The following is a 69,137-nucleotide window of genomic DNA, read 5'->3' as shown; positions in this document are numbered from 1 at the left end:
CTTCTTCATCGACTTGAATCAAATTTGACAGTGCCTACAAAACCTCTGAGTATCCAGAAAATCTAAATCTTTTTTAATGTGTTGAAGTATTTGCACTGTTGAAATGAAAGTGAACATAAATGCTGGCTTAATATTTATCCCTGTTTGTACTTGGATTTTATTTTCAGGGTTCTGTGACAGCAACATAAATGTAAGTTATTGCTGATTCATATTCACACTTAATTCCTCTCTCCCAAACCTCTTTATACTTCTGCTACTTATTCTTGCTTGAGCTCTTCCTTTTTTAACCTGTTTCCTAGCAAATTATAGCTAGAGGTGAAGCATTTTCTAGTTCAAGCTAATTTCTAGAATTATTCAAGCATTTAATTTAAGGAATAGCGTGCAATTATAGCAAAGTACTTTGGAAAATTTCAATCCTTAACTAAGAAGCTTCCATGGAGTTTCTGGGATGTACAGGCTGAACTGGGAGCCCACAACAAAACCCATGAGCCAACATTCTCCAGCTTCAGCCCTGTGGTTGTGCTGTAGCAGACTCAACATTGATTTTGGCTGCTGCAAAGCTGGTCCCATTAAACACACCTACGAGGAAGCCTCCCAAGGGAGTGGGTTCCTGCCTGAATAGCAGAAGTTGCTGTGTTTAATTTAAACATTTAACATTGAACATCCTCGCACCCCACGCTCAGAATTGATTATAAACCTTGGGATTTGTGTCTCTTTCTGTCAAGGAAAATCCTCAGTGGGCAGAATGGGGAAGGAAAGTGGAAAAGGCTGCTCCTTTCATGGGCTCAAATCCACATGTGCTGGCCAAACCCCATTATGTATGATGTTTACACACATTCTGCATCCCTAATCTGCCTTATTGCAATGCAGGTGCTCAGCCTGGCTCCAGGAGTGGCAGCTCTGAGCAGTAATTGCAGGTTTCCTGCAGGCTCATTGCAACCTGCACCACCAGCCATCTCCTTGATTTATTCCTAAACAAAAACATTTCTCTGGATATCAGCACACAAATTTAATTTCATTCATCTGTGCCAGGTTAGAAATTGCACCCGTGAATGGGGTTTGCTGCTGGAGTAATGGGAAAACCACTTAATGTCATTTAAGCCATTTGGGACCAAACCTCACTGTCATGACAGCCTGGAGGACAAATCCACGGGCTGCAGGAACCAAGAGAGGTTTGTTTGAGATGTTTGCTCAGTGCCAAAACCGAGCATGAGGATTTGCTGCTATTTTATAGGTTGGCAAAAAGATCCACATAAACACAAGCTGTAATAATTAGCTTGAGACAGTAACACACGAGTGCAGAGTTAGAGGGAGGGAGTGGATTTTGGCCCTGTTGTTTTTCCACTCCATTTTATTTAGGTGGTGGCGTAGAACCATAGAATCATTAAGGTTGGTCAAGACCTCCAGGTTCATCAAGACCTCCAGGTTCATCAAGACCAATCTTAATGGAAATATGAAAACACATTTGTGGTGATATCTGCACCCAGCCTGTTATTTAGCTCCTAGTCAGCTGGGATGTGGCAAAAATCAGAAACTCCTGAATTCTGGTGCAGGTCAGGAAGGCAGGACCAGACTCAGATGTGGAGCTCTGCCACTGATTCCAGACTCTGGGCAGAAAAGGGGCTCACTGAGGCTGTGTCTCCATCCTCTCTCCACAAACTGGCAACATTCAAACCTAATTTGCCTTGTAATGATTCCCACCTAATGTTTTTTCAGAAACAACAGTGAAACGCGTGATTTCATGAAGCGAAAATCAAAGACGCTCACGGGGTGCTCCTGTTATTATCGGCACATTTTGGGCTCTGTCTGTGTGATCAAATAAAGCAGTAAGAATGATGATGATTACTGCTGTCACCTGCAGCACAGCCTGCCCATGATCAATAGCAGTGCTCCTGCTGAGCCCAGCCCCTGGGGCAGCAGGGCAAGGTGGGGCAGCAGCTCTGGATCTGCTCCTGCTCCCTCCTGCTGCTGAAACACAGCACAGGAGAGACCCCGCGGATTGCTGAGCTTGGATTGGCACTGCTGTGCATTGAGCTGAGCAGGGAGTGGGGAACAGGAGTGCTGTGTGCACCAGACACTGGAGGGGAGCCCTCGTGTTTGGGGAGAATGCCCTCCTGATGCAGCTGGAGGTGGCCAAAGCAAGGGCACTTCTGCTCTTCATAAACCAGAACCATGATTTCAGAGTGGATCTCCAGGAACTTGGGGTGACATTTATTTGTTTCCATCTTAATCAGCTCCCTGGAGCCAGCAGGGACCATTCCCTGTGTTTCTCTGGTGTGTGAGCAGCTGAAGCCCCATCTGTGAGGATACCCTGGCTGGAAGGATCCCCTCCAGCTCCCGTTTGCCATGGAGCTGAGCAGAGCAGCTCCCTCCCAGGCAGGAGAGGAAGAAAAGTGCTTTCTCCATGAAATCACTGTCTCCTGGAGGAGTTATAATAGTAGGCTATCACCTGGTGAGGCTGGTGGGAAGATGGGCAGGGCCCTGTCAGTGAAGAGTGATTCACTGGATAACTGTTTTACAGGAGAACTCGCAGTACTAATCACAACTTCTCAGTTGCTAATGGCTGAGAAGAGTTAAACGAAGAGTAAAAATAGCTTCATGTCTTCTGAGTCCTCCATGAGCATGGCACTTGTGAGGAAGTCTGCAATTAGCCAAACTGAGAATCTAAAGACAAAAGGGTTTGACTTATCTCCTTGATTTTTAGCACTTGAAGAAGAATTTCAGCCTGTCAGGAAGTGAACATGAGACTATTGGACCTCTCCAGGGTTAGGAGCATCACCTTCTCCCAGATCCTCTGTGATTAGGTTCAAAAGCCAAAGAGGATGAGGAGTCAGCCCTGTCTCCAGCTCTCTCCTCTCCTCCTTTGGGGCTGAGGCGAAGGGCTGGGACTGCCCTGGCTCCAGCAGAGTGCTGTGCTCCCCTCCTGGGCTGCAGGACAGAGGGCACCAGCTGTGACAAGGCCCTGCAGATGGGTTTGCTGTGGGGAGGTTGGTGGCTGGGGGTGAGATTGTCACATTTTTGTCTCTATTTGCTGTCAAAATCTGCTCTAAACCAATTTCGCTTAAATTCGCAGAATTGCTTCTTCACATCCTCCTTTTTACATCTTGAAGCAAGTGTGCATTTGATCAAAATCTTTCTTTTTATACTTTGAGCTCAGGCTGTGACATGTCACGCTGCTAATTCAATACCCACACATGCCCTTTTATTCCAATAAAAGACGAACAGATAAAGTGATCTCCTCATATTGCAACACAAGATGGATTTTATTTCTTGCAGGTTTGCCCTTTTTCAAGCGTATCTCGGATCTCTTTATATGGCAGACTATCAATTTCTCCTTCTAGCTGGCATATTAGGCTCATAATAAAATGTGTTTGCATACTTATCAAGGGAAGCAGAGAGGCTCACAGAGGACAGGGGTGTATTTCTGAGCTCCTTGGAGGGGCTTCTGGGAAGTGAAGATCTCCATTAAGGTACAGATACAAGCAGGTGGGAGCTACACGTCTTCCTAATGCATCCAAAGCTGAGTCCTCACAAAGATGAATTTAGGACTTGCTGCTCGCTCAGCTCATTTGTCAGTGGTTTCAGAGGCTCATCAGTGCTGTTAATTTGTTATTCTCCAGTTATGATCCACTGAGGTGTCTCAAGTGCCTCTCTTTCTCCAGGGAGACACTCAAATGAGACATCCCTTGAGATGAGGTTGTTTGGGGACAAGTGAAGAACTCCAAAAGGCTTTAAAAATAATTCTAAAACTGTTTTAAAATAACTCCTGCTATTTATGGTGAAAATCCCACATTTTTTATATGCCCCATATTGCTATAGGGCCCAAATATTGGAAAATCATTTCCAAGCATTGGCCTTGCTGTGCAAATTAAGCTGTAGAGGTGTCAGAAAATGTTGCCTGTGGACTTCTGCCCTCTAGAAGTATTACTTATGCAAACAAAATTCGGGCAGATCCTGCCACCCTGACTTCAGCTTGACTTTTGGCTTTTAATTTTGAATTTCATAGCTCTGTGCCTCCTCATGCCTCCCTTGCAGAGGAGCATTTCTGCTTGTGCTGAGGTCAACCTGCTCGTCTTGCCAGCATAGCTCCAGGTAAGACAGGGGCTTTAAGTGAACCTCTGAACACAATATCAGAGCCAAGCTGACCTGTGGCTGCAAAATTTGCTGAGGGATCAGAGCAAATTCTGGAGAATCAAGTCATTTAAAGAAATAATTTTGTTAATTGAACTCTGTCCAGCTGCCTGCCAGTTCATCTCACAGCTGCTTTGTGGAAGTTTCTGTCATTGTTATTCCTCTTTGCCAGCTGGTGAAATATGACTTCCTTTGGTGACATTACTGAGGAAGAAGGACTCCATCTAATTTTTCTAACCTATTTCACATCCTTGTCACCAGTGTGGCTTTGCTGATGTTTAGCAATTTCCTGTATGAATGCACCCTTCTACCCAAATCATTCTCCAGACTTTTTTCCTCGGGCACTCAGACCTGGATTCAAGGCTGGGTGGGCAACTTCTTCTGTTCTGCTGTAAAATCTTGTACTGCACTAAAAATGAACTTGTTTTGGTTTCCACATCTGTGCACATGGGCTTTGTAAACAGAAGTTTACCAATTCTAGCAAAGACACCCCAGGATCACCCCTTTGCTTTGGCATAATGCTTTGGAATGATATCCACAGGTTAGGCAAGACAAGGAGCAGAGCAGGGAAGTCTCTAGAAGCAAAAATGAAAAGATGCTGGAGAGCAGACATTGTTTTCTGTAAGATGAAAAAATCCAACTTATTTTTTTAACAGTGAAACAGTTGGAAATATTTTCCCTTGGAGTCAGAACAGTTTGTCTGTGATTTATGAGAATCTTTATAATGATAGCTATCGTCCAGAGAGTTCCCCTTCTCAGTAAACATCTTTCCACTAAATCAACCAAAGATTTATTTCCCACAAGCTGGGCTCTTTTTTTTCTTTTTTTTCCCCTTATTTCTTCAGTACCTGCAGTTCCCCAAACACCTCTGATGAGCCTTATGGGCAAAAAAGATGTCAGGCACTGAATGCAGCCCCAGTTAGCACTGAAAGGCACTGAATGAGCTCCCTCTCTAACACAGGATGAAAGGAATGAACTTCCCTTTTTTTTTTTTTTTTTTTTTTTTTTTGTAGATATATTTTTCTTTATCTCCTGCATCCTTTGGTTGTTTTCTTAGAGTTTAATTTAGTGCAGTCCCAGGGCTGCTCTACATTATAGAGCCTCTGGGGTTGGGGCTTTTACCTGTTTATGGGAGCCTTTTCCCTTGGGTTGGGTGCAACAACCTCTGAGCCACATCAGAAAAAGGAAATGAAAATCCCTCTCCAGGGGCTCTCTGATCACTCCAACAGGGTTAATGCTGGTTTTGTCCTCCCTGGTTCAAGATGCTTGAACTGAGAAAGTGTCTGGGTCAATCTGGCCAAGGGGAGGAAGGAAATCAGCAGAGCCTGAGGTGTGAGATGTGGCTGGGAGGCATCAGGATGGGCACAGGGCAGGGAGCTGGTGCCTCTGCAGATCTGCTGGGGTCAGCAGGACTGCGCCTGCCTCAGAAACAAAGCACCCCAGGCAAGCCCATGATGTGATCCTGATAGCTTCCTGGCCACAGGAGTGTGAATAAACCCTTCCTCTGAGTCATCAGAGCAGCAGCTCCTGCAGTGACATCAGTGAGGAGGCAGGACAGAAACTGGGCTGAGCCCAGGCTGTGCCCAGGCAGCTGCAGGGCAGGGATGGAGCTCAGCTGCCTCAGCAGAGCCTTGGGTCATGGTCCCTCTTCCTCCTGGGGATGGTCAGGAGGGACCTGGTGACACCCTCAGAGGCTGCAGACAGTGCCAGCAGCCTCTGCTCACACAGGGATGGGGATGCCAGGCTGGGCCCAGGAGCAGCCCAGGCTCAGGGTGCCAGTGCTTGGAAAAATAGGAGGATGTGGGCTCTTAAAAGGAAGAATAGCAGGAACGAGCCAGATTACAGATAACCAATAATAAGCATTTGCACAGGTCACAGCATGCTTTGGAAGACACAAAGTGCCAAGATTTTGAGTTTGAAATGTTGAAGCCAGTGTAGGGAATCCCAGAAAAGTTTCCACTGGGAATCTTTCTGGTGCTGAGCCTGCTGCATCCATCAGTGCTGGCCTCCCTGGAAAAGGAAAGGGACTTGCTGGGTGCCAGAGACCAGGGTGAAGGGTGTCTGAACACATCCTGTTGTTTGGTGACATAGAGCCAAGGAAAAAGCTCTTCCAGCCCATGGCATTTCCAGCATTTAATAGAAAAGCTCACACCAGGAAAGAGCACAAAGCATGGCCAGTGCTTTTTGTGTTTCCTGAAATCCAAGGCATTTAATCAGGATCTGTGAGCACTTCAAACACATGGGAAGGTCACTGGGAAGAGACAGTAAAGAGCATTTGGCTGCCAGGGATTTTTGCTGTGCTGCTTTTTCCTTTGCATTTTACAACTGCCAGGCCCACCGAAATTTTGGAAAACAGCATCAACTTTTTGGAGGGTGATGTTGGGAAGGATGAAAGTTTGACAAGAAAGTCTTACAGAAAGATTTTTAAATGTAGAGTCTGATGAAGGAATAGAGATGGAAGCAAGTTTTGATATAGAAGAATAGAATTGCTGACCCAGTCTCACTGGGTAACCAAGGAGGCAAAGGGTGTGTGAGTTAGAAGGGGTTTTTATGACCTAGAGCACAGGATAAACCCACCCCAAACAAGAAGATGTTTTTACCAAGCAGGAAGATAGCACAGACAAACAAGCCTGCTGATGTAGCAAGTAGAAAAAAAGTCTCAGAATTTTCCACTGCAAGAAAACTGAAAAGCAACTTCTAGCTTAAACTGTAATGTACTAACTTGTGTGATTAGTGATTGGAGAATAGTAATATGAATATGGTAATTACAGTAGTTATGATAGGCTATAGATAATAGTTAAGGTATAGATTGGCCCTACTGTATTAAGATGCTCAGCAAAGAAAAGTACAGAATGCATTGTAACCAAAAGAAAAGTATAGAATGCATTGTGACCAAAACCAAAGGGTCTCCAGGCTTGTAAGCCACTGGAGCTGACAGCTGTAGGCACAGGCTCTGTCACCCACGACCCTGGACTGCTGTGACATCTTGGATGGAATAAACTGCATTTTGGAGAGCTCCTGGAGTCCCACATCTCTCATTTCGGCTCCTACAGAGCAGGGCTGAGAAAATGAGGTTAATCTGAGCATTGAGTGCAGAGACCTCCTGGAGGATGCTGGTGTGGTGTGTGAAGGGGCTGGGCTGGAGCCTCCTGGCAGGCAGGGCTGTGCTCTGAGCCGGCACCGCTGCGTGGAGCTGTTGGGAGCACAGCTGGCAGAGCCACAGCAGAAGCAGATTGAACCCTGGGGAACCCAGGAACAGCCCATCTGCATGTGCCTGCTTGGGGCTACGATGCAGGGTCTCAGCCACAGAGAGTGCAAAGTTTCCATTTAGACTCCTCTGTCCCTTTTTTTTGGTATTTGTTGTGGAATAAACCCCAGGATTTCCAAAGAGAAACCCTGTGTGCAGCACGACTGTCTGTGTGGTGAGCACTTGTACTGCATATATAAAGACAAAATGCATTTATTGCTATGAGGAATCAGATTTGGGCTTGTTGCAGTACCAGCCCAAGGGACCCCAAACTCCTTTATCTCCAAACTAAAGCAGTTGATATCTCCTGTGTGTGTCCAGTTACTGCATCACTCTCTGATGTTTGAGACAAACACTACTGGGTCTGTCAGCCAGTACATTCATTATCTTAGAAGGGGTTTTGCCTGAACAAAGCACTGAATTTGACCATGTAGCACACAGAATATGGGACCTCTAAAAGTTGCCTTGACACCTTATTTCCCAGTTCTTCCTTCCCAGAGACTGATCCTGCTTCAGAGTGATTTTCTTTCCAACAGCGCCATACACACCACAGCATGTTCTGGGTTGTGGGCTGCCTTTTTCTTTTTTGAAGCTGCCCAAGAACACACATGCTGGGGTGTGTGATCATTGCTCTGCTCTGGGCATGTCAGTCCACTCTGCCAACCCACACACCGACGTGCTCGCACTGCAGAGCCTCAGCGGGTGCATCTGCCATGAAAACCAGAGTCAATAAATTTCCTGTGTATCAACTGGTTTGATTTAAAACACTCTTCTGAAAACAGTTCAGCCAAAGGCAGTAAATATTGTTTATTGCTCAGCCAAACCAACACTTTATTTTGCAATAGGTTGAGTGTAGGAGTGCCTGTAAGTAATGATCCAGTCAATATTGCCACCAACAATGCTGATCAATGTCTCTTTTTTCTACCACCCCTTTCTCCCTCACTTCCTTGCTTTACAGGCACAGCATGCCCCAAAAAAATCCCTGTACACTCCATGATTTTACCTTCCCAACTCATCTTTAGACACTCCTGACTTTTAGGGGAGAGCCTGTCTATAGTGAGCCCACTGGGAAGTGATTTTAAAGGCTTCCATCAGTCCAGCATCCCCTGCCTCACAAACCTGCTCCAACAGGGGTTTGGGGCTGGGTGCTCCATGGGAAAAAGGTTGATGCTGTCTCCTAGCACCAACCTCTTGCAGAGCTTTCCCTTTGCTGCTTCCCATGCCCTTCAGAAAATTCCCTCCTGTTGAAATCAGGCAGGAATAAGATTAACTCGAAAAATTCCTAGTGACTGGAATCACCTGGAAAAAGAAAAGATGAAAAATACTTGAGTCTCCATAAAAGGGGAGTGAGGCTTCACATCTGAGGCGCAGTGGGACCCTTGGCTTGAAGTCCAGGCAGTTTAAATAGATGAGGTCTTTGGGTGACATTTTCCTGCAAGATTTTAAGTAAATGCCTTGCAGTAACATTTGAGATCAGGAGTTTTTTTAGTTTCCATGATTCTTTTCCTTTTTTAAGCCTCAGACACACACACACAAAATATATTAAAACGAGCCCAGATTAGCTGAAAGGTCGGCTGGTTCCGAAACAAACACTGGGGATTTATGGTGGAGGCTTTGGAGCGCCAGAAGGAAGCGGTTCATCCCCGCCTCTGCCTTGGCTGGGAGGGGAGCGTGGATTAAAACCTTGCTGGGAGCAGCAGTGAAGGTGAGAAGAGATGGTTTTGTCATTCAGTTTGTAGAAAGGGAATTCACAAATCCCCCCAGGGCATGCGCTGGCAGCAGGGAGAGAAAAAAGGCGCTACAGCAGGGGCAGGAAAGGGGTGTGGGGTGGGAAAGGGGGGGATATTTTGGGTGCCTTTCTAGGGGAGAGCAGGGCTGGCCTCAGGCTGGACCAGCCCAGCTCCGTAAGAGCCAAGTGAGGACAGAAGGGAGAACCTGCCTGTGCAAACATTTTGTGGAAAGGGGGAGAGAGGTTGATCCCTGCCTGGAGGACAAGCTCTGTGCTCAGCACCCTGCCTGTGAGAACCAGAGCTGCCTGAGAATCCTTCTGTGTGGCTGAGGCAGGTTTGACAAGGAATTATTAGAGTTTACTAAATTAATTAGCTGATAGAAATGTGCTGCTGAGGCCTTTCCTGATGGGAGCACTCAGCCCATTTTTGGGGTGGTCCCCACCAACTTTTGGGGTGGTACCTTCCCCGTGCACTTTTAGGGAAGGAGAGGTTTGGCCAGTACAGACTGCACCAGCCTGTTGAAGTGCTGATTGTAGATCAATAGCCACATTATTTCCAGGTACCTGCTCTTTCAGTTTGCAATTAGAATCAGTTTTAAATTATATCTCTTGATATTCCTTGCCAGTGCTTGGCATGGAGGGAAAGTGGAGGAGGCAGCACATGGAGCACTCAGGAAGAGCTGCTGGGGCAATTCCCTCCTTGTAGCCGTGCCTGAGCATCTCCTGAGTGCACAAAGATGAGGCAGCAAAACCCAAACCAGAGCATTTCTGCAGACAGCTATTGATATAAACGTGCACATCCACACTGCAAAATTAGACCAGCAGATGGGTATCTTGTTTGTGGGAATAGCAACAGCTTTTCACCAGGCCAAAATGAAGTTACAGCACCAGAAGGGACAATAACTCTTCGTTACAGATGAAGATCCCAAAGGAACTCGCTCACTGCATCTGTGGGAGAGCTGCTTTAGTCCATAACTGTGGGTTTGTGGTTTAATCACGGGGCTCTGAGCTCCCCCAGCCTGGGGGTTGAGGGCTGGGGGCAGCCAGGAGAAGGTTTGCATCCCAGCTGCAGCTCTCCTTCAGTACACCCCACCAACTTACCTCATGTCCCACTCTCCTTTTCCAGGATAAATACTCTTGATCCACCCCAAGACCTTGTCCAAGGCTCAGGAGCAATTGGGGAGACCAGCTGGGAACAGCAGCTCTGACAAACTCCTCTCAACTAATAGAAATTTCCTAATAGAAGAGCCTAAATGGAAGGAACATTGGTGTTAAGAGATTATTAGTCATTCTCTAAACTAGAGTGGGATGAGTGCCGGAAAATATTTCTCTCTAAATTGGTATGATTAACATGAATAAATAAATCTGATTTTGGTTAGTCTTCCATGGCGCTCTTATTGGATGGATGTAAGAGGAGCAGAACTGGGGGGAATATTTACTCTTGGTGGATGGCTAGGGAAAGTTTGCTGTTGTATTCATGAGCTTATTTGATTGACTGAAGAATTAGATATCTTTCAGCTAGGTAAGAGCCTGGGTGAACACAGAGCCCACTGGCTGTTGGAAACAAGCTACTCAGCATCTGCTAAGGAATAGGGAAAATTATGGCCATCTTTGGATAAACCAGTGACGCCCTGAGTGGGATTTTCCTCCATCTCCTCTCTTCATTTTTAAAGATTTTTCTCTCTGAGGTGAGTGAGTGGACAAACAGCTCACCAGAGATTTACAGGGTGGCTGAAAGGGTAACCCCATCACAGACCACCCATCCTTGGGGAACCTTTCCCTGTGGAGGATCCATTTGTCACCTTCAGCATCACCACAACACCTCCACAGCCCCTGTCCCAGCAACAGGGAAGCTCATAGAGGACCCCACATCCCCAAATATGAAGATATTAAGGGAAAAGTCGCTGATAGGGACCAAATCAAAGCAGCTGTGCCATGGCACTGAGGGTGCCCTAGCAGGTCAGGGCACAGGTAGGTATTTATAAATGTGTTTTCCCCTTCATTTACAGGCATTTATCCCAGCAGCAGCAGGAGCTGAGTGGATGTTTGGGAATCATCAGTACCTGCAGTTGTACAGGAGAGTCAGAGCAGCCCTGATCCCTCTCCTCACCCTGTGGGATGCAGGAGGGGGCTCAGCCCCCCGGGCAGCCCCTTACCAGCCTCAGCCTCCAGCCGTGCCCGGCTTAGAGAGGGATGTGGGGCAGTCTCAGTGGGGAGTGGCTGTGCAGCCCGGCCCGGGACCTCCTCCCTCCCTCTCTCCCTACACGGGCCGGGCTCTGGGCACCGGGCTGGGGCTGCAAAACCCCTCTGGGGAGCGGGGCCGGGGCACGGCGGGGAGCGGCGGGGAGGGCGCGGTGGTGCGGGGCGGCCGGTGCGTGTGTCCCGGGGTCCCTGTGTGTGCCTGTCCCGGTGCGTGTGTGCCGGTGTGTGTGTGCCGGTGTGTGTGTGCCGGTGTGTGTGTGCCGGTGTGTGTGCCTGTCCCGGTGCGTGTGTCCCGGTGCGTGTGTGCCGGTGTGTGTGTCCCGGTGTGTGTGCGAGTGTGCATGCCGGGGTGTGTGTGTGTGTGCCGGTGTGTGTGCCGGTGTCCCTGTGTGTGCCTGTCCGGTGTGTGTGTGCCGGTGTGTGTGCACCTGCACCGGGCTGTGTGCGAGTGTGTATGCCGGGGTGTGTGTCCGTGTCCCGGTGTGTGTGCCAGTGTGTGTGAGTCTGTGTGTACCGGAGTGTGTGTCGGTGTCCCGATGAGCGTGTCTGTGTCCTGCTGTGTGTGGCTGTCCCGGTGTGTGTGCCGGTGTCCCGGTGTGTGTCGGTCTGTCCGTGCCCGTGTCCCGGTGTCCCAGTATGTGTGTCGGTGTCCCGGTGTGTGTGTCGGTCTGTCGGTGTCCCGGTGCGGTGCGGGGGCTCCGCGCAGCACACACACACACAGACACAGACACACTCCCACACACAGACAGACACACACACAGACACACAGACACACTCACACACAGAGACACAGACACACTCACACACACACACACACACACACAGACACACACACACACAGACACACACGCACACACACAGACACACAGACACACACACACACAGACACACACACACACACACACATACAGACACTCACACTCACACCGTGGTGTGCGGGGGAGCCGCAGGGAGGGAGGAGGGATCCGGGGCCGCTCGCACCGGCACCGAGCGGGGGGCGCGTCTCGCCCTCGCACACGCGCGGCAGCCCCGGGACCGCCAGCTCCTCCCGCCGCATTAAAAGCGGCCAAGTTCCGCTCCGGGGGCAGCGGCGGCTCCGGGCGGTGCTGCCGGGGATGCACCCGAACGCCACGGCCCCGGCCGTGCCCGCGGGGCCGCTGCAGCCGCAGCCCAGCTATGCCAACGCCAGCAACCGCTCCGACCTGCTCCCCAAAGTGCCCGACGAGGAGGACCTGGACGTCAACACCGACATCTACTCCAAAGTGATGGTGACCGTCATCTACTTGGCCCTGTTCTTGGTGGGCACCGTGGGCAACTCCATCACGGCGTACACGCTGGTGAGGAAGAAGTCGCTGCAGAACCTGCAGAGCACCGTGCACTACCACCTGGCCAGCCTCGCCTTCTCCGACCTCCTCATCTTCCTCCTCTGCATGCCCATCGAGCTCTACAACTTCATCTGGGTCCATCACCCCTGGGCTTTCGGGGGGGCCGTTTGCAAGGGCTACTACTTCCTCCGGGACGCCTGCACCTATGCCACGGCACTCAACATCGCCAGCCTCAGCGTGGAGCGCTACATGGCCATCTGCCACCCCTTCAAAGCCAAGAGCATCATGTCCCGCAGCCGCACCAAGAAGTTCATCAGCTGCATCTGGATCGCCTCCTTCCTGCTCGCCATCCCCATGATCTTCACCATGGGGCAGATCTACGGCAAGGACCGGGATCCCGACTCCCTCATCTGCACGGCCATCGTGGACACCTCCACGCTCAAGACGGTCATCCAGGTGAGGAGCCTCCTCCCGCGGCTGGCCGAACTTTGCGGAGCCGGGCGGGGCAGGAGGGAGAGGCTGGAGCGGGATGGGATGTCCCGGCCATGGGATGTCTGGAATGGGATGTCCCGGGCAGCCCTGGCAGGACGCACCGGCCCGGGGTGCGCTCAGGAGGGATTTGTGGGGGTCTCGGCTCTGCCCGTTGCTCCCCTCCTGCCCCGCCACTCTGAGCAGAGACCTTGCACCGGGGAAAATCCTGCTCCGTGCTAAATCCGGCCCCTTCCCGTGCCCGGAGCCTCCCGTGTCCCGCTCCGCAGCTCCTGGTGGCCGATCATGGCCAGAAACCCCCGAATTTCCACCCTTTCCCCGCATTTTCTGCATCTCCCCCCTTCTGCTGGAAAGCGGCCAGCAAGTACAGGGGAAATAAAACCATCTCTCCCCGTTCTTTGTGTTGATCCAGAGCCCTTTTCTTCAGTGTAGTGACAGCTCCTAATTTCAGAAAGTTTTGGACACAGGGTGTAGCACAGGCTTCTGAAAAGGAGCTGCATGGTGGAAGCCAGAGGCTGCTATTTTTGCAGTTTTGGGGAAATCCGTAGCTGGTTTTAGCAGCCCCTCCTGACTTCAGCACGGCTTTGCTGCTCTCCACACGGTGCTAAATCCAACACACCCATGCGTGGAAGGGATTTCAGCATCAACACTTGCCGTGCTCCAGTGCTCCGGCGGGTTGAGGCATTTGTTTACTGGAGCATTAAGCTTGAAAAATGTAAGAGACACGGAAGGAGGGACAGAAGAGAGCAAGACACCAATCTCCATAGCCCCTTGGCTGCCAGGCTTGCATGTGATAGCTGCTCAATTTTTCATTTGGAACATGAATTTCAGGAGGGGTTAATCAGCGGGCAGCTGGATTTTAAAGCTGCATGGGTACTGAAGTCGCTGGGATGTTCCCACACTTGAAGGGAGGGAACTTAAATGGAAATGAATCAGAACCATTCCTTCCCACTAAAAGCAGGTGAGGGTATGTGCGTTTAGATTTAAGACCAGAGTCGGGAAATGTTTAGACATAACTCTCCCAGTTTCCCCTTTGTACTGTTCAAGTAAACCAAAATCAAGCCCTGATAGAAGCCCTGGATTTCCTCTGAATTTTATCACGATCCCTAACTTTCATCTGAGGTGGTGAGGGCTGCATTTCTCCTGTAGATGCCTGGAAGGTTTTGTCAGTGGCAGCCCAGTGTACTTAACCCAAATTCTCTGCTCTCTGAGGAGGCTGGGCCATCTGATTTGAGAACAATGGGACTGAAATGCATTATTTCCACTCATCTTCCTTCTAGGATTAAACTGATGCTCGTTGTTACCATGGTAGGGCTAAAACCAGAGGATTATTTCCTAGCCATATCTTTGGAGATTACACTTTAAACAATTCCCAGTGTACCTTAGACTCTTGCAATTATTCAGGCTATACCTTATCCCATTAGCCAAGTCAGGAGTAGGAAGACATGAATATATTATGTGTATGTGAAGTTCACCTGCGGGCTTTTCCTCATATATATATATCTTTAATTAACTACTGGATTAATTTAAAAGTTAAAAGAAAGAGGCAGCTGTTGGGGGAGAAGGAAGGACCAAACCCCAAACTGTGCCAATCTGTTCCTTCTCGGGGGATCTGGCTGCAGAAGCGGCTTTGCCAAGCCAGGAAGGTTGTTTCATGGTTTCACTCCATTCCTCTGAGCACAGGGAAGCATCACACAACGTGAGGCAGGGCCCTGGGCTGGGGAGGGCTCTGGAGTGAATAAGCAAAGCAGCTGCAAGTCAGGTTTGAAGTGCGTTAATGGAAACCATGGCACAGCGTGTGAGCCGGCCCGAGCTGCGCAGAGGTTTAAAAAAAGACAAATGATGGAAGAGCCAGGAGAGAAAGGGCAGTGCTGATGTGCAGTGTGACGTGCAGAGGTCTTGCTGGGTGGCAATCTGGAGCCCTGGTCCTTCGTGGTGGGTTCAAGCTGCTTTAGAGCATCTCTGCATCTCTTTGAATTCATTTTCTGTCTTTAAATTAAGGAGAGCAGTGATGCACTTGCTCGAGCTGGCAAATCACTTGTAATAAATCACTCAACACATTTCACTCCTATTCCTGTTTGGCAAACTGTCTAAAGCAAACTGGCATTTCTTTTTTGGAAGCCATTAGTTCTCCAAGTGGTTTTATGTGTTTGACTGATTGAAAGAAGTTCAAGTTCTGTCCCAGAACAGGGCATTGTAACCACTTGTACCCTCAGAGACCAGTGTGAGCTAGGGTTTTGCTGGGATCATTACAGGAGAATGATCCTCTCTGAACTGGAACAAGCTTCCTGGAAAAAGTATTTCACAGAATCACAGAATATTCTGGATTTTAAGGGCCTCTTTGATTGTAGTAATTCAACATCTCTGGTTTTGAAAAAGTTCCTCTGTATTTGCTTTGAGTATTCAAATTTTAGTGGACATTCTTGAGTGGAATTAGACTGAATGTGAACAATCAGGATTCCTTGTAAGAAAAATAAAAAAAGTAATTACTCAAACAACATTCATGAAATTTGGTTCTTGCACGTATTAACCTGCACCACTTAAGCTCCACAACAACTCTAAGAGGTAATGACTGATATTCTTCTAGCAATTACAAATTGTTCAGGGCAGCACATAATCAGGAAGAGCAGCAGGTAAGGCATTCTGCAGGGTGACACTGTGTGTCCCCACCATCCCTACACCAGGCACACCTCACCTCTTGCCATCAAGGCATAAAGCCCTGTGTGGCCTCTAAAATAGAATTCTTAGAACCATTTCCCAGCTTTGCTCATCACTGTCCTTGCAGCTGCTTTAATCAGCCTGTGGATCTGGTTTATTATGCATTCTCCATTGCCAAGTTTTCATGTTGCTTCTGCCAGTCAGGGATGTCTGCTTTGGATTTTGGCATCCACGTGGGATCTGGTACCAGGAGTATGTTCCATTATAGCCACATTATTTAGGTCTAGCAAACCCTTTAGCTGGCAGACATCCCCTGAAAAGCACTGCTGCCAGTTTTAGGTTCTTTTTCCACATAGATTAAACACTTCTTAAAGCCATACAAGTAAATTCATGTTTTCATGGCACTTCAGCTGGGGGAGGTTTTAAATCTCCCTGTTGTGGCAGCAATAGATATGAGAGTTCTGGGGCAGGATGAGAGGTTTTCCCTGTTCATTTTTGAGTCTGTGCCTGTGGGGCTGGCTCTGGAACCAACTTCCTCAAACCAGGATCCCACTGAGTGTCCTGATCTACCATGAGCAGCCCTGTGTGCCATAAACATTGCACAGCCTCAGCCCTGATGTTCAAAAAGCTCTGAATTTTACTGGTCAGATGCAGTGCAAATTGATTTTCCTGCTTATTACTTTCTTATCTCATCCCTGCTTTCTGGAGAGGTTCACAGCAGAACCTGGGGAAGAGGGGAAGCTGAAGGAAACACCTCCAATCCTGGTGCACTGTCAGTCCCCACACACAGAGCTCCTCAAACTAAAACCCCAGGAATTCACCCTCCAATCCTGGTGCACTGTCAGTCCCTATACACAGAGCTCCTCAAACTAAAACCCCTGGATTTCATCTGAGCCTGGGCTGGGCACAAGGGGAGCTGGGTGTGAGCAGCTCCTGGCCCCCCAAAATTCCCAGGGGAAGGTGTTTTCCCACTGGTGTGGCACAGCCTGTGCTTGGATGGCTCTGCTGCAAAATGTCCCCCAAGTCACAGCAAGTGCCTGGAGAGTGTCTGACACATGCTAATGTTTGATTTGCACAGACAGCTGGTGTGATCCTTTTATTAAAACACATGGCAGCAGGCCCTGCTCCTCCAGAAACTGCCACAGCTCCAGCAGCAGCTCCAAGTTGCTCATTTGTGAGGGCAGCACTTGGGGAACTCCTCTGGCCCTCCTCACCCTTTGGGAGGATCTCTGTTCCACGTGGATCAGCCCAGCCTGCGTGGCTGCAGCTCCCCCATCCCTCCAGAGCCCTTGTTTATTATGTTTTATGAAGCCTCTCACAGTTTGGATGATTTGTAGAGTAAATAACTCTGCACACTAAACAACTGTTTGCCCAAGTGGCTCCTCAGGTTTATTTCTGCCTACATTTCTTCAGACAATGCCTTTGAAGGGACCTGCCAAAGAGCCTCAGGTGTGAAGGGGATGGAAAGGAAGGACCAGGAGTCTTGACATCCATTGCCATGCTCTCTACACATTCTTTTAAGATCATCTATTTGATTTCCATTTGTGTGAGAGGCTCACAGAGTTATTAATTCCATGCATGATGTTGCAAACGCTCCCTTGCCCTTTCCCCTGGTAATCTTGTACTTGCTTGTCCCAGAAAAGAAAAGAAATCCAAAATTTCTGCCTACGTTTCTTCATGCAATGCCTTTGAAGGGACCTGCCAAAGAGCACCATGTGTGAAGGGGATGGAAAGGAAGGACCAGGAGTCTTGACATCCATTGCCCTGCTCTCTACACACTCTCCCAAGGTCATCCATTTGATTTCCATTCGTGTGAGGGGCTCACAGAGTTATTAATTCCATGTGTGATGTTGCAAACGCTCCCTTGCCCTTTCCCCTGGTGAGGAGCACCTTGGCAGGGTGGTGGGATGTGCTCACTGCTGGTGCTGTGGAAGGCAGGGCCCTGCCCACCGTCAGATCTGTGATGCAGGGTAAATAAACATGACAAGCATTTCTCCATATTATGTGAAAATAGCGAGCCATAAAACCAAGTGGCTGAATTCTCTCCAGGTTTGCTGGCAAATCCTATCAAGGATTAGTCAATACTCCAGGAATCCTTGTTTATACTGGTATTGACTGAAGGAATTGAAGCTGATTTCTCTTCCTTAAGTCACAGCCAAACTCCTACTGTGGCTTTTAATAACAGAGCTGTTCTAAATCACTCACTGCTCCAGACAAGTCCTGGGTGCCACTCACCCCTCACAAATGGCACCTTTGTGGCAGGACTGTGTCCCATCAGGTCGTGGTGCTGCCACACCCTCAGGGAGACAAGAAAATGAGGATATTGGTGTGTAAATGGAGGATATTGGTCTCCACAGTGGAGGATATTGGTGTGTAAATGAGGATATTGGTGTGTAAATGAGGATATTGGTGTGTAAATGTGCCTGGATCCATCCCCACAGGGGTGGAGAGGGACCCCAGCAGCAATCCCCTCTACTGTGGTGGGAGCATCCCTAAAATGCTGCCTTTTTTCCCAGGGCTATTCAGGGAAGCCAGGGCTTTAACTCAGCATATGCACGACAGCCCAGCCTGCCTAATCCCAGCCCGTTTACACCCTGCTCTGTCTCGCAGCTAGATCTAATTTAAATAAGCTCTTGTGTTCATTGCTTTACATAACCGCTTTGCCTGCTGTGTTTTGCCAGTTCTTACATAATTTCTTGTCTTTTCCCCCCCCCCCCCCAATTGATTTTAATTCACTTGATTTCTGTTTCCCTCCCCCTTCCCAAGATGTCAGCTGGAGAGATAATAAAAAAATGAGGAAATGTGGCCGATTGATTCAGCTCTTAGGTTTTCCTTGTACCAGCAGCTAGTGAAGGCAGAAGACACAAAGGTAATCTTGTAGTTGCTTGTCCCAAAGAGAAAAAAAAATCCAAAAACCTTCATCTGCCTTTAATCTTTCAGATCATTTAAAACAGCCATTTAATTGTCATCTCCCTGCTTCCCCCCTCCTTTCCCTTAAAGACTTTCACTCTTGTCTCTGTGCAGCATCTGCTCCAGACTCACAGATGGCTTTTTTTGCTTCCTGACGTTTAGAAAAGCTTCTGTGTCCTGCCCGAGGCAGGCAGGATGTGCAGCACCCCCTCTGTGGGACACAGGGGTGCCTGGGTGGGGAATTTGGGCTTCCATGGTGTCCCCATGGCTTTTTCCCTGCTGTGAAGCTGCCCCTTGCTGAGGGCCAGGGGACAGAGAGGGAGCAAAGGTGGCTGAAGGGGCTGGGAGACGTGGTGGGCAGTCTGAGCCTTAAAGCAGAGAGCATTAAACGAGGCAAACCCATCAGTCCCAGAGCTGACACCTCTCCTTTCCCTCCCATTAAGCAGATGAATCTGGGTTTTTACATTCCCAGGCTGTCTGGTTGCCCTCCAGGCCAGGCCACTCTCGCTGTGAGAAGCCTGCAGTGCCCAAATGGGGATGTCACTCAGTGCTCCAGTGACATCTCCCCCGTGGCTTGCTTCCCATGGACACCATTTCTCCTATCCAATTGCAAATTCTCTTAGGTGTGGGGTTCAGAAAACCCCAGACACATAATGATGATGATAAATCAGTTGAGCTGATGAGTTATTTGGGGAAGAAAGTGCTTGGGTTTAGAAAAGGTGGTGATGGTGGAGTACTGACCCTGGCTGGGGAGCACATTTCTGAGCTGACAGTTCATTCCCAGGGTTTTTCTGCATTCTCTTGTTTTCTGTGTATGGGAGGAAAGTAGTGAGACAAGTTTGTATCCCATTATTCAGGTGCCTTGTCTGAGAAGGTCCATCCTCCTCCTCCTCCTCCCTGCTTGGGGTACCAAGAACTCATCACCCCCCCTGCTCGTGCCAGGACAGGGATGCTGTGGCACAGGGCTGGGCTGTGTGACTCTCACCCTCAGCCTTTGGGGAGGATGCACCTGCTGGGCTGGAGGAGCTGCTGGCCTGCAGGTGGTTTCAGCATGTGAGACTTGCTCCTCATCTCCTGTGGCTTTGCACTTCAGGAATTCTCAGTGCACAGGGCCCTGCTGGGCTCCATGGGGGCTGTTCCTCTCCCAGGGAGAGAAAGATGCAGTGGATAAGGTCTTTGTGGCTGAAACTTTTCCTCTGAGGAAAAGTTCAGTGAGGTTTCTCTGAAGCTTTTGTGTTCCCACGGGCTAGGGGCAATTGTCAGCTGAAGACGGGAATCAAAGAGGTGAGATTCTCCTTGTAGAAATGATTAAAAAAACAAAACAAAACAAAACAAAGAAAAAAAAAGTAAACTTTCATAAAGCCTAATATTTGAAAGGGGAGAAAAAGCATCTATTTTATGCAGAGTCCTGGAGAGAGCAGCAGCATGCTCAGCATCACTGAATCAGGGAGGCACAGGAGGGGCAGCTGTGCCATGGCTGTGCCCTGGGCTGGGTGGCACTGCCCACGCTGGGCTGTCACCTGCAGGGGAGCAGCCCCTCGCTGCCAAGGCCCACCCATGGGTGTCCCTGCTGCCTTCTCCTCCTGGGCAGGTCCTGCTGCTGGTCCCCTCCTGCCAGGCTCAGCCTGAGTGCTCCCTGCTCTGCTCTCAGGGCTTGGGGAGGTGTCAGGCAGCCAGGGGAGGAGCCATCTCACCCCTCAACCATCCTGGTTTTTCCCTCTAACCTTGAGAAAAGGGGTTCATCACCTTAGGGGTTCATCCCCTTAGGGGTTCATCCCCTTAGGGGTTCATCCCAGAGCTGGGGGCAGGGACCTGCTGCAGGTGTGCCATGGGCACTGGGGTGCAGGATGACACCTGGCTCAGCAGAGACCCCTACTTTTGATCAGGGCTCCAAGGAGCTAATTAATACAGTCATTGCAATGCCACATCCTATTAATTTTAACTTAATCAAGAACAAAGGGTGTCTGCACTGCTGAACTGAGCAAATGTGGCCTTAATATGTGGCAGGACTTTCGTACCACCTTGTTCCCTTGGAGAATTTGTTTAATAAGTCCATAACTATTTGAGTATGTTCAATAAGAAATTAACCCACTTTCCTCTCCTATTCAATGATTTTTTCAAAACCATCTTATAAAAATGCAGCTCACACAGCTGCTGGGAAAGTTTAACTCATTACTGGCATCACTATTGATTCCTCCTGCAAAGACCTTACATTTTATCCCCACGGGGGTAATTTATACAGTTTAATATTCTCATTTAATTCCAAAAAAGAAACTCAATCCTTTGAGTCTCTCATGTTTCATTTTTTATTGCTGTCAGTCATGGGCTTGTGACACTGTCATACTTGTTCCTTAAATCCAAGTGTGTCAAGTTTGATAAAGCACTGTAGGCAGAAGAAGGATAGGTTTAGACTAATAAAGAGATTATTTGACCTCAAGGTACCATGATGGGGAGCTGTGTATGCCCCAAACACTTAATAGACTGCACTTACTAAGCCAAGGAGCAAACTCTGCCTCAGGCTTGTCTCCCTGACTGCTTGCAGGTGTTTCCTGGCTAATGCAGGATAGAAAATCCCTTGAAAGGGAAACAAGAAAGGGCAGGAATTTGATCAGCAAGTGTCTCAGAGTGCAGCAGTCCAGAGGAGCTGGGCACATGGCCAGCCTGGCACTCAGAACACAGCCTGGAGATCAAACCATGCCAGGAAAAAAAACCCTGTAATACCTGAGGCTCCACGAGGCTGAGAGGAGCTGCAGCAGAGAAAAACAGAGAGGAAAAGCAGTAATAAAGTAACCAAGAAGTTCACTTCTCCTTTGGGATAAGTCCTTTTTTTCTCCTTTGAAAGTCTAATTGAATTTTCTTTGCTGCCATCCCCAGCAGCCCAAGGGGAGGCTCCAGCACTGCCTGCTCAGCCTTTATGGAGAAAATCCATAAGCAGAGTGTGGGCATGGGGAGAGGGAAGCAAAACTGTCCACAATGCTTCCAGCACTCAGAGAGCTTGGGCTGACACCCCTAACCTCAGAAAACAGGTTAATTTTCCCCCAGTAAAGAGTTTCCAAGGGCACCAGTGCTGGAATTTGCCACCACGTTTCCCTGCAGCAGGTCAGGAGATGAACAGAGCTGCACTGGCCTCTGTCAGCAGCTCTCACACTTGGGGCTGCAGACAACAGGGGGACAGTGTTGGACTTAAATATGGCCTTTCATTTATTTATGCTGCATATCCACCACTCAGTATCATATTTAATGCAAATAACATTCAAGTGAAATCCCCACTGAGAGGCACATTATGAAGATTAACAGCCTGGCTTTTCCATTACTCTGGTTTATACACTGTGGATTTGTGCCTTATGCTTTGTAGGCAAGTGCTGGCAATACTTGAATCCAGAAATCTATACCTAAGCCTGCTGTTTTGCAAAAATCAGTGCCCCAGAGCCTGCTTGTGATTCCACAAAGCCAAAGAAAAGGGCTGGAGGCATGAAAACCTCTGGGAAATGCTGACATCCAGGTGGGTGAGAACCTAGAAAGTTTATTTTTGCTGGTCACACAACAGGGCACTGGAGAGGGGTTTATTGCTTTTAATCATATAACCCACTTTTCTTTTAAACAGGCTGTCAGGAAAATTACCCTCCCCAAGTTTAAGGTGATACTGATCTTATTCTCATGCCCTGAGATTGTCTGGAGCTGGTTTATTCCTTTGGATCTTTTCTGGTGAATTTGTCAGGTGAAATGCCATGGGCCCAGCACCTCATTATGGAATTTTCTAGCAGGGTTTGTGTTGGCTTTGGGTCTGTTCCTTCCTCTGTTCACCTTTCACAGAGGGAAAATGTGACCAACAGCACGCTGTAAAATGTGGCCAAAGCTGTTTGCTGCCCCACCAGAGTGATGCCACTTGTTCCCTGTGCCACCACACAGACACTGGCTCTGCCCTTGCTGCCTGCTGAGAGCTTTTCTCTTGTGGCACAGGGGAAGGGAAACCTCTCCCCTCCTTTCTCCAAGGGGGAGTCAAGCAGTGATGGGACTGCCAAGGGCAGCTGCTGCTCCAGGGCAGGGTTGGAGGATCAGGAGGGAACAACCAGCCCAGCTTTAAGTGGACAGGGGTCAGTGCAATGGCAGCACGGCCAGAAACGCTGCCTGAGCTGACAGTTGTTTTCCAAGAGCATCCTGGAGCCAAGGAAATACCATTTATCCTTTAGTATCCAGCAAGAAAGGAAGTTTGTTTGAAGACAGAGCACCAGCAGCTGCAATAGGCATTTTCTTAGTCAAAGGAAGCAGCAGAAGCCTTTTAGACTTTGTGTCACTGCTGAATACCCTGCTTGGGAGCAGCAAAAAGCTCAGGGAGTTTCCAGATGAGCTCCACTATGGGTGCATTTTCCCTCAGCTCATCACAAGCCAAAGTAGGGGGGTGTCACCAGCAGTGTGTCCAGGGCAGTGCTCCCAGTGAGAACAAAACCTCAGCCACCCAAAGAAAAGGGCATTTCCAAGGGGCCAGGGCAGAGAGGGGACAATAACAGCAAAACAGAGAGGCTGTGGCTCCCAGCACCCACTGCCCAAGCTCAGCCCCAGCCACAAACCCTCCCTGCTCCTCCAGGTCCCATCAGGTGCCACTGGGGTGATGGTGTTCAGAGGGGTCTTGTGTTGAGGGAAGAGATGAGGATCTGGCTCCATGCTACAGAAGGCTTGGTTTATTATTTTATGGTATATATTACATTAAAACTATACTAAAAGAATAGAAGAACAGGTTTCATCAGAAGGCTAGCTGAGCTAAGAATAGAAAGGAATGAATGATAACAAAGGTTTGTGTCTTGGCTCTCTGTCCGAGCCAGCTGGGCTGTGATTGGCCATTAATTAGAAACAACCCCATGAGCCCAATCCCAGATGCACCTGTTGCATTCCACAGCAGCAGATAACCATTGTTCACATTTTGTTCCTGAGGCCTCTCAGCTTCTCAGGAGGAAGAATCCTAAGGAAAGGATTTTTCATGAAAAGATGTCTGTGACACACTGGTGCTTCCCATAACGTTCTGTCTCAACAAGGTTTCACCTTGGTGCAATCCCTGCTCTCCCAGTTCCCCCTCTGCAGGGTGGCTCCCTCTGCATGAGGGGCAGGCTGGAACCTCAAGGAGATGCTTGGAAAGAAGAGAAATGTTTCAGGTTTAAAACCAGGGATGGGGCTTCAGGATAGAGCTGTGCCTGGGGGAGCTGCTCTGCTTTTTTATGAGGAAGAAGAGACCTCTTGCTCAGTGCCATTAATGTTAGGGGTCCTGCAGGAAAAGAGGATGAGGATGAAGCATGGCAGGAGCCATTTATTTTTGAGAATGAGATGCCAGCTGCTTTACTGCTTTGCAATTCTGTCTCTCCCCAGCCAATGAATCTCCCACCCCTGTCCCTGCCTTGCTGAGTTCCTCTCAAAGGGGCAGGAGATGTGATCTGCAGGGAATGGCTTTATCAGAGGGACATGAGGCAGAAGGTCTTTCCCTTTCATGATTGCTTTTATCTTCCCTCTTGCCCCTGTTATCAATGGAGCTGCTGCAAGAAATACTGTTACACATACAGTGAACACCAGAAATAAATAAACTCTTTTTTACTTTAAAAAGAGTGTGTTTGGGAAAGGGAAAATTGCTGGTGATACCCCAGAGGTTTTCTCCTATCATGTAGAGCTCTGCTGAACTTCATCCCTTAAATATTGCCCAGGCAAAAGCTGCTGTTAAGGGCCCTCAGGAGCTGCCCCCTCATTGTGAGGTTACATCTCTGGGCTCTTGCATAAACCATGTTCAAATAATGTTTCTGTTTTCTGCTCCAAAGGTTGTTGGTTTTACCCCCATGATATAATGGAAAAATTTGTTAAACTCATCAACTATTTAGGGGAAGAATGAAATTTACTCAGTTTCAATTAAAAGAAAGCACCCAAAGCAATAAGAAACCCATTGCCAGCCTGCAAGAAGTAGAAGCAAAGAGGCAAGGGCAGAAACAGGGCAAGAAATGACAGTTTTATAAACCTCCTGCTGGGTAGGGATAGAAGAGGTCTTTGTGCCTGCAAAACAAAACTGTTTTTTCTGTAAAGCAGCTATTGACTGGGGCTCTAGAACTGCAGCTGGAGCTGCACGCAGCAGCCACACGCCTGCACACAGGCTGGCTTCCTCCCCACTGAATTCAGCAGAGACAGCCAATGCTTTCCCTTGGGGCTCCAAACCAGAGCTCTGCTCTCCAATTTGAGGGAAAAAAAAACCAAAAACCTAAAACTTTCCAGGTGTTTTTTCAGGAGAAGGAGTTCAGGTGGTTTACAAGCCTTCCTTTCCCCCCTCCCCAGTTTTGCAGGGTGGCTGTGCCAGGTGCCCTTTGCTGGGGCTGTGTCTGTCAGGGTGCAGTGCCTCATTTTCCATCTGGATTTGCTCTAACACCTTTCCTGACTCTCATGGCAGCAGAGAGGAGCTTGCTTCAAAGGTCACATGCATTGATTGGGCTGTGGAGATGATCTTGACTTGTGACCTCTGGGTACCATTGAGACAAGACTGAAGCACAGCTAAAAATCTTCTGGGCATTAATTCCATTCCAGCATTGGGCTTCTTTCCTCTTTGGGAGGCTGGTCCACACCTCAGCTCCTTACACTTGGGAGGGTCAGCCTTTGCTCCCAGGCAATGAGTGATAGGATGAGGTGAAACAGCCTCAGATTGCACCAGGGGAGGGTCAGCTTGGATGTTAGGGAAAATTCCCATACTGAGTGGCTAAGCAATGGTGATTCTATGAAAACCTTAACAGTTACCAGATTTCCTTCTATTTATGTCCTACAAATTTCCAAGCACACTTGGAGAACCTTCTGGTGCTCCATGGAGCCATCCCACGGACCCACCCCATCCTCCTCTCCAGACCCAGCACCCTCAGCAGCAGTGCTGCTCTCCTGCCCAGACCTGTGGCTGCGGCCTCTCAGGCCAGGGAAGCCACTCAGGTGGAGAAAGGTTCCTTCTGCCTGGCTGCCTTCCCTTACAAACAGCCAGCAGTCCCCAACAGGGGGATGGAGCTGCTGGGGAATCGCCCAGGAATGGGTTTAGCAATCAAAGACCTCTTCACCAGTGGTAAATCATGGGATCACAGGATGATTTTAGTTGGAAGGGACCTAAAGATCATCTCATTCCAGCCCCCTGCTGTGGACAGGGACAACTTCCACCTGACCAGGCTGTCCCAAGCCCTGTCCACCCTGTGCCCAACATCCCAAGAGACTGATGGGGACAAAATCCCCCAACCCTTTCTGGGAATGAACTTGATGAAAATTATTACCAGCAAACATCAAGAAAGAAGCCTTGAAAAATTACTTTCCAGGCTGTGGCAGTGGTTGTTTTGACAGAGTTTTGATGCCTTCATTCAATATTCCATTGAAGCTTTGCTGGAGATAAGTGATCTCATAGAAAACAGGGCTTTTGTGTCTGGTCACAAAGAATGATTTGCAAAGACTGCTGAGGGAAGTAGAGTACTTATCCAGGGAGACAAGAATTTCAGCTGAAAATAATCATGGCTTTTTCATTTATAATTCTAGCTGCAACTTTGTCAGAAATCTGCCTCCATCCAAGCTGATTGGGCTGGAAATGGAGCAAACCAGTGAGGAAAAAAAAAATGTGGACTGGTCACTCCTAAGAAAACAGCTTGTTCCAAGACTTACTCACAAAATGCTTCCAGCTTCTCTTTCTGCTCACAGCGTGGTGTGCAAGAAAAGCTGGGATGGTTTTAGGAGCACATGGTTGAGGCAGTAATGTAGATGTGAAGTGGAGCTGCTGCCCTGCCAGCCTCTCACAGCTGTTGAGTGAAGTTTTGTGTTTAAGTTGTTTTAAGGTGAACGAGACAAACTTGCCTGGAGCACCAGCACCAAGCCCAGCAAAAAGTGGACTGATTAAATAAACAGAGATCTCCCTGTTATTAGTGCTGTTTGGATAATTTTGAAATGCTTATTTTTCAAAGTAAATGAATTACATAACTCTTTTCCCTATTTTTGGCTCAAGAAGGAGTCAGTGAATTTTCTGTTTCAGAGCAGAACATTTGTGCTTTTCCCCATGATTCAGGGAACAGTTTTTAGTCTGGAACTGGTGTGTGGATGATTCACAGTGACACATTTTGTGTTGGCAGCAGGCCCCGCCTCGAAAGCCTCGATGCTCTGGGCTGTGCCTCTCCAAAATTTGGGCTTGAAGCTGCTCTGAGTCTGGGGGAGCCAGGCTGAGCCCTGGACCACACCAGAGTGCAGGCCAGTCTGTGACAGCCTTCCTTGTCAGAGCACATCCTTATACTTGTGAAAAGTTTCGTGAGTTATTTTACTTCCAGTTTTCCCTTTCTTTTGCTCTACTTTCCATCATGGTTTACATGTTCTTCTCCATTTTTGATGCTTTCTGGGCATCTCTTGGTTTGGAGCACTGAGGCTTTTTTTTTTTTTCTTCTTCCTCTTTTTTTTAAAAGCAAAACAGGCAGGGTTGGAGTGTGGGCTGGGTCTGCTTCCCAAAAGGCTTCCTTGCTGCACTGGAAGGAAAATCATTTCCCACCCTAGCTGTCCCTGGCTTCCATCACTGAAAGTGAGAAGAGAGGGGATGGTGCAAAAAGTGCTGTGGGAACTGTGCTGTGTAACTCTCCCTTTAGTGTGTGATCCATCAAAGTAATTACATGTGGCTCAGGAACCTCAGCCTGCAACAATGGCATTCTCCTGTAGCTTTTCTATTTCCATCTAATTAAAATGTTATTGTTTCCTTCATGTTAGTTTGCATTTTAAATAAGGAGATAGGGACAGATTGGCTGATTGGTAACTTATTCTCTGTGTGAGTAAAGATCAGCACTAATCACCCTGTCACACTTGTGCTTTCCTCTTCCTCATGCATCTCAGACATCAAATTGCAAAGGGAGGGGAGAAAGAGGCTGGGGTTTGATGACAACAGATGACATTGATTTATTTCTTCTGCTGGGTGTCAGGAGGGGAAGGTGACATGTCCTTGCCCACTGCCTGGGCACCGGTTGCATTTTGAGGAGTGAAGGAATGTTCATCCCAAAACACAGGTCTCGTTTAGAATTTAATGGGCTTCCATCTCCTCTTGCCTTTAACTTTTGCTGTGTTTTATCACCTGCCTTCTCATTGTGTCAAGAGAGGGCAGGGAGGAGAGTGAGGCTGGGCACGTGTGGAAACATCCCTACTGGAAACATGAAATAATCTCCATTAAAGGTGGCATGGCTCAGCAGCACCTCAGAGCAAAGATTTGCTCCCCAGAGAGCCAGGATGCAGCAGGGACCATCCCCACCACCCTGGGCAGGCTCAGCAGCTCAGGCTCCCCATTCTCTGGCCACAAAGCCCCCCAGCTATGGGAGGATGCTCCTGCAGGTTTGGGCACAAGAGCTGGGGGCAGAGGTGTGAGCCCAGCCCAGCTGGGGATGGAGGGGTTTGAGCTGGGATTTGGCCATTTAAAACCTCTTCTGTTCCAAAAATTAAGCAGGGATCTGACCATTTAAAACCTCCCCTGCTCCCAAGGTTGAGCTGGGATCTGCCCATTTTAAACCTCCCCTGCTCCAAAGGGTTTGTGCAGCCCTGGAGCACGTGTGCTTTTGGAAGGTATTTTTAGCAAACTTCAGTTTCCTGAGGGTCACAGAGAACTGGAGCATCAGCATCTGGAGGAGCTGTCATTCCACTTCCAGTCTTGCAGGAGTAACACATTGACTTATTTATGAGAGCAGTCAGCTCCCCTCTCCCTGTGTGTAACAATCTGCTTTACCTCTCCCAGCTCAGAGAAATAATTTTATTGTCAACCATTCTGTGCCTTAAATAAAACCTTAAAACAAGTTAAGCAAGCTTTGAGGGAAATGGAAATGTTCCCGGATTTTGTTTTATTTTATTTTTTCATTCTTTCTAGAATAACCCACTCTTTCACTGCCTAAACCAGTGAGCAGTAATCACTGCTCTGGCAAAAAGGAGGGGGAGGAAATTACTTATTTTACAAGACAACATCCAAATACTTTGCACCCAGTAGGAGAAGCCTAATCTGTTGGCTGGAAAATGCCTGTGTCAAGAATGACTAATCTGAGACCAAATGATACCTGGAAAATGAAGATATTCAGTACTCCCTGCAGAGAAAGATCCATCAAAATGAAAGGACAGGCTGTTTCCTCCTCCTTTGTTTCAGTCCAGATGAAGTTTCTTCATTTCTTCAGTTTTTGTTTTCTGGATGGGGGTGGGAGAGGCAAAGTGCTCTGAAGGCACTGGTGGCTCATGCTTGAAAACAAAGTTTTCTTGCTGTCACAACCCCTGCACCCAAATGCTGGGCTCACAAAAGCACTCTCCAAAATGCTTTGGGAGGAATCCTGACCTTCTCTGCTGTGGCAGGAACCCAGAGCAACGTTGGGCAAGCAGGCTCCAGATGAGATCAGAGCAGGTGGGGGATCCCCAAGGGCTGCAGCCTTCATCCCTCCTTCCTCCTCCCTTTGCACTGGAGATGCTCTTCCTGCACGTGGGAGGATGATGGGGCTTGTGGTTCCATGGTGAAATAATTTGTTTTCAAAGGAGAAAAAGGATCTCGGGTCAAACCAAGAAGAACGAATTAAGAAATTTATCAGGGATGAGTCAAACAAAGCAATTAATCTGGGGTTATCAAATTAAACCTACAGCACTTTGTGGGCAAATTGAGCTTCTATTCGAGCTGGGGTGGATCACTTTGCTTCATTTTGGGATTATAACCCATCTTTTTCTTCTTCCTTCTTTAGCTTAGAACAATTCTGAAATAAAGCAGGAGATCAACATATTTTCTTATTTAATATTTTGAAACAAAATGTGTTGGTGTTTTTAGGGAGAAAACAAATGTTTATTTGAAAACACTGAAATAGTTCAGCATTTCCCCCCTTTTGGGCTGCACTGTATATTGAATTATGACCTGTAGCTTTTGGTTTCCTTCCAAAAATTCATTTTGCATCAAATTCACCACTCTCTTAGGAGTTTATTTGTCCATAACTGCTGCATTCCTAAGCAAGGGCTGTGTCCAGGTTTGTAACTCCTCACCTTCTGCCTTCATGGGTGACTGGTTGAGCTGCTGGAGCTGGAGCCAGGCACCTCCAGAAGTACAAGCACAGGGTTTTACCCTCAATTTAGGGCTTCATTCTGCAGAGGGGTCCAAAACCACTGCAAAAGCTCTTAGAGCAGCTCTGAGTTATAGCAGATATTCAAAGCTCATGACACAGACACAGGAGCGTTCTAGGGCCACAAGATTTGCTTTCACTTTTTCATTTTATTAGGGTTTTTTTTTTCTAATTGCCTTTAGTCAAGGCAATGAGAACTGCTTCAGCTATTAAAAACCTCTTACAGGACAAAAGCATTTTTCAGTTGCTTTTGTAACCTGTGTTCTCACATCTCCTCAGTCCCCTGTACTTTTCATTGCCTTACAACTGCGTGTCATAACTCCTTAAATTCACTAAGATCTTAAATTCTCCAAACAGATCTTCCTGGTAATATTTTTGTACAGCTTTCACTGTGTCACTGTGATGAGTCAAAGCACAACTGATTTGGCTTCATCACTCCCTGAGCCAGGTTCCACTTCTTTTAAGCATTTTAATTAATGCATAATAAATGAGTAAACTGATACTTAGAAGTTTACTTCTAGAAGTTAGGCACAATCTTCTTGGCATTCTCTTTTGATTCATTTTCTTTGAAGTATCTGTCTTCAGTGGGTCTTTTTTTTTGAAATTTATTTTGATTTTGCTCCTTCACTGCTAAAGATCAAATGTTTTTCCTTGCATGTTTCAGGTATAGACCAGAGAGGTCCTGGGGGAAGAGTCTTTAATAAGGTCTCTAATTTGTTCTAAATGCATTAATCCAAATAGCACTCAAGTGGCTGCTGTCTCTCCTTCTTTGTGTTTATTTTGGTTCTCAGGTTTTGAGGCTGGCTGTATCATTAAAGATCAGACCAATCCCTTTTTTTTCATCTGTAGGATCTCTGCTTTACCAAAGGCTGTGCAGAAAAGCAGAATTTCTGAATGCCTATGCAGCAACAGAGAGGTCCTCACCTGTGAAGTTTTGACACACTCAAATTAGGTTTGAACTCTACCTTTAGAATTAAAGCTGGTCCATGCATGTATTCATACAAACGACCTTTTTTCATGCAAAAATGTCTTTATAATTACACTGAAATGGGATTTTTGCAGAGGCCACAGCTTTGTGTGCTTTTAACAAGTGCAGCTGCCGTGACCTGTGTGGAGCTGGATGCCCACAACCTTGGGACCTGCCCTTCTAAACTTTCTTGTGTAAGCTGTGAACCTGAAAAAGTGGTCAAAGTTGCCATAGACCTGTCACTGTAGCATTTTAGCCAAACGCAGCAGTGCCAGGAAATAGAAGGTGGAGTGATTGAGAGCTGTGAGTAATGGAGGAGGCAGCAGCAGCAGCGTGTGCTGCCCATGCCCACAGGAGAACACCTGCAGCAGTGAGGAGTGAGGCTCTGCAATTCCCCTGGGCTGGCTGAGCCTTTGGCCACTGTCCTGGTCTCCATCACCCACCTGCTGATTGCAAACAGCAGCTCAGCAGGCAGCTGGCTTTGGGGAATGCTTAATTTCTATCTTAAACAAAACCCAGTGGTGCCTCTCTGAGCTGGTAACTCAGCACAGCCTGAGTGGAATTACTCACATGGTGAGGGCCTGGCACAGGGTGCCCAGAAAAGCTGTGGGTGCCCCATTCCTGGAGGTGTCCACAACCAGGACAGACCTCAAAGCAACCTGATCTAGTGGAAGGTGTCCCTGCCCATGGCAGGGGGTGGAATGAGATGGGTTTTAAGGTCCCTTCCAACCCAAACTGGTCTGTGAGTTTGTGATTCCCACCAGGTTTACCTGCAGCGCTTCACCTTTCCCAGCATTTAATTGCAGTATAGATGAAGGAAGCAGCATTTATCTCCTTGCTAACATCTAGTTTTGAAGCCAATTTAAAGACAGGAGCCAATTAGAAGGAAAATGTGCCATGATTCTTCTTTCTTTGCCCACGGTGTCACCTTTGCTGAGTGCCGCTTGCCCGAGACTTTGTGAGTCATTGCTACACAAGAGAGCTCAGAGTGAAACCAGCACTTTTGTTCTTGCACACCCTTATTTGATATCCCTCCTCCTCCTTCAGCTCTTCCAGTGCCAGTGGAACAATTGAGAACATGGATGTTTTAATTTCCATGGCTTGCTTTCCAAGCTGGCAGCACTCGGCAGCAGAGGAGTCGCTTCTCCAAAATACTGAAAACTCCTCTGAACAACCATGACAAGGCCCAGTTCTCCCTGAATTGGTGGAAAGGCAAGTTTTTGTCCTGAAATCCAAATTTTGCTTCATTCATTTATAATATTCATGCACTCAGTCTGCCAGCCTGGCATTTCAGCTCCCCTGTGGATGTTTTTATTGCCTTTAGTCAAGGCAATATTGCACAGGAGTTAGATTGAGGCATGGAAAGTCAGACTCTCCAAGGTCACTTGGAGGCTTCATTTATAAATAAACCTTGCTACAAACCAGAGGAAGTCACTGTGGAAATGCTTGGGCAGAAGAGGTTTAGGCCAGACCTAGTAATTTTCTGCCTCCATCTATTTACCTGAAGAACAGGAATAATAAAAACTTTCTTGTGCCCAGAAGGGAATGGATGGTTTTGCTTAATGAATCACTTAATATCTTTGTCCATAAAATGATGCATAAATTCATCATAGCTCCACCATTTCAGCACTGTGCATGCTACTCTCTCTCCATGAAAATTCATTGCAGTACCTGAATGCTGAGTGCTAATGAGAATTCTCTGCACTTAAAGGGTTGAAATTAAAATACTGCAATTACCAAAGTATCTTCCATTAGATGGAATTATTTATGAGAACATGTCACTTAAAAGACTCTCAGATTTTACTGAATCAAAAATCAAGAAGTTTCAGGCCATTGTCATGTCTTTTTTCCTACCAGAGTGACACAGGATCATCTCCTCTACGTTGCCAAGAGTTATCTGGGAGAACAAAGTCCAGGCTTTCTTATGAGTCTTCTCTAACCATTGTGGAGTCTCTGTGAACAATTCAGAGCTGAATTGCTTCATTTCACCAGTTTTGATGCTCATCCTTCTCATGTCTGGTCCTTCATGGAAAGTGAATCTGGAAGGGCTTTGCTGTCCTGGATTAAATTTAGTCCAAGGCACTGACCAGAGGGAATATCACCCCACCAAATAATAACATTTTTTAGGTTTTTTGGCAGAAACAGACCTGAAATTGGCATCCCTGGTCTTCTATGGTCCATCACACATTTTCAAAGCTTGGAGTTTCTGAGGCTACACTCAGATCCCAACTGAATGGGGTTTTACTGCAAAAATTCCTTTTCAAAAGGAAGAGGTAAATAATATCAGAAGTGAGCCTGTCATCCATTGTGAACTATTATTTTGTAGGTAAATACCTTTTATTAAAATACTGAACTGAAATGAAAAGCAAACAAGGACAAAGTAAAGAACTGGGTGAGTTCCTGGGAAGGCAGGTCCTTTGATCTCATGTAGGAGCAGACACCTCAGTTTTGTACCAGAAAATCAATCTCTCAGTGTAACTGTAAGGCAAAGATGCCCCCACAAGAAGCCAAGGACACTCCTGGCAGCAGCAGAGGTACATTTGAGGTACATGTTTATTGTCCCTGGGGTGGAGGTGAGCTGGGGGTATCCAACTGCCATAAAAGCAGTGTCAAAGTCCATCTTGTGTTAGTTAAAGCCCTGGCAGTGGCTCAGCTCAGAAGTAGATGTTTATGATTAAAATAAATTCCTTGGTTTAAGGGTCACAGTGTATCTCAAATTTTTATTAGCCTTTTGCAAATAGAAATTATTTTAAGAAATTGGTAGTAATAGTGCTGCTTCTCTGTCCCTGCCTTATTGTTGAAAGAAGAAAAAAGACTGGAGAAACTAATTGTGTTTGAAGTGTACCTGATATAAAAAAAAAAAATTGAAGTCATCAGTCACTGAAAAGAGGAGAATGTTTCATTATGAAGCCAATTTGCCCTTTATTGTGACTGATGTGTGCAGGTGTTTGCCTGCTCTGTGCCCCAGAGTTGGCTCTGAGGGGATTCTCAGAGCCCTCTGCTCAGCATCTGAGCTGATCCTGCCCCTCTTCCCATCCCACGCTGACCCCGTTTTCACAATATGCTGGAGAAAAAATGGAGCATCTTTAGAACATTTTGAGACAGAAATTGAGACTGAAGCCAGAGAGACCCACACTGACAAGGGCAGGGGCTGGAGCATCTCAGCTCTGCTTCTCACCTGGGTTTCTGCTCAGGGAAGGGGAAGGGTGTCACACACATCTTTTATGGAAAATCCTTTCCTTAGGGTTTTTCCTCTTAAGAAGCTGAGAGGCTCAGGAACAAAATGGAAACAATGGTTATCTGCTGCTGTGCAATGCAACAGGTGCATCTGGGATTGGTCTCATGTGGTTGTTTCTAATTAATGGCCAATCACAGCCCAGCTGGCTTAGACTCTGTCCGAGAGAGAAGCTTTTGTTATTCATTCTTTCTTATTCTATTCTTAGCCAGCCTTCTGTTGAAATCCTTTCTTCTATTCTTTTAGTATAGTTTTGATGTAATATATATCATAAAATAATAAATCAGCCTTCTGAAACATGGAGTCAGATCCTCATCTCTTCCCTTAACCTGGAACCCCTGTGACCACGGTCACAGAAGGGAGTTTGGCACATCACCCCTGAGAGCTGCCAGCCCCCAGCACAGCCTTTTCCTTGGTCCCTGAAATTGTGTCACAGCCTGAATGGATGTGGGGGCTGCAGGGCAGCAGCAGGAGGACACTTTGCTGTCCCTGCCAGAGGGGACAGGGGCCCTGCCATGGCCTGGAGCCTGCTGCCTTCACCTGGGAGAGCTGAGGCCAGTGTGCTGAGGGCTGGGATGCTGTCACCTGGGCAGGGCAGGGACAGTGAGCTCCCTTCACAGCCAGGCAGCACCAGAAAGGCTCCTTGCCCCAAGCCTGGCATTCTTTCAGCAGGCACAGCTGGGCTTTGTCCTCCCTGTGGCCACGCTCAGGGTGAGTGTATCATTGCCACTGCTAGAAATGAAGGGATGGGACTATTTTCAAGCTAAGAAGGATTTATTGCTCAGATAAACATCAATTTCAGAGGCTGAGAGATTTTAGAGGAGCAAGCATTTAGGCATAGCTCAAGAATAGTCACAAGTTCTTTCTTACAAGGCAATAAAGAAGTTTCTAACCCAATAGAGAGTTGCCACAGGGTTTATTTTGCTTTTCTAACCTATCACCTTTACTTACTTCTACTGCACTGCAGATACTTTTATCTAATGGGCTTCTAACTCACATGCACACAGATGCTTCTGTTATAACTTCTAAACTCTCAGCTTATTCCACACCCTTACATTATAAACCCTTCACCATCCTATCAGTACAGTCTCTCACTTACTTAAGGCATATTCTCACCTACAACTATAATAAAAGTTTGTTGTTTTGGGTTTTTTTTTTTTGCTTAATATTTTTACACCAATCTAAACTTCTTCTAAGGCTGCAGATGAAACCCTCCAGTGCCTGGGGAAGTTTCTGTTTTCCTGATTCCCACAGGAATTGTGTGGCTGTGAAAGCCCAGAATGCTCTGCCTGCCCTCCCTGTGCAGGGCTGGACATGGCACGGGCCAAAACAGCAGCAGCAGCCTCCCCTCACAGCAGCTTTTTGTGAGGAGATGGAAGGGAAAGGATCAAAGGATGGTTTTGCTGTCAATTTTTGTTCGGCAGCATCAAACAGAAGCGCGGCTGTGTCGGCTCATGTTGGGTAGCAGAGCCAGATGCTCCAGAGAAAATCTGCTGCATTTCATACCTTCAGCTCACTCTGGAGCTGGTAGTGAATTAAAAATATTAAAAAAATCCAAGGCTAAATAGTAGATTCTTGGCTATGAATATTTATGGCAGTATTGGACTTGCAAATCCAAGGTAATTTAAATGTCAAAACTGGTGTAAAGCCTCTCCTTTGGAGGGTAAGTCAGAAAATTAAACTTGATTACAAGCCATAACATTTGGAAATTAGCATCTTAGGGTATCAGTGATAAACACTTCTGTACATCCCCTTTTTAAGTGATACATTTTTAAAAGATGAGAATTAATTTTAATAAAAAAAGGTCCCTTAATTAACAGTGAGGTGATTAACAGGGAAATCCTGGTTGCATTCATGACACTGTGATTACTTCATCCTGCTAAATTACTTCCTTTTTTGCAAGGAATCTGCCTCCACAACTGTTTGGACAGGAATGGTTCCTACCTGAGACATCCTTGAGTCTGGGCAGCCTGCCTTAGGGATAAAAGCAGCAATTTTTGCACTGAAATTTTTGTGCCTCAAAAAGGAAATTATTTTGGTTAATGCATAGCACAGGCCAGTGTAAGTAAGTGCCAGCAGCAGCAGCTGCAACATCTCTGTGAGCAGGGGGGATGCTCAGAGCCTTGGACAGCACCACGGGTGCCTGCAGAGATTCTGCTCCTGATTCCTGCACTGCACAGATCAGGACATTGGAAGCTGATACCTGCTCCAGGTCAACATTCTCAGCCATTCCTCCATGGAGCTCTGTGGTTTTGAGAAAGGTAAAGCTGAAAAACCACCCACCTGTTAAAAGCCTGTGAACTGTGCTGCAGGAGTTGGAGGTGGTGGCCATGGGGAAATGGTTGGAGATTCTCCTAAACCTGCAATCAGGATCTGGATTTGAGGAATAGCAGTTTATATCTTTGCTCCATCCAGAGTCCAAAGAATTATACCCAGCACCTAAGGGTCCCCTTATCCATCAGAGCTTTTAGCCAACCTCAAATGCTGGCTACAGCCAGGTGGGTACCTCAACCTTTTGGGGTAAGGTCCAGAGAAATTGATATCAGCAAAGAAGCCACTCCACAGGCAAAGCATCTTTCTCATGCCAGTCATTAGCTGGCTGGATGATGCTTTAGAGCAAAGCAGGTTACATAAAGTCTGTGCTCAGTAATGACTCCTCAGCAGAAACAAATCTGACATTTGGCCTATTAGCCTCATTTGCAGTCTGCTTCCACAGCATTTGGTCTCACATGTTCATTTTGTACTTTAATTTGGAAAAAAGAAAATCAGTTTTGAGAAATGGGAAAGCATTCAGGGCTTGCCTGTGCTGTGGTTTGCAGGAAAGAGCCGTGACCTCCTCGATCTGTTTTGCCTTGGGTTCATTTTCTGAAAGACCATGTGGATTTGGGGTTATGGGGTCTTCCAGCTGCCCAGCCAGGCTTTGGACCCACAGCTCATTAGGACCTGACCTGCTCAATGCAGTGGCTTTTAATTGGCCAACAGAGACATTGCCACCAGGGACAGGTGGCTCATCCCTGCTCTCCTCCCCACCTGTGCCAGATTTAGGATTTCTCCCTCTGCATGTCACTTGATCCTTCCATGCCGTCCCTAGTATGGGGATTTGAGCATTTCCCTGCTGGTTTATCTCCATGGCAGGGCAGCAGCCTGAAACCAGGAGATGCTCTGAGCTCCTTGGAGATGCCAGGTCTCTCTGCAGCCCCTTGTTTGTCTTGTCTCCCTGGCAAAGTGGCTTTTCTCCAAAAACCTGCCCCCCACACACACCTCCTCAGGATGACACCTGTAATTCTACTGTAAGAGCAGCAGAGTGCATAGTATTACTGTAAAAATATTAAATAGGCCCTTTCAAGTAGTTTGAAAGCCTGTGCATGAATAATCACCCTGGTGTCTCCTCAGGAGCTCATGGCTTTCCATGCAATAACGTTCCCAGAGCCCAGGTGATGTCTCCACAGCTCTGAGTGCCCATTGGGGCACAGGTGCATCCATGTGCAGGGTGGTATTGGCTGTGGAGATGTCCAGAATGACTTGTGCCCACTGGGGACCCTCTCAGAGCAGCTGTTTTCCCTGAAAACCCCAAAACTGCAGTGCCAAGATACCCAAACCATCGCTCACCCTTGTGCCCCTCTGTGGCTGCAGCTCCCAGCTGGTTCAACCCTTGTGTCCATCTTGCAGAGAAAATGACCTGTCCCAAAGCTTCAGGCATGGAAATTGCTCACTCAAATGGAAATGGACAATTTCAACCAGTTCTTAAGCCTCCTCTGAAAAAAAGGGCTCTGAATGTCTCTGGCTCTGAAGCTTTTATTTGCATTCCTTTCCCCATTTCTCTGAGCCATTTGTATTTCATCCTTACAACACAGAAGAAAAGAAAGGGAAAAAAGAGTGATAGACACATTGACTGATAGTGAATGGGCTTTTTTTCCACCCTCTGGATTTATTTCTTTTCCTCCTCCAGCTCCTGACATCTTCAGTTCTCCAGCTCTCTTTTCCTGTAAATATCCTAACAATGAATGGACTCAGGAAATGTTCTCAGGGACACACAGTTCCATGGAGAAACCAACAGCCACACTCAGATCACACAGGCTGGGCTAAGAAAGCACCTAAAAATTATGATGATTATTAAAGCTCCTTCCCAGAGGCTGTTTCATCCCCTGAGGATGCTGGGGATGCTGGGGACTGGTGCAGGACCAAGCAGCAGCCACCAAATTCAGCAGGAGCCCTGGGAAGCCAGAGGGACCCAGTTTCCTTCTGACCTCCCTGCCTTGCCCCAGGAACACTCCCTGGGTTTGTCCATAATGTTCACAAATTTTCTGCTGGTCTGTTTTTCCCTTCACAGCCATGGCAAGTACCCTGCAGGAAAAGGAGCTCATTTCAGCAGCTCCCCAAGCCAGCAGGAGCAGCCCTGGGAAACAATATAATGACAAGGCTGTTGATTTAAGTGGCATGGGCAGAGCAGAAATACCAACACCAACACTCCCAGGAGCACCACAGGACCAAGGTGCTCCCATTTCACTTTGTATTCCTATTTTTTCCCTCACTGGCATTCATCTTAAAAACTGGGGGATGCAGTGTAATTAATGGGTGCCACAGAGCTAATGTGTGATAAAGACAAATCTGGTTTTGTGTTCAGTTTATGTCTTGCCCACAGCAAGAGGGAAAACAACCAAAAGGATTTGGCCATTATAAAGAAGGTGCTCCATGAAATACAAATGTGCTTTCTGACTTCCCTAACAGAAAAAAATGCAGGGAAGTGACTGAAGTTGTATCAGGCTAAGTAAGATCACAAAGAACCTGAGCCCTCCATGAATAGTGCCTTGATGATAAATCAGCAAAAGAAGTCTATAAACAAAATGTGCTTTGTGATTTGCCTTGCTCACCCCTCTCAAGTGCAACAAAGACAGAGAATTTTTGTCTTCCTCAAGACTCTGCCTATCAACACTTTTCCTTGGCAGCTGATCCAATCACCCTGATTATGGGATGCTCTGAGGAGCAGGAATTGGGAGGGATGAGCTCTGCTTGGCCTCCCCTCTTGGCTGCGTTTGCCAGGCAGAACTTGTGGAAGGAGAGCTGGAGATTTTTCCAGCCCACTTCAGAGCCTGCTGGGGAGAGGGACAGACAGGTACAGCCTGCAGGGAAGGACTGCCATGGGAACAGGGACATCAGCAGGGTCCCACAGCATTTCCTGAGAGAAAGCTCAAACCTCGCTCTGCTCAATGTCACCACTGCCCCCAAGTCTTTGTGTCAGCCAGGAGAGGTGCTGGGGCTGCCCAAGCTCTACTTTAGGCTGCAATTAATTGGTGTAAACTGGGAAAAATTAAAAAAAAAAAGGGAAAGAAAAGAAAAAAAATAAATAAAGGGAAAGAAAAGCAACCATAGGAAATAAAAATCCACATTGCCACAGCTTAATAAAGCAGCTTGGGGAGGAACTGTAGCATTTTCTCTGTAAAGTGAGGTATGTTCCAAACTTCAGCTTTTAAGTTCAGACCCCCAGAGAGATTGTTAGATTTTAATTGCTACCTTAATCAACATTTATTAGTGCTAACCAAAGCTCCTCGTGGATTTAAAATTCAACCCAATTGTCAACTACTAATTACTTTAAGCAGACAAGCTGTTATTTTACCAGCTGTATTAATGAGACTTTTCAGCATATGTGAAATATTACAAAAAGCTTCAGAAAAATTGATCCTGAAATGTAATTCAACAGATAAATTTTTTTTTGTCATGACATTACTTGTCTCTCAGACACTATAGCATCTCTTACCCTCCTCTACCTCCACCTCACCTGGCAGAAATGCAAAACCAGAATTGGGTCTGGAGTATTTTTCAACAGGAGAATGATTTTTTTCTTTCCATTTGTTTGGGTTTTTGTTGAACCTAACTTTCCTTTGAATTGTTCTGAATTGGGTTTAACGTGTTTTTCAATAGGAGAATGATTTGTTCTTTCCATTTCTTTGGGGTTTTGTTTAAATTAACTTTCCTTTGGATCGTCCTGCAGTGTGTACCTCATGCATCAGGCTGAAGGCTGGTTTATAACAAAGTCTTTATCTTAAATCTTCAGCACCATCCTGGGGAATGGAGCTGATTTAATAATCACCCTGTGCTCTAATGAGTTTCTGCTCTCCTCTCAGCCAGCTGCTGGTTGCACCCTCATTTTTTCCCCACAAAGGGCAGGACAGAGGAGCCACTGCAGCTTTGCCCACTGTCCCCAGAGAGGGACACGAGTGCTCCACACTCATTTATTTACACACTCATTCCAAATTTTTTGTATTTTGTATTTTTTTTGTATTTCCACGCTCATTCCAAGTAAATTACACACTCATTGCAAGTGTAAACCTGGAGTGTGACAGCCCCACGTGAGCCAAACAGACCCACACGTTTCTCTGTCATGATCCACCTACCAGGAGAGTGTGGGAAGGAAGAAAGAAAGAAAGCAAGCAAGCACCACTTGATTCAACTGTTTGCTGCTCTTCACAGGCAGAAATCTCTGCTTGTTTTGCTCCTGTGCTCGTGTCTCTGGCTTTGTTCCCCTGCTAGAGCAGACTGTTCAGCTAGAATCCTGAAACAGCCACTGCAAGTGACTTCATACCCATGTGGGAAAAAAGCATCCATTTTGATGATGAGGGATGAAATGACTCAGTATTGCCAGAACAAGAGAAGCTGGGGGATAATTGGCTGTCACCAGGGTTTGGATATTTTTCTTGATGTTGCCTTTGAGTAAATATCCAAGCATAGCAGTCTCATTCATGACAACAGCCATCCCAGGCAGGAGCCAAAGGAGAATGGAATAGCAGGCACAGGTTAGACAGCGAGGATCTGGGTGCTGGCTCACAAAATCAGCTGCTGTGAGTTATTTACGTGGTGATAGTGCCCCCAGACACACCTGCACCTTAAGGCTGTGGTGGCTGCCCCTCCTGCAGCATCCCAGGCTGCAGAGGCCACACAGGAGTGTCAGATGTGCTGGGCACTTGCAGTTGTGGTGAGGAACACAGGAAAGAAGCTGATTTCCTGGGGTTTGAGAAGGAAATCATCAGCCATACTCAACACCAGCACCAGCCTGCTCCACAGGGAGCACCATGCATGCTTTCTTTGGATGAATGTCCACCCGTGAGCCCCCACAACTTGTGCAAGCCAGTAGGAAAGAAGAACCAAAAGAGGATAAGCAGAAAATAACTGCAAAATCTGGATTAGGATTACTCAGCCGTCAGGAGCATTAGGCACTGTGTGAACATTTATTAAATTCTTTAGAGGGATGACAAGCAGCAGAGCTGGAGAAACCCAAATGTCTTGTGAAAGGCAATGGGCAATATCCCTTTGGCAAAAACAGGCAGGAACCAAAATACCAGCAGATAGTGAGAACTGAAATCCAACTGCACTGGTAAATTATTTAAAGTGTATTTCCAGTCTGTCATTTGAAGTTGAAGGATTATTTCCCCTTCAGTAGAACATAGCTGCTGGGTAGGGTGAGGGGGAAATGGTACCAAAGACCTGTGTGTTCAAAGGGAAAAGCATGAACATTATTCACTGAGTTTTTGTTCAACCAAAAATATTGCCCTAAATAGTGCAATGGATCTGAGCAGCCAGGCTGAGGCCAGCAAACTGACAGCATATGAATTGACTTTATTCCTGTTTGCAAGCAAAATTGGCTAAATTGAATTAATTTACCTTGTAGCTCACTGTGCCAGTCTCAGGAAAGGAAGAAGGAAGGAGCTGGACTCGGTGATCCTTGTGGGTCCCTTCCAGCTCAGAATTTTCTGTGATTTCCTGAGGGAGGAGGTGGGGAGGATTTGAAGCTTTGGGTTAATGATGATGTGATGGAGGATCCTCACTGCTGCTCTGTCGCTTCCCTGACCAGGTACAGGAAGGCAGCAGCTGCCCCACACCAAACCCCTTCCTTCTTAAATTCCACATATCCCTCTTAAATCAGTGGCAGGAGGCCCTAAATTAAGTGAAGTGAGATGTAAAAGGCCCCACATTCATCATCTTCATCAAGCTCAATCCTAGAAAGATCTTGGGTTATTTGGTTTTGGGTGTTTTTTCCTTTGGCATTAGGCTTTTTTTGATTACTCTTCCATTTTTCTAAATAAACATTTTTCCTTCAGTTTAATTAAGAGGAAAAGCTGAGTATCCATCATATACAAGGTATTTCCAGTGCACAGTGATAAACCTTAGAACCTTCCAATTTGTCTATTCCCCAGTCCATTATTCCCAGGATTTCCTGAATTTCACAGTTTTTCTTTCTCTTTGGAAGATGGAATCAGCAGAGCCATTCAAGTTTGAGTTTTATAGGCAAAGACCAGGAAAGGAGGAATTTTTCTCTAAAAAACAGTTATAATGGAGTAGGTTCTCTGGCATTTAAGGAGGTAATGAAAAGCTCTGAGGTCCCCAGGGAGTTCAATATTTAGGCATTACCCTTGTGTACAATTAGGAAAAATAAGATTTATATGAAACAGTTACAGATGAATCACACCTTTTGCTGTTACTTACAATAAATAAATAAATCTGAAAATAGTTCAGGTCACAGCACTGTAACCATGCATAGAAATGAGGTTAAATGATCCTTCAGGTATGCAGCCATGCTCAGGAATGCCACCATTATTCAGGGCTCTGACATCTTTCCCAACCCACCATGAGCAAGAGGCCCATTTAAGTTGTTCTGCATCAGATGTTGTTTTTTATGTACAAATGTTTTCTCCGAGGAGGGAAGTTTATGAATGGGAATGTTTTTGCCATGGATATGATGGATGCTTTTTGTCAGTACGCAATTTATTTCCATCTGTTCTGTATCTGATTAACTCCTGCAGAGTGTGTGATTAACTCAACTTCTCAACATCATTAGCTGCTCTGCATTCCCATTATAGTTCATCAGTGTGGGACCACACACAGGCTCCAAAATGGTACACGTTGGTTATTCTTAAAACCTTAATCCACACTGCCTGGTTATTCTCTGTGATGGCCACAGATCTAGGGAGAGAAGCCAGGAAAACATCGCTACTGTGGAGCAGACACAAAATGCTAATGAAAACAGAGTTTAAGCAGATCCTCTCTCTGATCTCAATGCTTGAGCTAAATTAAGCCTTTTGGAAGAGTTCAAGGCTGGTGTTATCCAGCTGGAGACAGCTCTGGAGGCATCCAGCCAGCACAGAGAGAGGAGAGGACCCTGTGCATGGCCACGTCCTCCTGCTGTGCAGCAGGTTGGTGGTGTTAGGAAAATTAATCCACAAACACCAGAGGTTTATGTCCAAAAAGGACACAGAGGAATCTTTCTGGCTTTATTCCAATAAAGGCAGAGGCCATGGGGCATTCCCCTGGGATCTCTCAAATTTTTGGAGGATGCAGCCTCTTTATCCCAATTTCCCAGCCACATTTCCCTTCTCTCTTTCTCCATTGGCTGAGGTACTTGAGAGGTTCAGACTTCCCATAACACCTGATACTGAAGATTCCCCTCTAATGTATAGCCCTCCCTTTTCGTTTTTAATTCTTACTGAATTTAGGGTTTTTTCTTCTCCATTGTTCCTTTCATCTCTCAATGTTTAATTTCGTTTATCAGCAAACCTAAAGTCTATTTGTAAAAGCAAAGATCTTTTTCCATTCATCAACCAGTGGAATCCTTCCCATTGTTTCTTTTATCTACCAGCAGACCCACAGCTTATTTGTAAAGACAAATCCTCTATTCCTCTCATAGGTACCTGCACCTTGTAGATCTCCAAGCACAGCACAGATTGCAGTCTGCCCCCCCAAGCCTTGTAGTAACACAGATTTTCTTCTGGTATAAATATCTACCAATACAAAACCTGAAACTCCTCCACAGCCTGGAGCAGCCAGAGCTGGAGAACAAGCCTTGTGCATTATCCTCTGGGCTGTCTTTGGAGGGGTTTTCCCTCAGTCAGTAGAGCAGTAAGTGGATGTGTCAGGAGCAGATGCTCACATGTCCTTGCTGTGCAATTAAAGGAGCTCCAGCCTCGGGGACACCAATGGCTGCAGGGCAGCAGCAGCAGCAGCACAGGGACAGGAACCAGTCCAGTGACCCAAGAACATCCAGAAGTTCCATCTGATCGCTTATCTTCAGATTTATCTGTTCTCTTTCTTCACCTCGGCACCAGTACCTGCAGTCTCCTGTTCCCAGAGCACATCCAAGGCAGAGACAAGGCTGGAGCTCCTGCAGAGGTCTGAAATACAGAGTTTTGGCCAATTCCAGCTCCTGCGGGTGATGCCAGCTGAGATCAACAAAACCTGCTGAGTTATTTAATCAGCAATGGATTGGGCAGGATGAGCCTGTGTTCCAGGCTTTTCTTGGGGATTTTTTCCCCCTGGATGAAAAACTCTGGCTGTCCTGCTCGTGTCTGTGCTCATGCTCACTCTCTCATCGCTGCCCCAGCTCCTGAGCTTCAGCTGCTTGTCACTGCCATCCACCCCCTGTGTCCTGGCTTCAGGCTCTGCCTCTTAACCCAGAGCTGATCGTACAATTTGACATCAATACCTGTGACTGGTGGCTACACATTTTCCATCACTGTAACCTTTCTTTGAAATGTCTGGGGCTTGATACTCAGCGAGTTTGAAAAGGTCTCCCTGAGGCACAAGGGAAGGTGCTCCTCAGCCTCTCTGAGCTCCTGCAGCTCCAGGGGGTGGACAGGGCAGCTCTTTGAGGTGAGATCAGAGCAATTCACACAGCCACACTCTGTTACCTTGGATAACGTGTGTGCAATGTGTACTGACCTCTAGCTGGGTAGAAGAGGCACGGGGTATATCAGGATGTAACAAACAGAGGCTTTTGTGGCCAATTATCAAGGTGCTTCAAAGAGAAAAATAATAGCTGGGTTTTGGTATCTTTTCTTTGATTATTCATTAAGATAATGGGCTATTATATCCTGGATCTACACAGATATTTGCATCCTGTCCCTCTTTGGGAGGAAAAGCGAGGGTTATTTCACACACCTGAGCTCAGTGGGGTTTGTGTCACTGTGGTGCTGTGAGGGAGCCCTGCAGGGATGCAGGATTCCACCATCCCCACCAAAAGTGTCTGCAGAGGGCACAGAGTGCCCCCCAGCCCGGTCAGCAGCCAACCTCTGGGCAAGGGTGACAGCTGTGTCACCCCTGCCACGCTGTCAGGGCTCTGGAGAGAGCAGCTGCCCAAAATGAGGTGTGACAGGCAAACCTGCCCCAGAGAAACCTGGCAGCCTGCAAAGGTCGAGCTCAAATGCACTGGTAGAGCTCCAGATACACACACAGGCTTTGGCACTTGGCCAGAGATTCCTCTTTACCCAGCATTTGTGCTCCCATCCCAGGATGCCCTGATCCAAGGCAAGGACCAGAGCCAACACATTGCAGTACTGCTCCCCTCAAAAAATTCCAGAGGAGATAAATTCCCTTACTAGGCCGCAGTTGTCCAGCTTCCATGCTTTTCTCTATGCCAGTTACTGGCTCCAAAAGCAGGGTTATTTTCTCCTATCACTCACAAACACTAACCTCTCCTGTCCTGCTGCAGCTAAGGAATGGCATTTACCTGACAGTCCTGAGATACTTGGCATGGAGAGCTGGAGAGCTAATGTAAAGGTGGGGTTAATTACATGGTTATTTATTTACTGTGGGGGAAAAAAAACCCTGTGGATGTTTTTTTTTTCATCAAACACATCCTGTGAACATCAAACACGAGTGCCATTGCCAAATGCTCCCTTTGGCATCCCAACACGATGTACCTTCCCCTGCCCTGCTTTGTCTTGCACAGATTGCTGTATCCTGGAATGCAGTACTGTGCTTATTAATGGCTGAAATTATCCACTGGCTGGTTAAAAAAATGCTAATTCTGGCTACCGAGTGAGATAACCAGTAATTTTGTAAAGTACATTTAGTCAAATAAGATTTTTTGGCAGCCAAATGTTGTTGTAGCAGAATGTGCTTCCCTGATTGACATATGCTAACAATACTGCCTCCACAGTCAGGGGGAGGATAATTTACTTTCCATTTCCATTGGAAATGAGGTGAACCAGAATGTGGTATATTGTTAAAGTGTGGCTCTGTGGTTTAATAGATCTGCTCAAAACCACAAATCAAGTGATGTGCTGTATCCTCAGCCCTCTCCCTCGTCACTTCCAGGAAACCAGCAAGGACAAATCTCCTCCTGAGTCAGTTTTCAGCTCATTTGGGGTTTCTCACCCCTTTCCCCAGGAGTCTCTGCACTGAGAATCCTCCCCAGCAGAGCACAGGGAGGCTGCAGCCATCTCACAGCATTCCCCAGGTGTGCACGGGGAAACGAGCTATGACAGAAACTTAGGGGTACAAATGAGGTTTTCCCAGCTCCTCATCATCCACACTTCTCTCTCCATTTCAATTGTCCTTCCCTCAGCCCTGGAAAGAAAGGGAGCAAATCTGTTTGGGCATCCCAGCTCAGTGCTGGAAGGGGCTGTGTCCCTGGAGAGGCTGAGCTGACAGCGAGCAAGGATTGGCTCTGCTCTCCCCTCACTCATCAGGCTACAAGGGAACATCTCTCATCTCTGACACAAAATCCCTGGCACAACCCAGGGTTAAAATTGTCCCTTCATCTCAGCTGGCCCCCTTGCCCACTCCAGGGGCCTTGCTCCTGCTGCTGCTCCATGGATGCACCACACTGTGCTGATGCTGGGACCAGCATTTCTTGCCTCACTGGCTTTGGGGCATTTTATTTACTTATCTGGAAAAAAAGGCATGAGGGAAAACACAAGACCTGTGTTCAAAAATCTTTTATGTTGTCAGTATTGGAACATTTTCTGTTTTCTCATCAAAACTCTTTCAATTAAAATGTTGTGAGTGGTTCTGATTCTTGGCTGTTTTTATCAGAAATACTTACAGTGTTGAATTTGCCACTGAATGTCCAGAAGAGCCTTTAGCCCGGTGTGTTTACTTTTAACCAGTTCTCCAAGATCTAACTCATCTTTTCTGTGCCTGTCCAAAATCTTTTGCTAATGGACCATGGGAACAGCCAGCTGCAGGTGGCTCAGGTGATGGAGTTTTGCTGGGAGCAAAGGTGACCCATAAACAGGTGTAATACTCATAAATTTTACCCCCCTTGCCTTCAGATGTATCTAACAAAAAAAGTTTTGTCTTCTAGTAGGGATCCAAACCCCATTTTTTTCCAAAGTGGCCACTGATGTTGGAGACACTGTAAAAAATCCCATTAATCACCTCCAAAAGTCTTCCTGCTCCTGAACTTTCGAGTATGTAGTCCTGGGATCCCACACCAGCTCCTCTTGAGCAGGTGGGAAATTTTCCACTGGCTTTGAGAAGTTGTTGGAGGCACCAGCTCCAGCAGTGTGCAAAGTCACCTGAAAATGAAGTGTTGCTGCACTGATGTGCACAGTGTGCTGGGCTCCCAGCAAGCAGCTTGACAGAAAAACGGGGAATTTAAATGGTTTTCTTAGGAAAATTGGCTTTTCTCGCCATTATGTACTTTGGGACTTTGTGTTTACAAATAATTCATAATTCTTTCAACAAATTAAAACATTCTGCTACTGGGGAAAATATTGATTTTTTTTTTAATTTTTTTTTTTTTTTAATATATGAGAGTTTTGCTACAAATCAAGGCAGGGAAAAAAATCTTTAAATATAGCCTTTGATGGAAACTATGCAATATTCCCACTTTTATCATAACAATTCCTAAAAGGGAAAGTCAATGCTATTCTAGCCAATTTCATAAGCTCTTTAAAAGACTTCACAATGCAACTATGGAATGAATGAAGGCTTTTAAGACAGCTTGGAAGAGACTTTTAGAGTTCTGCAAAATTATATCAGGCAAGTGTAATTTACAGCTAGGGCAAAATTTTAGAATGAAAACCAATAAATCCTGAATCTCAGGTGACAGAGTGAAACATTTCCAGAGTTAAGTGGTGCATTTTGCTGACGTGCAGACATTGTTCAGCAGTGGGCAAGAGGAAGGGCATTCTGCAGCTAAAGCCACAGAAATTGGAGTGAGGAGCTGCAGGGTTCATGTCTCAGTCTGACCTGGTAAATCTGAGCAATCATTTCCCCCCATGTGCTCCAGCTCAGCCTGGCTGCAGTGCAAGGGTTAAACAGTTGGTCCTTACTGCTGAATGATCTGTCTTAGCCTGTGGAGGCAACTCCTGAAGATAACTCTTCTTTATATACACGAGGCTGTGAGATCTTTTAGAAGCATAGGAAACTGCTTTATACTTAATAAAAGAGGCCATTAGCAGCTTGTAGTGGTGGGGTGTATCTAGGAATTCGCTCAGCCCGCAGAGGAGCTCTGTTGTTATTACCAGCATCAACGGGAGAGGATGTTCTCACCATGCGGGAGAGAGACAGAACCCAGCTGGTGCTTTCGCTTAACACATTGAGCTCCGGAGCACGAGGTTGTACAGAGGCTTGATCCATCCAAAGAAAACCTGGGCCACAACCACAAAGCTTGTCTTCACCAGGAGAGGAGTTTCTGCTTCAGATCTATGGACAAAGAAAATGAAGTGTTTCTGATGTGCCTCTGCTCCCTTGTGCTTATGTGCTGCTCATTTCTTTTACGGATGCCCTGCAGCATCTTGGGGGTGTGGTTGGGTGATTCCCATTCACCTCCAGCATTTCTGAATCCCCCCAGAGCACAGAGGCCACAGATCTGCACCAAGCACAGGGTGTACAGGGTACCCTGCCCACCGTGGTGATGGTCCAGAGGGGTGGCTGGGTAGAGAGGGGATATCTCCATCCCAGCAGATGGAGTGCCTGTCTCTAGGTGAGGCTTTGCAATGTGCACAGGGACCTGGCGCTGGCTTGGAGTGCAGGGCTGTTCTGTGTCCTGCATCACTGAGGTGAAAGATAAGTCCCTGTCTAGGGAAGAAGTTGGCCTACCTTGGAGCCCTCCCACTGAGCAAATTCCCTCTTGAGTTTCACAGTTCCATCTTTTTGTCATTTTATCATTTCTAACACAATTGCTTCCACAGCGATTTGCAGCACGGTTCAATTCTTGTCAATATTTTGAAATTCTAAAAATTTGAAGGGCTTTTCATTTGTTCCACACTCAGCTGAGTGATATGCTGAGCCTCTTCCTGTGCCACCCAGCAGAGAGGATGAGCTCTGGGGCTCTGCAGAGCAGCTCCCATCCCACATGGCAGATGAGCAGACAGACCTTACACATGCCTCTGTTTCCCTGGGCTGCACTTTGCCAAGCTCAGTTCCACTGGGGTTTTTAAACAGCCCAAAAGCCTTGCATTTGACATGAACTGTGACTTCCACTTGATTCAATCACTGCTTAATTTGATCCTCCATTTAATTTTATCAAAACTGTAGTAATCAAATAATTTGTACTAAAAACATTACAATTTCCACTTGTTTATTCTGATCAATTTTAATCCTTTAAGGCACAAGGTTTATTTAACGTAGTTATGAGGTAACAAAACACTGTCATTAAATCCACAAGGAAAGGACACAAGACAAAAAAAAAGATAGTTAAAAAGATCTCAAGGAGGGCTCATAATGCAGGAAAAAGACAATAACACAATAACACACTGTTATTTAGAAGTCATGCTATGCATGATGAGAGCTAAGCAGCATCCTGCTGGTTGTGAGATGAAAAGATCAATGGCATGTTTCAGACAAGACATTCCTGGCAATGAACTGCACTGAAAAGGGGAAAATACATGAATGATCTGAACAGATTAGACATGAATGATTTTGCCTTTTTTGGGTGTTCACTGACATGAACGAACCTGCGTCAGCAGCGTTTGAGTTCTCCCTCTGTACAACAAACCTCCAAAACCAGCTGAGTAAGAGGAGGGAAAGCTTTCCACTGCAGGCTGCTCCTCTGTTCCTTTGGGAAATGAAACCCAACCTCCCGCTCTGCTGCTCCTCTCCCTGACTGTGCCCCATCCCTCCCCTGCAGGTGAACACCTTCATCTCCTTCGTGTTCCCCATGGTCGTCATCTCGGTGCTCAACACCATCATCGCCAACCAGCTGCTGGTGATGTTCAGGCAGGCGGCCCAGGAGAACCAGGTGTGCACCATTGGAGGGCAGCAGACCATGCTCAGCATGTCCATGGAGCCCAGCAGAGTGCAAGCCCTGAAGCACGGCGTGAGGGTCCTGCGTGAGTATGGCCTTCCCTGGGGAATAAAGAGATGGGACTGCAAGAGGAACAGGTGGGAACGGGAAAACACTTGAGCCCAAAACGCCCTCTCCTTTTGTCTTTGCTTGTTGGTGTTAGGAAAATTAATCCACAAACACCAGAGGTTTATGTCCAAAAAGGACACAGAGAAGTCCTTTTACTTTATTCGAATAAAGGGAGAGGCCATGGGGCATTCCCCTGGGATCTCTCAGATTTTTGGAGGACGCAGCCTCCCTTTTTATTCCAATTTCCCTCTCTCTTTCTCCATTGGCTGAGGTACTTGAGTGGTTCAGACTTCTCAGAATACCTGATCCCAAAGATTCCCCTCTAATGTATAACCCTCCCTTTTCATTTTTAATTCTTACTGAATTTAGGGGTTTTTCTTCTCCATTGTTCCTTTCATCTCTCAATGTCTAATTTCATTTATCAGCAAACCTAAAGTTTATTTGTAAAAGCAAATGTTTTATTCCATTCATCAATCAGTGGAATCCTTCCCATTGTTTCTTTTTTCTCCCAGTGCTGGTTTTATCTACCAGCAGACCCACAGCTTATTTGTAAAGACAAATCCACTATTCCTCTCATTGGTTTGCAAAGCCAAGGAGCAGACCTGCTCACTCTAGAAAAGCAAAACCAACCCAGCATTTTAATGATTTAGTCGACAGCAATTTAAGCCTTGCTTGTGTTGTTTCATTACTTCCCTTTTTCTGCATAGCTCTGGTTCAGACAGAGCTTGAATAAAAGATCCTGCACTCAGGAATTGAGCTGTACTGCAGAGTAGTGGATGTCTTGATTAAATAAACTGAGGAAAAGACCAAAGAATCTGGTAGCTTAACCGTAGAGAGGATAAGGCAAAAGCTGCTCAAAAATAGCACCCAAAATATCTAACAAAGGGTGCCCATAGTGATTTCAAACACGAGATGGGGAGAATTTGTTAGCAGAAAACTTTCTGATGTTCTGGTGTTTTTAGAAGGGTTTGGGTTGGCAGGGACCTTAAAGTTCACCTAGTCCCAAACCCTTGCCACAGGCAGGGACACCTTTCACTATCCCAGGTTGCTCCAAGCCCTGTCCAGCCTGGCCTTGGACACTTCCAGGGATGGGACATCTTGGTATTTGAAATGCTTTGGCTCAGACCACATTTCCAATGAGAATAATCCCTAGAGAAGGCACAAGGAGCCTCCATGACACTTTCCCAGCTGTTTTTCACAAGGAATGCATCCCATGCTGCACTCCTTGCCTGTGCCATAGGTGAGCCACGTGTGCATTCCCAACTGGAAAACACCCACTGAGAAAAAGGAAAGAGAGACAGAGGGGACATTAAATTCCCCACAATTACCTCGTTGGACTGTGTTTGTTTACTGTCTCTGCACCCAATGAACTGTTTCCCAGGGGTGGGTGAGGAGGGAGCCTTGCTTCCCCACTGAGCCCACCAGGACCCTGCTCCTTGCTATCCCTTTCTGTTTTTTAACACTTCTGTCTGCTGCCACGAAGTGAGAAGCTGCCTTTCCTCACTCTACTACACCACCTCACACACCTCTCCCTCTCTCTCCTTTTAGTATTGTATCCTCTTTGATCATCAAGAAGAGAGAGCTCTTCATGAATAATAGCAGAGAAACCTAAATTTACATCTGGCATTTCTCAGCACTGGAGGAAGTGCACCCCTCACCCACAGGTCCACATTTCCTCTGAGGCACTGAAAAACAACCCTTCACTTTCTGAACAATAAGCGTAATTTTCTTTTTCATCTTCTTCTGCTTCCTCTTTTTTCTTCTCCAGGCAAATTTTTGGGTTTGCTGTGTACTGCAAAAGCTGAGAATATTTGGCAAAAGTGAGGGTTTCAGTCTGGAGACTGAGGGGGTTCAAAAGTGGGTCAGATGTGGCACCATGGGGGCTCCCTGTGCAGGGATGCCCAGATATTCCAGGCATCCCCTCAGGGCCAGCCCAGCAGCAGGACTGAGCTCCCCTCCCTGCTGGGAAGGCAATGAGAGGGCAGCTGTTTGCTGCATTTCTGTGCTGAGGAAGATCCAGCAAATAAAAAATCCTCCCTCACTTTTGTCTGTGATTCACTCCACCATGCAGAAATGCTCTCTTTATCCAGCAAATGGGAGTTAAATCCTCTGCATTTCAGTTTTTCAGATACAAATTTTTTTTTTTTCTTTTATTACTGGAGGTGCTTGGTTCACACTTTTGTCACCTGTTCCTCATGAGTTACATTTTGATAACCCAGGTCTCTGAGCTGTCTGAAAAGTAGCAAAGAATACACAAGGATTCACATGATTTATCCTGGCATCCATGACAGCCAAAATCATGAACAGAGTCTGGGCTCATTTATGGAAGAAAAGAAAAATGACACTTGTCCCCCCTTATAAAACTGCTGGCAGAGTATCAGAGCTTCATGGGGGTGAAGAATTTTCCATTTCCAAAAGTGAACTTTGGCCTGAGGTACAGAGAAGGCTGATTTAGGTCTAAGGGTGAAATGTTTCAGAACTTGTAAAAGCAGTGCTTAGAAAACAATTTTTTGTCATTCATGGTGTGCAGAGCTGTTGGGTAAGATCAGAGCAGCAAAAAACTTCCCTGCTCCAAATGTACTGGGATTAAGTATTTGTTTACATTGAAATAAGAGCTAAAAGTGGCCAGGCTAACGGCCTCATTCAAAACATCCACAACAGTGTTTTCCTCCCTTTTGGTAGCATTTGTGTGTTTTCTTGGCTCTGTCTGACTGTGGTCATGTACAAAATAATGAGGGTGATCAGGATCAAGGGATGTGTCAGGCCTCTTGCCTGGGAGCCAACTCATTAAGTCAGTAAGCAAGAGATTCCTGATTGCCATTCCCTCTCTGCTGTCAGAACTCAGGTGTGAGGATTCAAATTCAGAGGGCTCCAGGCACCCACAGCTTCCCAGCTTTTTTATTGAAGATATCAGGGCAAAATTGTTAAAAATACCTTCCATCAAGAGATTGCACACCCTCCTTCACCCATCCAATTCCTTCCATTAAACACCTGCAGTTTGTGTTGCTATTCCTTGGCTATGCTGGAGCCCTGGAATGCTGAGTCTCCCAAAGCTGTGTGATGCTTCACAGAAGTATGAACATTTTCTGATTGCACAGCCTGATGTGCCAATCACTTGATAAAATTCTAAATAACCTTAAATACTCACATGCACACACACACACACACACACCAGAACAATCATAGAATCATGGAATGGTTTGGGTTGGAAGGGACCTTAAAGCTCATCTCATTCCACCCCAGCCATGGCAGGGACAATTTCCACTATCCCAGGCTGCTCCAAGCTCCATCCAACCTGGCCTTGGGCACTTCCAGGGATCCAGGGGCAGTCACAGCTTCCCTGTGCCAGGGCCTGCCCACCCTCACAGGGAAGAATTTCTTCTTAATATCCAGTCTAACCCTTCCTTCTTTCACTTTAAAGCCATTCCCCTGTGCTGTAACTCCGGGCCCTTGTCCCAAGTCCCTCTCCAGCCTGCTTGGAGCTCCTTTAGGCACTGAACAGCCCCAGGCTGACCAACCCCAATTCTCTCTACTGCTCAAAAATCAGGGTGTATTTGAGCCTGGCTCAGGATGAAAGCCCTGTTCAGCCAAAATGTCTTTTGGGAAGGGGCCAGTTTGGTGGCATGGACTGATACCCCCACCAATACCCCTGCCTGCAGCCCCTTCTCCTCCAGGCAGCCCTCAGCAGCTCCTGGCTGCCTGTCAGACCATTCCCAGTGGATGGAAGGGAGGCAGGAGTTACTGGATGGCACAGCTGAGCTCTGATAATGACACTGAGACAAATTGATGGACATCAAGGGGAGGCTTTGCACGGGGGACATTGGCTAAGCCTATTAAAATGTAATCAGTTCCAGGTAGCGTTTGCTCTGTCACTGAAGCTGCTTAGTGAAAGCAATTATAAAGCACTTAAAGGTTTAGCCAATTAAAAGAATATCCTTCAGTCTCCCACAGCTGGCTGGGTGATGCTTCAGTAAAATGCCTCTTAGCAAGTGAAGTCAAGATGCATTTTCTACTGAACATCTGTGAATTTTTAAATTATTGAGGCCTCTATATTTCATCTAGTAATACAAGAAAAAGGCCAAGAATTAATGATGTATCCACGTATTTCATTAATTTGTGCATTAATAATTCCCCTTCTGAACAAACACTTTAAAGAGTCCATTCATTTCTCCTCACCAATGCTCCAAGTCTGAGTTATTCATCTCAGGAGGAGAATATTGCCATGAGATTTACTTTAACCAGCCTACAGACAGGAATAGCTCATACTTTGCAGCCACAATACACAGAAGAGCACCAGTCTAAAACTCCTTAAACAGTTGTATTTCATAATTCCTGTATTCTAAGGAAAGCAGATTTATTTGCTCATGAATCATTTCTTTTCAAGAAAGGAACAAAATTCACGGCAGTTTGTATCTCTAATAAAAAGTCTGAGCAACTCCAAGTGGAGTTCAGCAAAACCCCTGCGGCATTAAGCTTGAGTGGAAGCTGATTTTAACAGCTGAAGTGTCACACTGAAATTTGGGAGGATAAATTACCTATTTAGCAATTGTATATATTTCCCAGAGATGTTTGTAGTTGTAGGTTTGCTTTGCAGCCTGCCAAGTGAGATAAAATGAGCAGCATCAGAGTGCTCCATGAACACCCTCCAAGGAGCAAAACCAGGGGTGGCTGCACCTCTTGGGGCATGGAGTCTCTTTTTTCCCCTCTCCCAAGATGTGTCTGTCCCTTTGCTTGGCCTGGCACAGCATTCCTGCAGCAATTGCAGGTTCTTGTGGCTGCATCTGTGCAGAAAACTCCAGCATTGGCCATGCCCTCCCAGCAGATTTTCCAGGTGTTAAGCCGTGACAGTGTGAGTGTTTAAAAAGTTAACTAATGTGATTCTAAACATGAAGTCAGGCCAGGACTTTAGTCAGTGTGGAAGCATGCAGTGAATACAGCTCCAGGGTCCCTCTGATGAGCAGAAACTGTTCTGGGAGGAACAAAGGATATGTGAAACTCAAAACTGGAGGGGAAAGAAGACAGGGCTGCAGAGGAAGCCAGTTCAGGTTACACCGGATCTCACCAAGTAGAAAGAGACTTGAACGTGGTGAGGATAAAATGGAATCCCTTCTTTACCTTTCAAAGAGGAAATTCTCTTCCTTTTTTCTTCTCCTCCAAAAATCCAGACATCCCCAGGGGAAATGTCATGAATGAAGTTTAAATGGAACCAAGCAACTTCTCTAATTTCCAAAAGAATAATTACCTTAGAAGGAAACTTGGGAAGAGACCCCAGTATGCACTGGGACAACAGTGCTGTGCTGCTTGCTAGTGCCTGTCCATGGGCCAGCTTTAATCTGTATTTTCTGCCTTGCCCCTTATGGATGGAACAGATGCCAGGGGATGATTTAACCACTGGCGTGAGCTGGGGAAGGAATTCACATCTATTTTCAAATCTGTCATCTGAAGCCATTAAAATCAGGACTGGAGAATATAGTCTGGGTGAAATATGTTGATTTTGAATGCCAAAAGGTTTTTCCATTCTCTGTGCTGTCTCACTTTCACTAATAAAGAATAACTTGGGGTTTTTTTGATCATACGTTCAGGAGAATTAGGGGATTGTATCCAGCAAATGTTGTGTGCTTTCAGTGGTATTTAAAGGAGCTGAGGACTTCTCAAGCTCACTGTTACTCCCAGTTTCTTCTTTGAGTACTCCTGGTTCATGCTGGTGGTCCCCAAACCCTGCTGATTGTTACTGACTTTTATGGAAATCCTTTATTCCACAGCCTTATGACCCAAATACCAGCATAAGTAGTTTTAATTTTACTGGGCTCCTGCAACCCCTACTTTGGGGACTGCTGATATAAATATTGCCAAGAGCCTGTCAGGTAGAGCATCACGTTAATATAAACAGCACCTCGAGGCTGAGGGAGGCAGTGCCAGCTGTGCCTGCACTGGCCCAGCTTTCACCACCTCTCAGATCAAGCAGCTCTTTGGGAGAGCTTCTCTTGTAATGGCATCAACTAAATAAGTACATAAAGCCCAGGAGACTGGGATATACAAGGATTGTTTCTCCAAAAACCACCCTGATAACCTTCTGTGCACCTCATTAGTACCAGCTGGTGGGTGTGTACCCCCTGGGCAGTGTTGGGGATGAGTCTGAAGCACACAAAAAGCTGAGAGCTGTTGTTCATGGGTGCCAACGCCTCCCCAGACATCTCCTGCCTTTGCTCAGGAATTCCACCGTGCTGCTCCACATCTGTATGTGGCTCAGATCCCCTTCAAGTGCAGAGAAAAAGAAATAAATTGGCTGAAATAGCCTGGACAAAACTATCGAGGGAGGATGGATCCGAGCCTCTCTGGAGGCCTTAGCAGCAGCAGGGAGGAGCAGCTTCCCTTTTCTGCCTCTCCTGGAGAAAGGAGGACAGGACAGAGGGATACCCTCGCCCAGGGCCGGCCTGGGGCTGCAGGGCTGTGACTCAGCATCCCAGAGGGGCTGGAGGAGATGAAGTGAGGAGGAGGAGGAGGAGGAGAACGCCAGCCCAGCCCAGCCCAGCTTTGTGCCGCAGCAGCTCCGGGTGAGTCAGAGCTCTGTGGCTCCTCACCCGTCACCGTCCCAGCGCTCTGAGTCACTGTGAACCTCACATGGCCCCACCAGGCCATGGGGGCTGCAAACCCCTCCTGAGCCCACTCCTGAGCTCAGCCAAACCAGCCAAACTAAGGCCTCCCCACTCATGGTGCCCTGCCCTGTGCCCACGCTAACCCAGAGGAGCTCCTGGAGCAGGGCAGGCCCCAGCCTCAGCCCAGGGTACGCACAAGGCAAAATGAAACCCTCAGTGTGATTCAATAAAATTTGACTTCCAGGGTTGCTGCCATGTCCAGTTGAGTCTGAGAGCAGAGACTGGCACAGTTTAAATCTCCTCACAATGAAAAAGATGTCAGTCAGAATTGATGTTTCTCTCTGCAGGACTTCCTGAAGGAAAAACAAACCAGGGCTCGTCCTCTGCCACTCCTCCTTCCTCTCCCCTTCTTCCTTGGCATGCAGTTCAAACAGGCAGAGAAAAGAGCCATTATAAGACAAAATAGAAAAACACAGGATGTAATAATTCATGGTTTAATACACATTTAAATTGGGAGTTTGATTTAGAAGGGAAATGAGGGCGTACATTGGTGGAAGGATCATTCCCTGCCACCCCTGGCACACTGGGATCATCTTGCTGGGGTCCCACATCCACTCCCCAGCCTTGAGGTTTGGCACCTCATTTGCTCAATTATGGGAAATATCAGAAGCTCATGGAGCAGCTCTGCTCCTATTAAAACCTTATTGAATTAATTAGAAGTGAGGGATGTGTCTGGTTTATTTTTAGTTCAAAAAATAAAGGCAGGAAATCTCCAACCTCACAAACACCATCCTGGACAGTGACCCCATCACATATTGAGTCAAACCCTTCCCCTGCAGCGCTCAGCTCCAGCAGGCTGACCTGCTCCTTCTTACTTCACCAAAGGAACCCATGTGTCAGGCTTTTGATGATGAAGAACACATCCTAGGAGCTCATAACAACAATAAAAAATCATTTTGGCAGACAGCATGCCCAGGATTTGTCTTACAGCTCAACCATTTTGACAGGCAGAACAAAACAGCAGGAAAAGGAACCAGGTATCTGGGAGAAAAGGGAATTTTCATTCTGTATTAGGTGAAAGTAAACACAGTCTCATGTTTCATATTCCTCCCAGGGGAGAGGAGCCAGGAGGGCAGGATTGCCACCCTAAATCTGCCTGATCCCTTGTGTGACAAAATGAAAACATACGGATTAAGGGTGACAAATTCAGGTCGGGATCTCCTAATCTGTGCAGCACAGAACTGCACAGTGTGTCACCCAGCTGGGACTTCCAAATCAGACCACAAGTGTCTCCAGTGCACTTCACATGTTTAATAGAGATTTAATTGTAGAGTGATTGCCTGTGATATTACAGAATTATCACAGATTACTTAATTGCTGATGTTAAGCAGATACTTCTCTCAATATGTGTTTTTGTTACTATAGATCCATATTATTTGGCACGGCATTGCCTGAGCAGCAGAAGAAGCAGAGATCATTTACCAGGAGAAAACCACTTTCATTTAACGTGTTGGTAAATTTAACAAGCAGATGTGTGAGATTCTTATAATTGGCTGTGGAAAGAATCTGGATCCCGCCGTTCCTAAAGAGCTGCACACAGGGGTGAGCAGCTGAGAAGTGCCAGAGTGTGGAGGTTTCTGCAAAAATTAAGATGTGCCTGAATGAACCTGTGTTTGGAGGCATTTGGGAAGCTGCTTTTGCAGCCTGAAAGTGCAGCTAATGCTGGGCAGGACTGGGAGAGCAGATGGGCTGGAGCTGTGGTGTTGGCTCGTTCCCCTCAGCCCGAGGCTGACGGGTGTAGGAGGAGAGGCTGGAGAGTTTTGCTTCTCCTGCAGCCCCTGGGAGGGATCTCCTGGAGAATCACAGGGGGGCTGCTCCATCCAGGGCAAACCAAGAGCCCATCCAGCAGAGAAATGGATTTCTGGAGGAGGCCAAAAGCAGACATGTGAAGGGGCAAGGCAGGCAGCCACGCTCCCACCGAGCTCCCAGGGGATGTCCCACCTCTCCTGTGCCACACATCATGCAGGCTCTCCTGCCAAAGTCCCATCAAAGTCCCCTCTTCAGGGAAGGATCAGACACAGGTCAGATTCATTCACTTGATGGCATCCGAAGGGCTGCAGGCTGTCTGGTGATGAGTTACATCTGTGACCACTGTGGCCACAGAGCAGCCAAAGAACAGTTTGAAAAAATGAATTCACTTGGACAAGAGAATAAAAACAGATCCTCTAGCCTTCTTTCCAAAACATGTCCCTTCAGTTGCTTAAATCTTTATTGGATAAATGGCTTTTGTAGCATTCCTGGAAGATGCTGTCATGCATCATGGAATAGAACCTTCTCCCCTGTTAGCTGTGTGTTTAATGAGAGAGGGAGCCCATGGAGCTGGAGTAGGGTGTGAGTAGGGAGCTGGACACCAGGGATTTTCTAATTTCTGCTCTCCTGTGCCTCTTTGCTAAGCATCAGTGATGGGGAGATGCAGCCACAGCTAGACTTATTCCTCCTGGACTGCATTATCCAAGAGGAAACACATCTTGAGCTACAGCCTGGTCCCTGTGGGATGACAGTGTCTGGGTTTGGGACATATCCACATAAATATTTTCAATCCCAAGGCAGAAAACCCCCAGCCTTTGGTTCCACGTGCCAAATTCAGATTGCACTTGTAGTACCTTACTGTGGAGCAGAGCTTTGCTGCTTCCCAGCCCCTTATAGGTCACATAAAGGACAAGAGTGATGTGTCCCTGTTGTCTGTAGAGCAAATTTGGGACCAAAAATAACTTAATTATTTTATTTAGTTTTTATTTTCTTCTTGCCTTTTATTGTGTTACGTTTTAACTGAGATTTCCTTATTTCCTGCTAGGATTCTGCCAGAATCCTGCTGCTCCATACAGAAGTTGAAACACGTATTACAAAAGAAACAAATCTTTCTCTCGATTGCCTGATAGATCTGCTTTTTAATCCAGACTGACAACTGCACTCTATCAAGAGCACTTTTATGCCTCAGAGTTGTTGCATTTTATTTTCAATTGTCTGACGTCCCTCAGAATCTGGAAAGGAAAAAAGCAACAGTGTCTTTCTCTGCTTACCCTTTAATTGATCATTTTTATTATGACAAAGTCCAGACCCAAACACGTTGTAATCTCAGGTATGGCACAAATGTAGAACAAAAGGATGAGCCCTGCCACTAGAAAGAGCAGTTTAATGATGCTCAGCACTGTGGCCAGTGGCTCCAGTAGTAACAAACTAATGGGATTAGAGTGGACCTGGCTCCCTGTCTACCTGGATGGAAAACATACACCAGCTGTCCCTGTGAGTACCATGGACAAAATACCCTGTGCCACAAGGGCGTGAAACACAGATGCAAACAGAGTTTCCTTTGAGCCAGGAACTAGGCATGGCCAGTGCTTCATCTGTACATTCTGCTGCTCCTCATGTCCCTGCCCCAGTGCTTAGTGATGTTCTCTGTTACTTCTGTTTTGCTTGTTTTTACAGACATTTCCAGGCTGCTTGTCCCTCAGGGTTATCAATTCTTTGCACTACAGCAACACAAGAACAAGTGGGGCTGCAGGAAAACAGTTACAGCAATTAAATCCAAGCAGACAGGTCCCTTTTTCAGCCTGATGGAGAGTTGCTCACAAAGTTAAGGCTTTTTTTCCTGCCTTGCAGGTGCTGTGGTGATTGCCTTCGTGGTCTGCTGGCTCCCTTACCACATACGGCGCCTCATGTTCTGCTATGTCCCCTCCAGCCACTGGACAGAGTGAGTCACAGTTTGGGGACATGGTCCCCCCATGCCAGGACAGGCTGGGGGCTCAGGCTGGGGCTGGGGATGCCAGGGCAAACCAGGTGTGGAGGTGGGGATCTGGGAACAAAGGCGCTCTCCAGCCGAGAGGTTCAAGTCTCAAAACCTGTCACAGACATCTTTTATGGAAAATCCTGTCCTTAGGATTTTTTTTCTCCTGAGAAGCTGAGAGGCCTCAGGAACAAAATGTGAACAATGGTTTTCTGCTGCTGTGGAATGCAACAGGTGCATCTGGGATTGGTCTCATGTGGTTGTTTCTAATTAATGGCCAATCACAGCCCAGCTGTCCAAAATGTCTCGGTCAGTCACAAGCTTTTGTTATCATTCCTTTTCTATTCTTAGCTAGCCTTCTGATGAAATCCTTTCTTCTATTCTTTTAGTATAGTTTTAATATAATATATATCATAAAATAATAAATCAAGCCTTCTGAACCATGGAGTCAACATTCTTGTCTCTTCCCTCATCCTAAGACCCCTGTGAACTCCATCACAAAAACCAAATTGCTGCTTTGGTTTGTTTTTTCTTTTGGATGTCTCAGTGTTTGCCAGGGAAATTAAGAATTTTGCTTTACCTAAATCCCTCAGGAAGCATTATTTTGAACCAAAAGGCATCATCAGCCCCTCCTCCTCCCCCTCCTCCTCCTCCTCCTGAGGGCTGCAAGCACAGGCTTCAGTCTGGCAGCCCTTGATGAAATGACATTTGGACAGGGGGGTTGGTACACCCAGAGTGGATTTCAGTCTCTGTGCCAGAGATATTGATCCCCAGTCCTAAGATGCAGCAGCTCCTGTCAGCACACAATTCAGCTCCACGAGGCCACATTTCCTCCCTGACAGGGGAGATGGCACAGGTGGGGCAATGCCAGTGCTATTTACTGAGGCTGGGCCAGGTTATTCACTGGGTTTTGCAGGGAGTGGATCAAAATGAAATGCCAGCAGTTGCTGCTGATTAGGAAATGTCCAGATTGTCAGAGAATTCCGGGATAATTGCACGGACACTGCTCACAGATGTGCAAAGGCATCCCCTGCTCCTTTCTGAGGCACCAGGCCAGGCTCTCCAGCAAAGCAGCCACCAAACTAATTATTATTTTTAAATATGTCATTAAGAGCTAATGCTGTCTGGGGACACACACTGAGGAAGGCTGAGATGCCAAGGGATGCTCTCTTGTGTCTCCTCCCATGATGTCACATCCCTGTTCTCCCTGAGACCAGGAATGTTTCTTTCAAGGGAAAGGAAAAAAAAAATCTACAATACCAAAAAGGAGAACAACAATAAAAAACTAAAATTCTATCAATTCCAGACTGGAAACACATTAAATTAGGATATAGCAATCTGCTGAATGGGATTGTGGATCCAGCCACTGTAAAATCTATCTTCAGGCATGAAAACAGAGCTCTAGGCGCACACTGGGACAAATTCTTGTTTCTCCTTTGCTTTTTTATATGAAAAGCACTTAAGGCACTGTTCAATTATGTAATGACTGCACTTGCTTTGAGCAAGAGGTTTAGAGAAGTCTGTCTGCATTTAGTGGGAATTTATGCATTGTGGCTGTGTTCACATAATATTTTTTTCTTCTTTTTAAAACCATGATTAATTTTAGGAAAACACTGAATTTACAAAATGATAGTGAACTATCAGTCTGGTGGCTAAGCAAGAGTTTGCAGCAGCTTGGCATGTTCATTTATAAAAACACATGTACCTTGCCCCTGAAGAAAAGAAATTTTTCCAGTATTAATTCTTCATAACTACACAGAGAAACTCTGTAAGAACTGGATGGGCCATGCAGTCTTTGGCAGTGCTGAGGGGTGTGGAGAGATGGGCAACATAGTCCAGCACTCCTCTATTTATCTTTTGTTAGACACTGCTCAGACTAGAAAAAAAGATCTGCAATTTTCACCAAGATAAATGATTCTGAGGAACATCTTCCTGAAAATGAGATCCGTGGTGTTTATAAATGCTTTACCAGCTCAGGGCTGTTGTTCTCAGTTGGCCCAAGGAAAGATATAGCCAAAAGCATAAAAGATAATAAAACATTTTCAACCAGTTCTAATTGAAAACATTAAATTGTGGTGGTTAGGATGTGTTTCAGAAGTATGCTATCATCAGCTTGCCCCCAGAACAGGAAATGCTGTCCCACATCATGGACAAATCCCAACCCAGGGACCCATTGAATGAGCTGATGCTGCTCTCACTGCCAGAGGGAGGAGAGAGCTGCATCTGTTCCTGGAGTTTGGCTCTTCTGCAACCTCTGTAGATCAGAACTGCAGCCAAAAAAGTCAAGCTAATGTGTATGTACGACACAGAAGCGAATTTCCATCTGGCTTCTCAGGTTCCAGAATGACTGCTTCCAAAGAAAAATGAGAGCATGAGGTAAATATCTTGTCTGGATCCAGGGCTTAACTAAGCCTCTAACTGCTGGTGAGTGGGGCAGTATCTTCACAGAGGCATCTGGTCCATGTTTGACCAGTTCCAGTTGGAGATGCAGGTGGGTTGTGGTGGCCCAGGCACCTCTGGTGAGCTCATGTTTGCAGCCTAGGAAGGTTAGCTGGAAAGCAGCTCATGTTTCTCTCAGCCTTGTGACTTTGAGTTCTTCACACTCAGATTTTTCTCTTTCATCTGTTCTTCCAGTTTCCTTTACAACTTCTACCACTACTTCTACATGCTGACAAATGTCCTCTTCTACGTCAGCTCAGCAATCAACCCCATCCTCTACAACCTGGTGTCGGCAAACTTCCGCCAGATCTTCCTCTCCACGCTCACCATCCTGTGCCTGCCATGGAGGAAGAAGAAGAAACGACTGGCCTTCACCAGGAAATCCAACAGCATCTCCAGCAACCACACATTTTCCAGCCAGGTCACAAGGGAAACTACGTACTGAAGCCAAAGGAGGAGGAGGAGGAGGAACACAATTCATTGTGGAGTCAAAACTTGAGAGAGGCCTCTGTGACTTTCATGCATGGTCTCCAAATTCACCTAACACAAATGTGTTTAGCAAAGTCGTTTTTGTTGGAAAAAATAGGCTTTGTTCTGCCAGTAACTTTGAGGTTATTTTCAAGCATTGGCCTTGCCTCTTGTGAGTAATGTCTACATGTATTGTAACTTCAGTCTGGCATAAATCCAGATGTGGTGTTAACTGGGAAGCCAAAATGTGTTCAACTTAGGCCAAACTGTTCTGCATTTCATCCTTTTCTCAGTGCAGAGATGCTGTGTCCACATCCAAGGGTTTGAGATCACATCTCCTGGTGGCACCAAGCAGAGAGTTTGATGAGGAGAAAGAAGTTTGAACAGAAAGGGATGTTCTTGGAGAATGGATGTGCTTATCTGTGGGATGTTCAATGAACGAGGAGTGAAAACTCAGGGAGCCAGGTGGTTATTTTAGAAATATATCTCCATTGTGAGGAATATGACTGAGGTGCTCAAGAGAGCCTCTCTGGCTCCTTGAAATTAAATAAGAACAGATGATGCCTTACCTAGGCTGGGGTGGCTGTGGCCTGGGGAGAGGTGTCACCTTTGGCTTTAGGGCATCCACAGTGCCTGGCTTTGGCACCACTGCAGCAGAGTCTCTGGCAAAGTCAAGAATGCAGAGGCTGTGCCCAGATGGAGCGCTGAAAATGAACAGAAATGGAAAAATCTTCCTTTTGCCATACAGCCAAATCCTATTTTTTACCGGGGAGAACAGTTTGCTGGCTTGCATTAAGAGTTGAGAAAACTCTGAGCTCATGAGGGCTCCAGGCTGCTGAGATAAGAGCAATCTGCCCCAGTTCTGTGGGACCTTCAGATTTTTCCCATTCTTATTCCAGTTTTACTTGTTTCCTTGCCATTTCCACAAGGCTGACATCTCATATATAGCAGTTGTAGGCACCAGGTCCTCTTGTTCTACCTTTTCTTCTATTACTTTTTGCTACCAGAACCGTTGGCACACCTGTCTGTGTCCCTAATATTTACATAGTTCAAATGCAGAGCATAAGAAACTCTAAACTGGGGAGTCTTTGCTCTAAACCCACTTTCCTTTAACAAGCCAGAGGAACAGAAACAAGACCTGAAAATTCTCTTTGAAATTTAAGAGAGGAGGTAAGGAGAGCTTGAGCTTTTCTCCCATATGGTTCCACCTCTAACAGCCCCCTTATATGATATAACAAATTGCTCCAGAGTCTTTGGTAGTGAAATAACAGGGCTCTGGGACAAGCTGAAGGGCTTTAGTGACCTGCACAAACCTGGAGCTGACCAATCACCCTGTGCTGGTGGTGACCTGGTGTCCCCTTTCGCACCACACGTCATCAGGAGAGCAGGACTTGCCTCTGAAAGGTGACAAAGCAGAAGAGTCAGCTCAGTTTGGCTTTCTGGGCTTTGCCCATGTCACCCTTCAGCAAATGAGCACCTGTGGTCCCCAGCTGGAGCCACAGTGCTAGAGGTGAGGGCTGGCCCAAGTGAGGGTCACACAGTGATGGAGACCAGGACCACTGGTGACATCTCCTGCTGCAGATGTTGCATCACAGAGTCACAGAACAGGTCAAGCTCAAGAGACTCACAAGAATCACTGAGTCCAGCTTGCTGGACTTGTGGTTTAGGTCCTGTTGGGCTCAGCACAAAGAGGAAACACCCATCTGGGGGCATTTGCTGTGAGGTTTTGGTGATGAGTGACAACTTTTGGGGCATTTAGAACCTGTGTGGTATTTTATTTTGTCATTTAGAACCTGTACCCAGCTGGCCACCATGGCAGCCCATCAGCCACACCTGCCAGGGATGGGAGGTGATTTTAATGCCTAGTACAGAAACCCTGCAAAAGAAAGGGCTCAAAATAAAAGCCAGGGGGGCTTCAGTTCCTTCTGATTCAGCCAAACTGCAAGCTCTGTTCTGTCATGCCTTCTTGTGATTTCTTGCCCTGGTTGTACCAAGCAGAGGGCAGAGATTATATTTGACCAAGCACTTTTGTTGCTCGTGGACTGTTGACTCCTTTTTGACAAAGAAAACAGGTAGTGGCACACAAATAAATAAATTGAAACAAAGAGGAATAAGGGAGACTGATCTCTTCAGAAGGAAATCTGTGAAAAAAGCAAGTATTTTGTGTGTATGGTGTGTGTGAAATGCTTGGGCAGGTTGGACGAAGACCTGCTCATCCTGCCTAGTGGCAAAATCCAGGTGCCATGAACAGGAGAGGGGAAAAAATCTGCCTTGAGAGAAAGAGGAGTCTTGATGTCACACATTTAACATTGGCCTTCCAGGCAAGACACTTCAAATGTTTCTGGATTACCCACATTTTTTTACTTCACCTCTAAATACAGCCAGCAGCTGGGAGGAGCTCTCTGTAACCTCCCAGGGAAGCTGTAACTGCATTGCTTTGACTTTCATTATCATTTAACACCCTGCATGTCTCATTTGCTTTGAAATATTAAACATTATTACTACACTTGTTCAACACCAAACCTGCTGAAATGTGCTTGATTATCTTGGAAGACACTGTACAAAAATTGTTCTTTCACATGAGATGCTTGGTTTAGATTTTCACTACTGAGATACACAGGCAGCTTACAGAATATTTGATCACAGCTCAGAGAAACTGGCAGGTTTATTTTTGGTTTGATATGACAGCAGGAAAAAGCTGGAGTAAAAGGGAACTTCTCATAAACTCTTTCCACAGTGTTTCTTGGGCCACTCGAGTGCTGAAGAGCTGGGGGGATTTGGGGGATTTACCCAGGGGGTTTGCTGACTTCTACAGCTCTGTTCCTGCAGTTTGACAGAAAAGCAGACCTGGGTCCATGGCCTTAATCTGAGATTGCAGCTCAAAGCTACCTCTTCCACTGGCCAAATCTGACAACCTTGAGCTGAGCAGTGTAAGTTACAGCTGGTTTATCCTCTCTCCCATCCTCACCTGATTTTGCTATGTTCAGCTCAGAGGTGTGGCTCCCTTGAGCTCAAAGAAGTGAGGATAGCTGATTGCAAACCAGATGGTTTCGTGATTTCCAGAGAATCACTGCACAGTTTGGGTTGGAAGGGACCTTTGGGTGCTCTTTAGAGCACCCAAACCCAGTTCCAAACCCTGCTGTGGGCAGGGACACTTTTCCCTAGACCAGGTTGCTCCAAGCCCTGTCCAACCCGGCCTTTTAAAGGAAGGCTGATACAGTAGAGAAGAAAAAGGTACAAACTGCCCCATATTTACCAGAGAAACGGTTCTTTAGATGCCTTTCAACAATGATTGAACTGCTAACTCAACGAGGTTTTTTAATTTAATCTGGTGTGAATGGCTTTTGCCATTAGACAGAACAAGAACTCCCATCCATTGTGTCCCTGCTTTGGCTGCACTCTTCACCAAAGCAGAGGTGAGTGCTGGGGCCTCTGCTCATCTATGCAAATTCCCTGTGTTTGGAACTGTTTGTTTTGACTAAAAAAAGACTAAAATCTGTGGAGCCCGCAGATGTGAAGTGCTGCCAGATGGATTCTGAGAAATTCCATTCTGAAGAGAGTCCATCAAGTGACCCCTTCAAATGTTATTTTGAGGCTTTGTTTCTCTTCAGAGTGCCCTTTCCAGAGCCATCAGCTTAGCAGAGTGTGAAATCAGGTTTATAAAGTCATTTTGCTATTCGGAAATTTCCCCCAGACAGGACGGTCTCACCACGGGCCAGTCCATCAGCGCAGGGATGCTCTGCTGAGCTTGTCTGTCTTTGCAAGGTGCATGAGCCTCACTTCAGCGAGCTTTTCAGGAGAGAACTCAATGGGAAACCAGCCAGGAGGGCTGGCAGGGCACGTGCTGTGAACACAGCAATAGCAGCACCTCTGCATTTCCAGCATCCAGTGAAGCAGCCCTGGGTGTGCTGTGTCAGCCCAGCGTCCTCCTGGCTGTGGTTTTGGTGACTCTTTAACCAAAGCTGTGTGTGCTGGAGCTCTGTCTGGTTCTTCACATATCACAGCTCACCCACTCTTCCTGTTCTCAGTCTGGATTTGCTTAAAAAGTAGAAATTGCTGATCCAAAATTTCATGATGCTGTGTCCTGGCTTTGTGGTCCAGAGTCCTTCCCCAGCTGTGCCACCTGATAGTCCTGCACATATTGTATTTATGGCAAATATTTTTGAAGTGCACCTTTTTATTTTTATTTTATTCTGAGATACAAAATGTTGATGTGCTTTATTTTTTTTGTGGCCTGTTGCTCAATGGGGAAAAAATGAATGTTAAAAGTGTGTCAGTGTCTACTTTGTGATATTTTCTGTGACAAAGGGAAAGAAGAGGGTGTGGAATCCTCCTGTATGGCAATGGGAAACACTCTTTCAGTGTAACATGCTATTATTGATACTGTATTTACTGATCAAAGTGTACTGAAATGGTTAATTCCTGATATAGCCTTTGTACTGTATGGTATTTTATTTTGTCATTTATTGATCCTAAGAAATAAATATCCAAATTTAAGGCTTGGGTTGTTTTCTGCTTGAAGTGTCAGGTGTGCCTCTATCACACAGCCTGGCTATCAGCACAGACACCCTGCCTGGGGTCTAAACTGCTGGAATCCCATTGGCCTTGAACTGGGATTTGCAGCTCCTCTGCAGAAGGGCCCTGGGTGCTCCTGTCCCTGCACTCTGCAGCTCAAACACATCCAAACATCAGCTGCTGCTTCTGACCAGCTCAGCAGACAAGCAGGGGGGCTGGTTAGGTGTGAAGGGCACTCCTACCAGTGATGTTTGTCCTGAAAATCCTTCCTGGGATCTGTTAAAAGCATCAGATCTGTCCTGCTCTGCTGTTGGGCACAGCAATTGGGAGCATCCAGGACTTGGAGCATTGGGGTGCAGGAGCCTGAAGTGTGGGAATAATGAGATCTGACTCCAGACTGAGCAGCTCCAAGTGCTGGGATCCCAGTGGCACTGCAGGGTCTGAGCTCCTGCCTTGCCAGTCTCCCCTGCTTGCTGCTCCCTGCTGCAGGGCAGATGTTACAGATGTTGTATCTTGGCCCTTATTCTGCAGCAGCTTTGCCCAGAAAACTGAGCAGGTTGGGGCTTTATTGCACTGGGAGCTGTAGGGGCACACCAAAACAATCCTCACCCCCAAGAAAGATGAAAAATTAGCAGGTTTATTGTGTTTTAACAGTGAGATTTCCCCTCCTATCCTCCCATCTTTAGTGTGATCTCTTCCTCCCTGGCATTTCTTTTTCTAACACAAATGTAATTTTGTGGGGACAGAATGCTTGGGTATTACCCACAATATTAAGGTGTCTTTACACTAAATGAGCAAAAATCAGTCACCTTCATCCTCCCTGCAGCTCCTGGTTAATGTTCTGTTGTGCAACAGCTGAGCTGAGCCATAAAATCTTCATAGTTTTTAACCATTCAACCCTTTTGTTTTGATTTCTGATAGAAGGGAAGGTTGCGTGGAAAGCAGCAAGAGAATAAAATTTAAATATTTGGAATTATTCATGCCTGGAAAATCCATCTTCTAAAACCTAACTCATATGGTCTCCAAAGGCTTTTTGGTGCTGCTTCCAGACGAGAAGAGCAGGAGCCTCTATTGTCCCTACACCATCAAGCACTAAAGAATGAAAATCATTTATTTTATGGATCCTTTGATTTGGTATTCAGCCCTGCTCTGCCCAGAGGTGTATTTTCAGCTCACAGCTCATGTCTGCAGCAGTGGAAATCCACAGCATGTGGCAGCATCCTTGTTTCCTGCCTGCAGGAGATTTCTGTGCTGGGCTCCCAGTGGAGCCTCCATGGTTTGTGCAGAAA

At 46.5% G+C, this 69,137-nt stretch overlaps 1 protein-coding gene across 1 annotated transcript; it reads left to right on the top strand.

The window, feature by feature from the left end:
* The first annotated feature begins 12,222 nt into the window (after positions 1–12,222).
* On the top strand, positions 12,223–67,830 carry NTSR1 (neurotensin receptor 1). Its single transcript, XM_071447096.1, has 4 exons — positions 12,223–13,090; positions 49,822–50,023; positions 60,303–60,393; positions 63,061–67,830. Exons 1-4 carry the CDS (start codon positions 12,425–12,427, stop codon positions 63,308–63,310), a joined length of 1,209 nt encoding a protein of 402 aa, XP_071303197.1. The 5' UTR covers positions 12,223–12,424; the 3' UTR covers positions 63,311–67,830.
* Positions 67,831–69,137: the final 1,307 nt, after the last annotated feature.

The sequence above is a fragment of the Agelaius tricolor genome, unplaced genomic scaffold (assembly GCF_023055355.1).
Source record: "Agelaius tricolor isolate 1412-34295 unplaced genomic scaffold, bAgeTri1.0.p SCAF_23, whole genome shotgun sequence".
Taxonomy (NCBI): Eukaryota; Metazoa; Chordata; class Aves; order Passeriformes; family Icteridae; genus Agelaius; species Agelaius tricolor.
This window is presented reverse-complemented; position numbering and strand designations above follow the sequence as displayed.

Bases quoted from the DNA above. Each gene is read 5' to 3' on its own strand.
- NTSR1 (XM_071447096.1), top strand. From the start codon at position 12,425: ATGCACCCGAACGCCACGGCCCCGGCCGTGCCCGCGGGGCCGCTGCAG. The intron at 13,091-49,821 runs GTGAGGAGCCTC...CCTCCCCTGCAG, and splicing joins CGCTCAAGACGGTCATCCAG to GTGAACACCTTCATCTCCTT. The intron at 60,394-63,060 runs GTGAGTCACAGT...CTGTTCTTCCAG, and splicing joins CCCTCCAGCCACTGGACAGA to TTTCCTTTACAACTTCTACC.